Genomic DNA, 60,948 nt, shown 5'->3' on the forward strand with positions numbered 1-60,948 from the left:
ACTTTTTATTTGCATTTAAAACTTTTTGTTGTGTTCTGATTCCAAATGATTTCAACATTTTCACTACTGAAAGAATACTACCCCAGTTACGTATATTCATCTTAGGGAGAAAATGATTGGAAAATCATGTCTAGAACACAAGCTGTTGATGTTTCTGGGCAAAGGTAATTGGGGATGGTACTGTTGTCTCTACAAGAGTTTCTGTGGCATTTATAGATCTTCCTTCCTCAATGGAACAAGAGTGTGCTCAGGAGGCTAACCAGGATTTTGAATACCAAACACACGAAGGGAAGCTTACCTGAGGGATGACAGGTTATGGACTTGCTCTGGTTCCCAGCTAGGTGGGATACAATGCAGGTTGTATTAGTCAAGTTGGTGCTCTCTGCTGTGAACCTGCTGAGAACAGTCACTGTCTCATTGTCATGGCTTTTATTCTCGGGGCTGGAGTTGCTCTCTGGGACCCAGGAGATCTGAGCAGCCGGCTTGCCTGCCGCTGCCTCACACACAGGGTTCCCTTCAACATCGCAGGACAGGGTCAATCTCGGGGGGACTGCAAGGCATCAGGAAGGGGAGAAGCATGGAGTTAGTTTGACAGTTGGGATAGGATGGCTTTGTTCCCTACTCAAAATGAACACAGTGGGAAAAGGATAATAAAGTTGAAGGTGCCATCCCATTACAGTGATGGGGACCAGAGTCTCAAGAGACAAAGTCATGCCCCTTTGCTTCCTTCAGGTGAGTAACCACAGACATGTACCAGTAGAGGACATGTCCCTGGACACTATGGTAGGGAATTATTCCAAATACAGGGTTGAATTAGATTTTTTTCCTAGGCAGCCATTGTACATGTGGTTTAAAACATATTTGAATACCAGCCTAAGAGGAAAAGGTTCTGTTCTTTCTGTATGGATAAGAACATCCTGTGTTTGATAAAATATCTAAGTACTTGGAACTGCTACTTTCACATGCTTTAGTTCCTTAAATTAGTGTATTAATGATTGGTTCTACAGGATAACTGGAAGTGCATACAGAATCCTCTGTTAGTATAGTGGATAAATATATCCCCAATGCATGGGGTGAGGAGCTTTGTCCATCCAGGCCCAGATACAGCCCTTTGGAAAGCTGTAAAAGAAGGAAGGAGTCTCTTACCCAGCACGATCAGGTGGTACTTCTTGTCAAAATTCCCATCTGTTGTTACAACTTCACAGATGTATTTTCCCTCATGAGTTATTTCCACTTGCTGTATCTCAAGGGCAGGATTGCAATCTGGTGTGAATTTCCAGTTCATGCTGTCACTGCAGTTTGTTCTGTCTGTCTTGTTCTGATCAGCCCTGTATCCCAAGGCACAGGCACCTCCGACCTTGGGCATTATTTTCCACGTTACCATAGTTACATTTGAATTGGGAGGACAGGTGAGCACAGAGTCGTTACCTACTGTCACTGACACTGTTTTGATCCCTGGAGGAAACAAAGGAGAAGAATGTGGGAAAAGGTCCCCAGGGAAGTCACTCAAAGCCTTGGAATTCTGTTCTGTGCTTCACAGGGAAATTTCTGCACTGTTACACAGTAGGGCGAGGACCTGTCTGTGCTCATCTGCAGATTGTCTGTCATTTTGTATTACAGCTGTGGATTATGGAGCCAGTGGCCTATTTGAGCTCTTCACTAATTTTCCACTGGGACTCATTGCAGTAGGTAAGACAAATGTTAGGGGAAGACCCTACTCCTGCCCATTGTCTTAAGCAGCTCAGCATCAGAGTGTTTTGCTTCTAGTGGCAGATCCTCCAGTGGGTTGCTCACAGGGCTGTTTCCACTTACAGTCTGAAATGATAGAAATCCGATTGTTGGATCTGGACACATGATGTCTTTTCTCTGGAATTGTTGCTATCAATGAGTAAACAACTTTTGCATTTTCATTAAAAAATCCAACTCTGTGGACAAAGGTCTTGTCTACACTTCTCAGATGTGAGGTTCCCAAAACTGAACACAGTACTCGAGGTGTGGCCTCACCAGAGCTGAGTACAAGAGGACAATCACCTCCCTACTCCTGCTGGACACAGCATTTGCAATACAAGTCAGGATGCCATTGGCTTTCTTGGCCACCTGGGCACACTGCTTGCTCATATTCAGCTGCTTGTCAATTAGAACCCCCAGGTCCCTTTCTGTTAGCCAGCTTTCCAGACACACTTCTCCAAGCCTGTAGTGTTGGTTGGGGTTGTTGTGACCCCAGTGCAGGACCCTGTGGTACTTGGCCCTGTGGAAGTTCATAATTTCAGCACATAGACCCAACAGTTCAGAAAGACATAATGAAGTGGAGTCAAATGTAAGTTTACCAGAATAGGTGGGGGTTTTTTGGTTGGTTGGAGGGTTTTTTTTGCTATGATCTATGTATCTGGAGCAAGAGTGGGGTTTTTTTGGTTGGTTGGAGGTTTTTTTTGCTATGATCTATATATCTGGAGCAAGACTCCATGATAAACTAGAATAGGAGGCAGCAGAGACAGAAGCACCAAAACACTAGGACAGAGAAAGTAAGAAGGTAATAAACCACTAGTGAATTTTCAAATTATATTAAGGAAAGAAAGCAAGTGAAAGCAGTAGCATTCAATAAAGTTATGTATGCACTCTGCTGAACTCTGGACAGCTTGATCTGTAAATCTACTTCACCTCATACACTAATTCCAGCACTGATGCAATGCCACTGACTTCAGCTACCTATTATTGACAGAACTGAGCAAGCATGGAGACTCTCAGCTCTTTACTGACAATGGATTTCTTGGTCATATATGTGGTCATGGGATACAACTGCAGGTGTAGGATGTACACAGTCTGAAACCGCAAATGTTAATCCAATAAAAAAAGATTTGATGGATAAACTTCTCATGGGAGATCTTGGCCTCCTTTCTCCTCTTTCCCTGTGAGGATTAGAGTATATACAGAACTACCTGAGGTGTCCTATCTGCTTAGTTAAATTAGAAAATATCTTAATTTTGAGTCTTTTCCACTGCTTCTACTGTGAGAGATGTTGTAAAAGGATTGTTATTACAGATCGTGCACCAGCAGCTGCAGTAGCATACTATCCAACACTTCCTGGGGGGCAGACCTAGATATGACAATCATGAAATGACCTCAGCCTTGCTTCTGAGCTGCTCCTTCTGCAAACTGTAAAAACAAACCAAACCACACAAACCAGCATGCTAAGGAAATGTCAAGGAAAATGCTAATGCAGATAAAGCCTGGCTACCCATGACAGTTTTTGCATGACCTTATTTCATTCAGAGTAGCTTGCTCTAGTCTTCAGAAAAGGGGACACAGCTCCTTCTGAGCTTCACACAACAGTAAAATCCTCTGGATTTCAGGAATAGAATAGAATAGAATAGAACAGAATAGAATAGACCAGGTTGGAAGAGACCTTCAAGATCATTGTGTCCAACCCATCAACCAATCCAACCTGCCTAAACTAAACCATGGCACCAAGCACCCCATCAAGTCTCCTCCTGAACATCTCCAATGATGGTGAGTCCACCACCCCCCTGGGCAGCCCATTCCAATGGGCTCTCTCTGTGTAGAACTTCTTCCTAACATCCAGCCTAAACCTCCCCTGGCACAGCCTGAGACTGTGTCCTCTTGTTCTGGTGCTGGTTGCCTGGGAGAAGAGACCAGCTCCCACCTGGCTACAACCTCCCTTCAGGTAGTTGTAGAGAGCAATAAGGTCACCCCTGAGTCTCCTCTTCTCCAGGCTAAGCAACCCCAGCTCCCTCAGCCTCTCCTCATAGGGCTTGTGTTCCAAACCCCTCACCAACTTCATTGCCCTTCTCTTAACACACTTAGCCTGTAATCTCTGAAGAAAAAAACCCTTGTCACTACAGGCTGCTCAGAACCACCACCCTAATATTGAAGGGAACAAAAGCAGTGTTAGTTAAAAACTTCTCATCAGATGGGGGCTACTTCTTATTTAAGGTGGAGCAAGAGAGGTTTCAAGCATGAATTAGATTTTAACTGAGCCTCTTTTTTTGTGTGTGTGTGTTCTTTGAAGGGGAATATTATTGATTCAGAAAGACATGTAGCAGTTAAAATCCCACTACCTTTTGGGCAACAAAATAACTTTCTGGGATTAGATTGGTTTTTTAGTATTTCCAGTAGTCAGTTTTAAAAGGAATTTTTGCCAACAGCACCCCTCTTTGTGTCTCCCATTTGCTTCAGTGCTTTCTGACGTGTGTCTATATTCATTTACTTTTTGAGCAGCTCTATTCAAAACTGTAGACTGTCCCTGATGCTATCATAATGTCTGTATGACCCTGAGCAGGTTCCTCAGTATTCTTCTGAGATAGTTCTTTACATTTTTTTTTATATCCAGTGTGCCTGTTGTGAGGTTACCAATGCAAAGTTTTATAGTCTTTGGGAAGTATTTACTTTTTTTCCGCTGAGGTATCCATTTTGGATCCCTCTCTTCATCAGCCAAAGACAATATAGATAGGTGGTCCCTGACTGCATCCATTTTGCTTTAAAATATCACCAAGGAGGAATCTGGACAAGTGGAATGGAAAAACTCATCACTGTGCTGTTGAGTTCTAGCTGTCCATATTAGGAATGGACAAATGCACATTACATACCATTCAGAGATGTCCCTAGCTTGGGTCTCCCAGACCTGTATGCTTTTTCCCTCTGTACACAGACAGTTTAGTTTTCTGGAACTGCTGCTCAAATCTTAGTTTTATTACCAGGTCCCTGGAGTGCTGCATGGTGTCTGGCAGAGCACAAGCTCTAGGAATGCAAAGGAACAGTATGGGGGAGACATTAACTGCTGTAGCTAAGTATATTAAAAATTAAGTCAACCACTAAGACACAGAGTGAGGCAAGCTTAGGAGTGCCTCTAGTTTTGGCACACAAGGCTTTCCCACTCTTGTTACTGACCATCCCCGTTATCTCAGAAAGAAGTTCCAGAAACCGCTCCTGACTGTCAGCACATGGTGATTTTCCACCATTCCTTAGAAAGGCATAAGAGGTTTCAGAAACCTCTTATGCCTTTCAGAAAATCCGCAGCCTCTCCTCAGTAGAAACTACGTGGTCAAAGGCCTCAGGTTCACAAACACTTTCCTTTTCATGTGTCAAATGGAATGGTTTCTCAGATGAGATGGATATAGAGGTCTGAGTAAAAGGGTTGTCTGTGACAAATGATACATTCCCAGCTAAGGCTCACCAAATAATTGTGTGTGTGTAAGACACAGGGATAATGCATGGCAGCCTTGTGACCACTAAGAAAAGAGCAGGAGTGGATATTGAGGAAGCATTGTTTTAATTGTGCTCCATGATTTTTAGCAATTAAAGAACGTCACAGCATGATGAATGGGTTTTATGGAAAGAAAATATCTCTGCATATTTCACATTCTTCCATCCCAAAACCTGACTGGTCCCATAGAATTGTTTTGGTTGGAAAAGACCTCTGAAATCATCGAGTCCACCCACATCACCATGGCCATTAAGCCATGTCCCAAAGTGCCATGCCCACACTTTTCTAGCACATCTCCAGGGAAACCACCTCCCTGGGCAGCCTGTTCCAATGCCTGCCCACTCTGCCAGTAAAGAGCATTTCCAGATTATCCAATATCAACCTCCACTGGCACAGTTTAAGGCCATTTCCTCTCATTCTATCACCTGATACTAGGGAGAAGAGACCAACACTCCCCTCATTCCAGCCTCCTTTCCAGTAGCTGTAGAGAGCAATGACATCTCCCCTCAGCTCCTTCTTTTCCCAACTAAACAACCCCAGTTCCCTCAGCAGCTCCTCACAAGATTTGTTCTCTAGACTCTTTACCAGCTTTGTTGTCCCAAGTTCGACTTTGCTGCCCCATTAAACTCACCTGCTGTTCTTGCAGCCTTGGTGATGGTGAGCAGCACAAAAACACACAGAGTCTTCCCAGCAATCTTCATGTTGGCTCCTGCTCTCGTGGCTCCGGCAGCTCTGTCACTCCATTCATCCCACTGATAACCTTAGCTGTGGTCATGGGGAGTATTTCTTGCCTGCCAGTGCATCCTCAAGCAGTCCCAGTTTCTCTCCTCCTTTCCCACTCCTCTCCTTTAGCTGTGCATGCTCTTGACTGACTGGCTCCTCAAAGCTGGAGGAGTTCCTCCTTCTGACTTTTCAGAGCAGCAGGCTTCCTGTGCTGAGAGCCTAGGCGAACACTAAGGAAACAGACTGAACAGCCCTGCCTTCTGTTCATTGGCTCCTCTCTGCAGCCTGATGAATGAAGATAAACCCTGCAGCAGAGCTCAGACAGGGTAAAAAGTAGAGATTATTCAAGGTTGAGTTTAATAGCAAAAAGAAAATCTTAGCCTTGGGAATCTAGAAAGAAACTTATTCTTCATCATATATTCACCACTACTACTGTAACTAGTGATGATGATGATACTTCTTTGTCACTTGTCACTGCCTCCAAGAAATTTCCTCCTCATGTCTCCCTCAGAAAAGTCTTCTCTGTAAGTGACATTTTTAATTATTTCTCCCTTCAGTACCCACTGAGCTACTGGAGCACAGTTCTCATTTTGAACACCAAGGCTTTCTAGACCCTAGCAGAGAAACTGAGTTTCAAGGGACAAGAAAATTCTGGTTTACATATTTTGCAATAGAAATCATATAAAAATTGAAGGACCTCAGGGTTTTTGCAGGATATTGTTCTGTGGATTTAAAACAAAACAAAACAACAAAAACAACAACAACAAAACCACCACTGTGCCTGTTTCCCCACTTCCTCACTGTTCCAGTAATTTCAGATTCAGAGTTTCCTTTCCTTTCTTAAGCCACAGGACTTCCCCAGCACTTTTCCATGGGCCAGCAGTAGAGAAATGGCTTCAGCTACCATTCAGAACAACCACCACTAAGGACAGAGACATTAGATGTAAAGACAGAGAACAGATCAAGGTTAGCAGGTAACTGAACTGCTCAGCAGATGGGACTGCACACCATGTCTGAACACCAGCAATGTACTGATGACTGTAGTCTGATGTTCTGGTAATTTTGTTTGAGCAGACAAAAGCCATTCCAAAAGGTGTTTTAAAATGGTCTTCATTGATGGTCACTGGAAGAGACGAGTGTGAATTGAGGGCCTATGTAAACAAGTCAAAAAAAGAATGATAGTGACCTTGTAAAGAAAATCAGGTAAGACAGAAATTCAGCTTGGTCCTCTTATTCCCAGGATCATCTTACTAACTACAGAAAACTTATTTTTCCCCACTTGATATTTTTAATCCAGTTTGGCAGAGAGCAAATCTTCTACATAACAAAAGGCCAACTTTAAGTTGTCATAATGAAAGGCCTCATTCATTTGGAAACAGCTGGATTCTTTGGGAAGGCAAATAGATGAGAAGTCTGTGGAAGGACATGACTGAAACCATGAATTTACCACAAGAAGTGGGGAGTACTTCCTATTCACTGGAGCCTGTCCTCGCAGTTACACATTGAGAGCCAGGACTCCATGACAGAGGAATTAACAACAAGAAAGGACAGAGCAGAACAGGATGACTTAAATGTTTGCACAGGAGGGAAAGTTGTCTGGGTTTGCTGGCTGCATCAGTCAGAAATGGAAAGGAGGAGAAGGAGTGAGGTAAACTGTGAGAGCTAAAGCCTGAGAGGTAGTTGAGAATGAAAATTCTGCCAACCAGGTGGAAGAAGAGAAAACTCAAACATTGTTTGTTTAAGCTGTTGCACAGAGACATCACAGCCTTCCTGGAGACTGAACTTTCCCTGTCTTTCGTGTTCTGAGAGCACAGATCTGGGCTCTGACTGTGGTTTTCAGTGTGGGTTACTGCAGACCCATTTTATGTTAATTATCATAATGCCATCAGATTTGTATTCGACAAAGGCAGAGTCTGTGATCTGCTCTGTTTGAAGTGGCTTTACTCATCCTTAAAGACCTTGCTGACAGCAGATTCCATGCTAATAACTCAAGAAGTGCAGAAGCTGTAAAGCTGGATTTGAATCATCAAGGTGCAGACAGAAATTAAATTATTTCCAAGAAATTCATTTCCAAATATGACATGAATATCAGAGTGCTGGAAGGTCAGCTGGTGTCAACTTTGAAGATAGCTCAGTTCTGTTGACTACTCATGCAGCTACCATGATGTTCTCCAAGTGAGAATTCTCCCCAGCCCCCTCTTTCTATGTCACCTGAGGATCCTAACTCTTAGGACCATACAGAGAGCTCAATATGCTGTATGGAAATGTGTGAACCCAGTTATTTCTGCAGCTGGAAATGGTTCTGGAAAAGCATCAGGATTCTCTGTGTACTGACAGATTGTCAACCCTCTGAGTAAGTGCCCACCCCAGCAGTGAAGTGCAAGGGTTTTGTCTGGTGGTTTGGCAAGCAAGTGAAATGAAGGCTGGATTAGGTTATGCAGTGGCTTTATCCGATGTACAGGCCATTAAAACCTCTTGAATTCTGTCAGAGAGAGCAGCGTGAATCCCGCTTATCATCACATTTCCTGCCTTTTGGTGACCTGTCCTACAAGCCTACAGCTTGTTACACTCATAATGAAGAAAAAGTAATTTCATGAGTTTTATTTGCATACTCTGTAACAAAATACCTGAATTTTGCATATGGAGGTATGTGAAAGAGAAATCAAAAGTACTGAATAGCATCACTTCTTGCATGGGCGGATACAAAACCTTTCCTCTACCGACCGTACCAACACACTAATCTGACTGGCTGTTCCTCCAACTATTCCAGTTCTTAACTCTAACAGAGTTCATCCAGTCTGCCTGAAGTATGAGGAACAGGTCTGCCCAAAATGTGACTGTCTGAATGGTTGCAATTGCAGATACTGTAATCCCAGCTCTTGCTTTCAGCACACCATGAAATGCAGCATCCATTGGTCATCTCCTAGCCCACTGGTCTGACCACGTGCCTAGTAGAATGGCATAACGAGGTGGACTGGCTATGGAAATTAAATTTGTGACCTCTGTGGTAGTGAAGTAACATAGTATGCTCATAAAGCTGCTTCCTGATTGTTCTGTGGTTGGGTTCTTCTTATTCCTGGAAACACCCACACACCTGAAAGTCCTGATGAAAAAATTGGTTTCTTTTACCAAACTTACTGGGAGGACAGGTAAGACTGAGGTGAAACCCACATTCCCAGATTCCCTCTCCCTTCAGGGAAGCTTGCATCTAAAGGAAAGACTGAAAGTGGAGGACCTAACTTCAAATTCATATCTATTGGGGACCTTTTATATACACATGTAGGCAAATAAAATATTATTCATGTTTCAAAGTACTTCTGGGGGTGCTGAATGTAGGGGCTAAACATACTAAACACTTCCCTGCAGCCTAGTCTGAAATTCTGCTTCCCATGACTCAATTCCTGTCTCAATAACTTCTGCAAGCCATGTCCATCCTGAACAGTTGCTGATGGTGCAGAGCTTTCTGAGTTGGCTTTGAGCTAGCTTTAGAAATACAAGTGGTACTTTCAAGTCAGGACAGCACTGCACCCAGACAGAGCACAGCAAGATCTTCATGCAACTGCTGCCTGATGGGGATGAATGATTTCACCTAGTGCAACACAATATCCTATCAGCTTGCTTCAAGCTAGTCCAGGGGTCACTGACATGCACAGAAGGTGCATAGTTTGTGCTGGTAGAAAATGTTGTGGCTCTCTTGAAACCAGCATTAAGATCACCAAAAAAGCACGAGGTACACCTGACCAAAACTCCTGCACAGGCCACAGTGCCTAGGGTCTTCACCTTGTCATTATGTTGTAATTTTGTTCTAGCCTGCCTACCAGAGAGGCTTCCCTTGAACCCTGCTCCAAATTGGGCAGAGAAGACTGGGTTTACTTGCAGAAGTGCAGATTACTGTGCAGATTGAGAGCAGATTACTGAAGAGTGGGAAGGAAGTGACTCAGAGGACTGGATGAACAGAGACAGATGTTTGAGGAGTAGAAAGGAGCAGGAGCCTCCTGATGAATCCTAGCCTCCCTCCATGCTGGAGGTCCAAAGCACTGGAGTCAAATCCCCTTTTCTTTGGTCAAAATGTTGCACAGAAACAAGTAATTGTTGAGGCTCTGCTTGGTCAACAGGAAGATGCTTCACTTCTCTGATTCCTTAAAACGATGAAATCCTTGGCTTGCAAAATGAACAGGATATCTTTGCTTGACAGCAAGGCCTGAGGCTGCTTTTATTCCCAAGGGAGACACTTTCTAGCAATCTCCCAGTCAAGTAGGCAAACAAAGGATATGAAGGAGGAAGTTCTACATTTAAACCCCAAACCTCTGCACTACTAATATACTAATAAGAATTAGCACAACCTCAAGTTGGCCACTTAAAATTATTACTTTCAGCACCGTTACTTTTGAACACTAGAAACCCCTCTCCATTCCTCTGGTTTGGTTTGGGTTTACTTCTTAGACTAAGCATGTAAATGTCATCCTGAATGATGCTGGCAAGAAATTATTGCACATATTCCTGTAGTGGGAATTCTGCCCTTTTACTTGTGTTGTAAATAGGAACTAGTGCTGTTAGGTTTGCAATCTCATCACTGAGAGAAATCTGGATGAAGGTACAGCTGTAAATCCTGACAGGTATCTCATACATATCTCATAATCTTGTTAGGTCTGTCTTGCAAAGCTGGGGAACTATGCAAATCTTTTTTTAATGGTGCTAAAATCTTCACTGACAGTGGGCTAAGAGTCAGTGATTTCAACTCCAATTTATCATGATTTCTTTAGCATATCTCTTTAATTCTAAAGGAAGACAGTCTCTAAGTCACTGAATACAGGAGGAAAGTTTCAGCTCTGAAATGCATGCCTGAGGGAGATGTTAAAGCTCCTATACAGTGGTGCTGTGAGCACAAATCATCAATAAGAGGTGACACATTTGCCTTTAAATAGCATGTTTAGAAAACCTTGTGATTTTTAGTGCTGAGTGGAAGAGTCATTACAAAGAGATGCAGTCCCTGCTTTTTACACACTTACAGAAAAACTGTCTTTATACTCTGGGTCCTCAATTATATGTATTTGGTATTTGGTTTTCATAAGGTTTAGTTCATAAGATAGGTTGTACATTTGGTAAGTTTGATACTTAGTTTTCCTCCCTAAAGTCTGTACAGCACAATGGTTAAGTTTCAGAGGACCTGGGTCTCTGCTCAGCACTATTGCATTATCCAGTTATCCTGGAGTGTGTTTCTTTGACAGAGTGGTTCTGCATTTTGACTGCTACTGATACACTGGGTTAGTGCAGCACTTTTCCCCCGGTCACTTGGGACAGACATTTGGCCTATATGCCATTTCAGGAAGCAATGTGACCCTTCTTCATATGGTGTGCACAACTTCTGTTTCCCATACCACCAGAGCTTCTGACTTCATCTCTGATGTGATCTCAGTGTCTGGCTAAGATAATGACAGAAAGTTAGAAAGAAACAGACTGGCCAAAGAGCCCTGAAGCTGGTATGTAACAGTGTTCCAAAGAACAACCTGACCCATCTGTTGTACTTGCAGTCTCCCCACACAAGGCACAAGCAGGTTTTGCACTCAATATTCAAGCCTCCTTTTTTGTATCTGTCTCAGATGGGTCTTCCATGAAGTCTGGCTTGTACCTCAGATTCCTGTTGTGCTAATACATCTTCATCAACCTGATGAAGACTCTTGTCACTGCTCTGCTGTGACTCCACATTATTCTGGCAGACTGGGTCCTTGAAGTTGGAGAGCTTCCACCCCCCTACCTTTTTGCAGAATTGAGCTTCCTGTGCCTTCTTTGCTTTGCTGCTAGTCACAGGGCTGATTTGTGGCTGATAAAGCCCACAGCAGAGCTCAATAGGGGTAGGAGTCTCTTGTCTCTGTTTCATATCAGAGAGGATTTTCTTATTCTTGAGCTAGTGGAAGAAACACTTTTTTCCCTTTGCACTGAAAGTGCTAAAATTGTACAGTCACTCCCAAACCCCTCCACAAAATGAAAACAATATATGTCCTTTTACAGTCTTAGTTTGATGCCTTTTCTAGTGAAGAGCTGCTCAGACATTGGCAGGAGTGAAGTTCTGAGGCTGTGTCTGAAGAGGCTTCATAGGTACTTGAAGAGAACATGAAGAAAGAGGCAGAGATGATGGACACCGGGCACATTCTTCTCAGGCTTGGGAACTGGTACCAACCCTGTCTTATACACCTGTTCTAGTGCATGCTGTCTATCTCTGGAAAACATAGCATAATCAAAACCAAAACCACATAGCCTGGGGGAATTTTGAGCACGTACCTGGCTTAGTTGTCCATTGGATCCTAGCCTAAAGTGAGGCATCACGCTGGAAAGAATCCTGGATTTTTTAAGTTGCTGCTGCCCCTTCTATGACCTAGTGATTATTTCCAGGCCTCACAGGTTATCTTGTACTTCTGACCTTTGTCCCCACCTCTAAAATATTAGTGAAATCACCTGCTTACCTCAGTGGTAGAGGGTGACTTGCTTAGATACCAGATTAAATAACTTCTCACTTATAAAGGCCTTGATCAGTTGTAAGCTTGACCCTGAGAGTGAACACTCTGCACCTTAAGATCATGTGGGTGGGCATCTTTGTAAGCCTCTGGGACAAACTGGCAAGCAATAATGAATTTCAGTAGTAATGAGGCACTGCAGTTTGTAGTGAAATCTTTGCTGTTTCCTAGTAAATCTGTTTGTTTTCACTTCAGTCTTGAAGCTGGTTGACTAGACATTTTTGGTTGGGGAAAATTGAAGGCAATTTTTTGAACCTCTGAGGAAAAGCCTGGTATTAATTTCTTTCAGTTTCTCTAGACAGCATCTAACCAGGTGGAGAAAACTAAATAGTGAACTGTGGTGGTCTGGCCCTGGCCTAGAGGCCAAATGCCCACCAAAGCCACTCTGGCATTCCCTTTCTTAAATGGACAGGGGAGAGGGGAAAAATATAACATAAGCCAGCAGTAAGATAGAAGCAATTTAATAACAATTATAAGCTAAAGCAATAGACCACACAGAAGTGAAAGCAGAGAGAGAGAGATGTTAGTCCCTACTTCCCATCAGCAGGACGATGGTCAGCCTGGGCAAGCAGGGCTCTCCAAGCTTGGTGGTTATGTAGGAGGATAGATGCCATGGACAAATCCCCCACTTCCTTCTTTCACTTCATTCATGTATCTGAGCTGACATCACATGGCATGGAATACCCCTTTGGCCAGTCTGGGTCAGCTGGCTCAGCTGTGTCCTCTCCCAAGATCTTGCCCACCCCTCAATGTACTCTTGGGGCAGGGGAACATTGAAAAGACACAGCCTGGATACTTATCCAACAGTACCCAGAACACTGCTGTGTCATCAACTACTGCTGCAAAACACAGCACTAGAAGGATGCTTTGAGGAGAATTAATTCCAGCTCAGCCAAACCCAATACATGAACATAATGAATACAAAAGATAAAACAAGACTACTGGAGGAAGTGAGATACAATAAGCACTGAAAGGATGTTGCTGACTTGAAGTATTTTTTCTGACAGTAGCAGAAATCATGACAAGGCCCACAGACTCATGAGTCAGGACACTGAAGAGTAATGTCCACAAAAGCTGCACTATACCTTTGGCTAGAATAGTCTGGCCCAGCAACATCTTGGAGGGGCCTAACTCTAAGTATATCTTAAAGTATAAACTTCTCTTGTGACCAATGGCCCCTCTCATGCCTGGGCAATGCCAAGTATGCCTCCTCCATGTGATTGCACATGAACTCAGTGGTTGTGCTGCTGCTGCTGTAAAAAAAAAGAAAAAAGAAAAAAGATTTACCAGGCAACCAGCACCAGAACAAGAGGACACAGTCTCAAGCTGCACCAGGGGAGGTTTAGGCTGGATGTTAGGAAGAATTTCTTCATAGAAGGAGTGATTTGCCACTGGAATGGGCTGCCCAGGGAGGTGGTGGAGTCACCATCACTGGAGGTGTTTAGGAAGAGACTTGATGAGGTGCTTGGTGCCATGGTTTAGTTGATTAGATGGTGGTGGATGACAGGTTGGACTCGATGATCTCAAAGGTCTCTTCCAACCTGGTTAGTTCTGTTCTATTCTATTCTACCAAGCACCTTTCAGCTGCAGCAGGACCACTTTCACTGTGTGGAGTTCATTGCTACATTACTTTAAAATGTATATTCAGGCCAGTGTATCTTTCTGCTACTGAATTCTTTGTGGCTTTCAGTCATGCAGTTACATTACCACAAAGAGCTAATAGCAATCCTGGTTCAGTCCTGTGAAGTGCTTATTGAGCTGTTTCTCAGTGCAAAACGAAAATGTTCTGTTTGTTCTCATTGCTGATTTAGACACTGCACTTGGTATGGTTTAAGACTGCCTATGTGGGCACGTGTAGAAATGTGTAAGCCTAAACGGGAGCTCTTAGTAGGTTTAATGTTTACTCAAAATACTTCATAAAACATGGATCTGGCTGGCTTAACTCTTAACTAACAAAGTCCTGACTGTATCAGGTGGAAATCTGTCTCATGCTTGTGTTCTCCAGCTATACAGTTGATGAGAGCAGCTGTGAGGGAAAGAGCATGAGAAATGCTTGAGGCACAGGAAATATTAAGAGCACCAAAATCAGACTATAGTGCACAGGTTTCTCTCAGCTTCTTGCTGTACCTGGCCTTTTGGGTGGGCATTATCCTGCTCCTAAGAGAAAAGCTTGATATGTCATGGCCTGTGACCATGCCTGGCAAAAAGAACAAAACAGGATTTTAGCCAGCCAGCCATATTATGGCTTCTGTGGAAATTCCCAGTACTGGTTGCAATTTCATGTCTGTGATACAGGACAGAATGGAAATGGAAAGAAACCAAACTATAGATAGCATCTGCTAGTTCCCAAATAATAATTTATGTCCCAGGAGAAAGAACAACTGTAGAATTTCTCTGTAGTAAAGACTCCTTTCAGTGTAATGTGACACACAAGGAAATGGACTGTTCAGGCAAGTTTCTAAAGCAAACTTTCTACTACATGGCATAGTGCATAGAAACTGAAGTGGGAATATTTATTCATCATTCTTCTCAATTTCTTTGCTGCTCCTGAGGATTTGGAATATGGGTTGATGGTCATAGATAGTTTTCTCCTTCAGATCGCTCTCTTCTGGACTTTTACTAGAGGTTCATTGTGTTTTTCTGTCATGGCAAATTGAGCAATACTAATTCTCCCTGATTTAGGAAATGTCCCAAGTGGTGTACTCTGTCCAGCTGGACAAAGGGCTGTGTTGCTCTCACTCCATTTCTCTGTGTTGAAATGGCAAGTCTAGTCCTGAGTTTTATTTTATTCCTACTTGAAGGCTTAGAATTGATTTGAACTTGAGTTTATACAGATATCTTCCTGTCTTTAGACAGCCTTCTGTTTCAAAATTATACAAGATAATCCAGCCAGAAGGACCTGAGGGTACTGGTTGACAGCCAGATGAACATGAGCCAGCAGTGTGCCCAGGTGGCCAAGAAGGCCAATGGCATCCTGGCCTGCATCAGAAATAGTGTGGCCAACAGGAGCAGGGAAGTCATTCTACCCCTGTACTCAGCACTGGTTAGGTCACACCTTGAGTCCTGTGCCCAGTTCTGGGCTCCTCAGTTTAAGAAGGACATTGAGACTCTTGAATGTGTCCAGAGAAGGGAAACAAGGCTGGGAAGAGATCTCAAGCACAAACCCTACGAGGAGAGGCTGAGGGAGCTGGGGTTGCTTAGCCTGGAGAAGAGGAGGCTCAGGGGAGACCTTATTCTTCTCTACAACTACCTGAAAGGAGGTTGCAGACAGGTGGGGGGTGGTCTCTTCTCCCAGTCAACCATAGAATACATAGAATACATAGCACCAGAACAAGAGGACACAGTCTCAAGCTGTGCCAGGGAAGGTTTAGTCCTGAGGTAAGGAGGAAGTCCTTCACAGAAAGAGTAGTTGGCCATTGGAATGTGCTGCCCAGGGAGGTGGTGGAGTCACCGTCCCTGGAGGTGTTCAAGGGGGGATTGGACGTGGCACTTGGTGCCATGGTTTAGTAGTCATGAGGTGTTGGGTGACAGGTTGGTCTTGATGATCTCTGAGGTCTTTTCCAACCTGGTTGATTCTATGATTCTATGATAATTGCTCAGGGCCTCACTCAGCTTCTGCACATAAAATCTTACAGCAACACTGGGCTATACCTGTGCTTTCATTCTCTGGAGCTCATGCATGTTCCTTCTGGGAAGAAAGATTCAGAGAATAATGCAGCATATATATGAATTGTGTATTTACAAAGGCTTGTACTTTTGACTAATGTTGGCCATAGCACATCACTAACAGACAGACAAATGGCCAAATATTAACCACCAGATCTGAAATAGCTCACTGCTACAGGTTTCCAAATGAAAGATCATCCACACTTTCCATTATGAGTAAAATGTTGTTGAGTTATTGATCTAAACTAAAATGCAAAGAAAACAAAAATCAAATATCAAGCTGAGCCACACATCTGCAACAGACAATTCCAGCCCAAACTAATAATATATGGCAATATTATGAACTGTAGAGAACAGGCTCTTGTAATGGGAGGTGTCTCACACTCTTAAGAGCTGACTGCATCTGTGCCACCTACAAGCAACCCACTCAGGCTTCCGTGCAGTACTCACATGAAGGCTACTTGTGAAAAATCCCACAGTACAGTTTGGTCAGAGTAAAAAGCTTTTCCTCCTACTCACATTTTAGGGGGTTCCTTTCAAGATTAAGGTTGTTTTTTCTCTCTCTCTCTTTTTTATCTAATTGCTTTCCAAAGTGACAAGTTCCACTTAACAGAAGATGCTGAAGTCACTCCTATGACTCCCATTAGTCATACTACATGAAAGAAAAAGGTCTGCAGGCTGCGGTGCTTGTCACACTGTCGGTAACAAAACAAAAGATCAATCCAGATTTCAGACTTCCTGTTTGCTGTTGAGCAGCTTAATTGTATGTAGTCTTCTAATCATAATCACATGCATATTGAAAGTGCTGTGAGTGTGTGAGTCAACATAGTAGAGCTTAAGAAGTGCGTGCCTAGCAAGGCACTACTAGCTTAAGATAGGTAGAACAAAGGCCATGCTAAGAAGATGTGGGTGGGTTGGGTTTTTTTCATAATTCTCTGATGGACAGATACACTGAGTGAAAAAAAAAACAAAGAACCTGTGGTCACAGATTTGCTGTCTTGCAAGTAAAACCTGTGGCATTAGAAGACTTGAAACTTACTGATCTCATTTTGTTTTAGTAATGGAAAGTTAGGAGTAATGGCTGGGTTTGTCACAAGATGCTCCACCTACTTCTTGTTCACTTTGTGTCATTATTAAAAGTAAATCAAAACATGAAGAAGATGATGGAAAAGAAAAACAGGCAAAGAAAATCATATGTTAAATGCATATCATGGAAGTGTTGAAAATGAAGCAGTAGGATAGAGGTTAAGGAAAGGACTGAATATGGTACAGCATATGTGCATTATTTTACAGTCTGTAATACCATGGGGAAAGACTGTTCAGAAAGAGTTAAAAGAGCACTTCCTTATTTTGCCCAAATGTGGCTGGGTGTTTGCTGGAATGGCCTGCAGCTGAAGCAAGCTGGGTCTGCAGGAGAGCAACTACAGGGGAAACAGCTTTGTTAGGAGTACTGGTAATAGCTCAGTAGGGTTGGTTTTCACGTGCTTGACACAGACACCCTGCTGGAAGTTAGAGTACTGTCTTTTGCTGGTCTGGGTTCTGCTGTCTTCCCTCCTCCAGAGGAGTTCAAGAATAGATTATCTGCAAATTGTGAAGAAGCTCCAGTTTGTCTGCAGTGTCCAGAGTGTGATGCTGAGCCTTGTTGCCCCTGAGAGAAGTGAAACCTGTGGAGGTGTAGAAAGGAGCTTTTAAAATAGATATCCACTCTCTTTTCTGTCATGCTCTTGCTAGATACTCCCAAGTATGCATAAGGCTACAGCTTCAATCTAAGGCTGGCAGATACCAGTGGGGAATGAGCAGTGCAACTTTTCTGTGGCACTTGTGAAATTCTCATCTGGAGTAGCAGTAGCACTTGCCCGCAGCATGCTGCTTGGACTCAAAGCTAAATAAAACCCACACCGTCCTGTTTTTCTGGAAGATTTCCAGCTCTTGGGGAACACAAGTCAATGCAATTGTCTTGTAGCTCCTGCAAGTGAAACTTTAGAATAGCATAGCATAGCATAGCATAGCATAGCATAGCATAGCATAGCATAGCATAGCATAGCATAGCATAGCATAGCATAGCATAGACCAGGTTGGAAGAGACCTTCAAGATCATCATGTCCAACCTATCATCTAACACCACCCAACCAACTAAACCATGCAACCTAGCACCCTATCAAGTCTCCTCCTGAACACCTCCAGTGATGGTGACTCCACCACCTCCTCAGGCAGCCCATTCCAATGGGCAATCACTCTCTCTGTGTAAAACTTCCTCCTAACCTCCAGCCTAAACCTCCCCTGGTGCAGCCTGAGACTGTGTCCTCTTGTTCTGGTACTGGTTACCTGGAAGAAGAGACCAACCTCTGCCTGTCTACAACCCCCCTTCAGGTAGTTGTAGACAGCAATAAGGTCACCCCTGATTCTCCTCCAGGCTAAGCAACCCCAGCTCCCTCAGCCTCTCCTTCCTTCCATCAGCTGATTAAGCACCCTGCTCCTGATGCAAGCCATGGGTGTAATGAAGTTTCATGAAGCCCTGACCTCCAGCTTGGACAACTACTTGCTCCTAAACTATAATCTGCCTTTGCTGTTGCTCCAAGACTAAGCAGCATGAAGGCTCATGCACTCCTTCCAGCAAAATTCTTGCCATCAACAGTTGTTTTTGTTGCTCAAGTAGCCTGTCTGCTCCTGAATCATTAGCTTTTTGGAGCTGGAGATCCCTCTCCACTGCACCAAGCTTCCTGTGCTGTCAAGCCTGGGAAAGCATGTGGAAAGAGAGATAGTGACTGTGCCTTCCGTTTTTCACTTCTCACACAGCTAAGTTGTACATTAGATGTTAGGAACTGCATGAAACATGTTCTACCTCCTGTACTGACAGGGTGTTACCAGTGTCAGGCATGACCCCAGCTTCCCCCCCCCCCAAAAAAAGCTAATAAACTAGGTCCTCTCTGAGCACAGCGCAGGACAAAGCAGCAACAGGAGCTCTAAATCCTGCTGTAAAGGAAACTGAATAGCAGTTAGGTAGAGATGTCTGTTTGGTCATCTTTAGATACAGAAGGAGCCTTTAAAATTAATTATCACAGAATGTCAGGGCTTGGAAAGGACCTCTGAAGATCAAGTTGAGCTCCACCTCCAGAACAGGATCACCTAAAGCAGATCACATAGGAACATGTCCAGGTGGGCCTTGAAAGTCTCCAGAGAAGGAGACTCTACCACCACTCTGGGCAGCCCATTCCAGTGCTCTGCTACCTTCGAAGCAAAGAAGCTGTAGAGTACCATGAAGAACTCCCTGATAACCTGTTTAATTTGTGTCATTTCTTGCTTGCTACCTTACTTTTTGTAGCCATTCTGCAAGAGTCCTGGCAAAGGGCTCTATGTGTATGACATACCTCTTGCAGAACATCTTAGCCTCTCTTCTCACCCAGTTACTGATATACCAAATGATGTGTTTGTCTCCCTCCCAGCTGTTTCAGAGCATGATGCTGAGTAGTTCATAGAATTGCAGAATCATAGCTGCTCAATTGTTATTTATAGCTCAGCTCAACAGAGTTTTGGAATTGCTGGTTTCATGCTGCTGCTGCTGTGCTGTCCCTTTTTGAGGGCTTTTGTCAGGGCCCAGGCTCTATCTGCTCCTTCCTCTCCATCTCCTGGTCAAAGCAAGCAACAGCACTCACCTTGAAAATGTTCTTTTGGCTTTTTTGTCAGTGGTTTGGGGGTTTTTGGTTTGTTTTTTTTAATAATGGGCTATATCACGTTCAAAAGAAAATATTTTACTTTCAGGGATGCTCGTTGTTGCTTTCCAGTTCAGGAATGACAAATGCTCTGTTTAAAAGTTAACCCAAACTTACCAAATCAGTACTGGATGGCGTTTGCTGAAGCTATTGTGGCTGTAAAGGATTAAAGAAATACTCTGCCTGCATCAGAAATGCTTTTGGGGCCAGATCATTAGAGAATATTGTAATCTCAGCAAACATGTTGTAGATCTACAAGGGACAGACCATCCCCACTAGCTCTTCCAATCTAAAACTCAGAACTGTGGGCTACATGAGCTGTCAGAACCCCTGAACGGTCACAGCCTTTGGATGCTATGCCCACAAAAATTTCAGCATGCTAAGGAAGGCAATCTCAAACTGATGAGGCAATGAGACTACATTTTTAGATGATTATTATTATAAATAAAGCAAAGCTATGTTGTGAAATCTTAGCCATGCAACACTAGGTTCTTGCATAAGCTGGTACCTTGCTTGGAAAATTGCAGCAGGAATTATGTTCTTTTTGTTGGGGGTATTTTATTGTTTGGTTTGGTTTTTTTTCCCTCTGCCATTTGCAGTTGTGCCACAGATGTGAACTGTACGGAGGCAGGAGCTTCCTGAGTACAGAGGTGTCCTTCCTTACACAGCTTTTTCTGATGCTCTGAATGTCTCCATAACAAAATCACTTGATGTGAGGCACAGCAAGACTGAGGAGGGAACACATGACCTTGTCCTCTTTCTTTAGCAATTCCTTTATTTCAAGATTTATCTGCTGCTACTATGGTCCTGGTCATGGCCATAGAAACCAGCATTAAGGAAATAAAAATTGATCTCAAGTCATCTCTTAATTGAGATGATGGTTCTCCATCACACTTGAGCTGAGTCAGTGTTTTCACCAGTTAGTGTTATGGGCACTACTTCTGCTTTTTCAGCCCAGATTCGAGGGATTTCAAACTGATTAGGCACCCTTCAACACACAGAATTAACATGGGTAATGGTAATGCCTTGAGCTTAGATAGCATTGCAGCTGCAAAGAGACACAGGTAAGAAGTCTCTCACTTGGAATCTGTGAAATTTGCCACAAACCGATGAGAAGAAACAACTAGAAAAAGAGGATCAGCACTGCAAGGTGTTTGGAAAGAATCCAAGACCAGGAAGTGAAAGGACTCTCTCTTTATAGTTTATAGCCTTAAAATCCATCTGTCTTGTTAAGCCTTCTATAAGACTTGTGATTGCCTTGGTTGGGGCTCCCAGCCTTTTGCAAAGCTCCAATGCAAGCTGTGTGTGATGGAATTAAGGATACTGCTTAGTGGTCATATTGGTGTGGGGGTCATTAACTTAATGCACTGTGTCAGCTTGGTGAGCCAGCCAGGACACAGCTCTTGAGCCTCAACTGATCCTGGGGAGCGGACCATCAGTCAGCACCCAGATGCACTCTGATTCCCCTGGACCAGAGAGCCTGGGAGCAAGACCCACTGAGGTGAGGTCTCTTCTGGCTCTGCTGAGCTCTTGGAGCAGGTGGGACCAGATATCCTTTAAAAAATCGGGTTTGGTATCTGGCAGGCTGGTTATCTGGGACAGGGGAAGAATCCTAAGCCGTCGGAGGGCGCTGTGCGCTGGTGGAAGCAGGATGAGTTTCCAGGACTGTGCACCCACCTGGACTGGGGGGAGTTGCTCCCCTTAGTAGGGCAGGGAAAGGGGGAACCCCAGTGGGTATAATCTCGATGTCTCCCGTGAAAAGCAGCGTGAGCCTTGGGTTTTAGGCAGCTTAAGACCGTCTGTCAAGGGCATCGGCTTCTGGTACCGCGGTTTGTGTGACTGAGTTCAAAGGCTTTGGTGTGAGTGGGGTTTGAATTATTTTTTCCCTTCTCCTCTCCCAAGCAGAGAGGGAATGGTGTGAGCTCTGATCTCTCGCACTGCTCCTCCTGGCGCAGACAGACGGAGGGGGAAGGAAGTGGTGAGAGCAGGCAGCTTCCTCCTGCTGCAGGCAGGGAGCGGGTGGTGGCTTGCAAACTCCTGCCACGCCACAAAGGAAACAAAAGTATGAAAGTTGTAATCATCTCACTGTGTGAAACACGCTGGAGAGGGGGTATAATTTTGCAGTGAATGCAGGCACTTTTAAGCCTGACAAGTGTTTCGGTTTTGTTAGTGAAATGTGGCTCCGGCTTTCTCCTTCCCTTCGAGTGTGTGGGGGGTGGAAACCTGAAACATCTATGAGCCCTTGAGAGAATTAGCATATAAATGGGAGAACTCTAGGTTGTATTTTAGGGGAAAGCACAAATTCAGATACAGTAAGGCTCTTACTGTCACAAAAAAAAAAAAAAAAAAAAAAAGGTCAGGTACATGTGCTCTGTCCTCCCTGGCATGTTTCCTGGTGACAATATGTGGTCTCATTTCCTCTACTTAGAAACGAAGCTTAAAAGCCCAGCAGGCTTTGGCTCACCAGGCGCAAACCGAGTGCCCCAAATGCACAAGAATCCCTCACTCCTCTCCCAGCTCCTCTGGGAGGTATCTGAAATGAATGATGATTGACCTGTCACACGATGCCGCAATAGACAAGATAAGACCAGACAAGACAACTGGTGTCACTAGTTCCTTCCAGCTCCACGCTCTTGACCATTCTTTGGGATTTAGGTCAGTGTCAGTAATTATAGATCCCTCTTTCATACACTAAAGGAATGATTGTCAGAGTTTTTAATGTGGACTAAATTATCTCTGTCGTTGTTGCCTAACATCCAAACTACATAACCTGCAACTGAAAAGAGACATCTGCTGCCACAGACATGAGCCGTAGGCAATTGTAGTCCAAATGCCTAATGTTTGGCAGTAAAACAGGGAATAGGAAATTGTCTTTCAGGAGAGATACAAAGCAGCTTTAAGTGCTGGTATTTTAACAGCCCTGTCCACAGTAACCAGCCTCCTTCAGCTCCTGTATGGCCTGTCCACAGAGAATCATAGAATCATAGAATGGTAGGGCTTTGAAGGGACCTCTAGAGATCATTGAGTGCAACTCCCACACTGCAGTTTAATCCAAGGCAAAACCAAAGCAAAATGAAAAATCACCAAATGAACAAACTCCAAACAAACAACAAAACACAGTTCAGATCTTCAGGTTTTAGATGTGGGTCTACTGGGCGCTCTTGTTCACCCATCCCTTCGCTAAAAGTATTCAGAAGGTCCTGTACCATTAGAATTCGTTTCTGTTGCCTATGTAGATACTGTCACATTTACGAGGGAGACTTAATTAGTGGCTAGGGCATTAGCCTGTGAGCTGGGCACTTCTGTCCACATCATCATACCTACAGATGTACTGTATAATGGGCCAGTTGGTTTCTCTGTCACTTCCCCTCCTGTCTCTGACCAGTTATTCTGGGGTAATGTGCTGGAAAACTTGTAAGGGTAACTTCTGTTGGGTAACTCCAAGCAGGCTAAATATGCTGCTGGGGACACTGAGACAGGAATACTCAAGCCCGCTTTCTCTGTTTTGCACATCACACTTTGCCATAGAAACAAGGAAATCTGTCTGCTGGAGTGATTATGAGCATCACCTCTGGGCAGTGTCAGTGTTCTGTTACTGGATTCACCACAGATTTCAACTACATCAGGTTGCTACATTACCACCACAAAACCAAACCAAAACAAACTAATTTTGCACCACTGCAGGAGAGAAGCCTGATCCATAGGTTTCATCCTGGAAACAAATAAATGCCATTTGTAGATTTATTTGGAAGTCCTCTTCAAAGTCTGCACCTAGCAGCCAGCGGTTGTGGTCTGCCTTGAGCTATGTACATCTGAGCTCTGTCTTCCTATGAAACAAAGTAGATTTTAAGAGGCTTTAATTTACAGGCCTATAGTAGAATAGAGGTGGTTTTCCCCAGGTTGATATCTTTAGCCTAACTCTTCCCAGTACCAGCTTCCACTGGTCATAAATTGGAGAAGCAGCTTATGGTGCTGTGTAGTCTGCAGAAGACTGAGAGGGAATCTTATTAAAATCTTTATAAATAGCTGAAGGGTGGATGTCAAGAAAGAGACAGTCTCTTTTCAGTGGTGCCCTGCAATACGATGAGGGGCAGTGGGCACAAACTAGAATACAGGAAGCTTCACCTCAATAGGAGGGTGCCAGAGCACTGGACCAGGCTGCCTAGAGAGGTTGTGGAGTCTTCTTCTCTAGAGACTTTCAAGACATATCTGGACTTGTTCCTGTGTGGCCTGTCCTAGGTTATCCTGCATTGGCAGGGCAGTTGGACTTTATGTCCAGAAGTCCTTTTCAACTCCTACCATTCTATGATTCTATGTACTTCAGATGACGTCCTATTGCAAAGGATTTGAAAGTATTTCTGAGAAATATGTAGGTTTCTGGCTGCCCTTTTTGTAGGTGAAATTCCCTCCCTACAGCTTCATAATTAGGCTCAGTACAATCCGTTATCTTCTAATAGTCTTTCCAAGCTCTAAATCTATTCACTGTGTAGCAGCCTTCCAGTACCTAAAGGACTATTTATAAGGCCATGTGGTGACTGGGCAATGGGCAATGGTTTTTAACTGCATCAGGGCAGATTTAAATGAGCAATAGGAAGAAGTTCTTTACTGTGAGATTGGTGAGATACTGAAACAGGTTGCCCAGAGAAGCTGTGAACCTTCATCACTGGAATTAAGTCCAGGCTGGATGAGGCTTTGAGCATCCTGGTCTAGTGAGAGGTATCCCTGTCCATAGCAAGGGGGTGGAACACGATGATCTTTGACGTTTCTTCCACTTCAAACCATTCTGTAATCACCATCCAGTCTTACAAAGCTTTGAAGTCTGTAACTGCAGAGGAAAAATGGGTTTGTGTCTCAAAGCCTCGGCAGCATTCTCCAGGGCCCTCAGCCTTGTCTGGCTGTAAGGTCTAACCTCAGACTAGCTGTCGGAAAACTGATAGAGGGAGGAGAGATGGAGCGTGTTAAGAACAGCGGTGCTTTTGCGCCATTTCATGGCCAAACTGGGCTGCACCGTGCAGAGCCCCCAGCAGCTCAGCGATGCTGTTGAGCTGGCACACAAGATGAACAGGAACAAAAACCAAACACCTGACCCCACGGAGAAGCTACTTCCCTCAGAGGGTCAAAGGAAGGACCTAGCATACGCACACAGACCCCGGCCGCCCGAGAGCAGCCGGCGGCGCCGCGCCGAGCCCCGCCCCGCTCCCGTCGCCTTCCTTCCGGCTGCGCTGCGTGGCGCTGGGACGCTGCTGCCGCGGATGCTGGGGCCGCGGGGCTGGGGCCGCGGCGGCACCGCGGCACGATCGGTGCCGTCGCTGTCCGCCCTGTCCCAGGTGCTGCGGCTGGAGCAGAACCGGCGCACCGGCGTGCTGTTCCCGCTGCAGAAGCTGGCGCGCTTCGTGGCTCCCGGCGTGGACACGGCGCCGTTCCGCCTCTTCCAGCCCGGCCTGGCCGCCCTGCAGCGCGCCGAGGGGCTCTTCAGGTCCGACCGCGGTCACACCATTGACTACGTGAGCTCCGCCGTCCGCATGGACCATGCCCCGCCGCCAGACCTGCCTGAGGTCAGGGTCACGCCCGGTGCCCTGACACGTTGAGTAGGGGAAGGTGGACAAACATATCAATGCTCCCTCTGCCTCTCTTGTCACAGGTGTGCTTTATCGGCCGAAGCAATGTGGGGAAATCGTCATTAATCCGGGCTTTGTTTTCGCTGTCCCCAGAAGTGGAGGTCAGAGTGTCAAAAACTCCCGTAAGTGATGATGTTAACAACCCTTCTTGCTCAGAAGCTGGTGCCAACCCAGAGGAAAGGGCTGAGAAAGGCAGGAGAAAACAAGCTCATTGGTGACTTGAGGCAACAGCAGACCATGCCAGCCACAGTGGCCACCAGTACAAGGCTGGCACAGGCCTTGTTCTAGCAAAGGCAAAAGTAGAGTCCATCTTAGCTCTTCAGCTAAGCCTGGTGTACATGTCAGACAGGAGAGTTGTAGGAGCTGAGCAGACATGATGTAAAGCCCCTTGGGAAGAACTAAGCATGGAGAACCATGAAGGCAATTTTAGACTATTTTAAGCATAGAACTACATAGCATTGCCACAAGAGGAGGAGGCTAGACAACTTAAAGCAAGAGTAGCATTTTTGGAGTCATCTGGAGGCTGGAGTGAGGCACAGAGGTACAGAGATGGCATGTTCTAGTCCACTGCTTAAAGTGACTTTTTAACTGCCTCTCTTCTTTTGTGTTACTTCAGGGCCACACCAAGAAGATGAATTTCTTCAGAGTAGGGAAGTACTTTACTCTGGTGGATATGCCAGGATATGGTTACCGTGCCCCAAAGGACTTTGTGGAGATGGTGGAAGCCTATTTGCAGGAACGAAACACGTAAGGGGTTCAACTGTACCTCCTCAAACCAATAAAAGCCAAACATCTATATACATTGTGAGGTAAATAGGTGAAAAAATGTAGGAGAGGTAGCTACTTCCAGTGGTAGTATTGATAACTCCTGTAGTAATTTCCCTGGGAACCTCTGGTGTCACTCATTCACGTTTGGATATATCACAACAGCAGAAAAGCTGGAGGTGCTGCTCCATGCTGCTCCTTTTCCTGGCTGCATGGCTTTTCCTGGCTCTTCCAGATCCCACATTGCTTGTTCTTGTTTGCAAATTTGAAAGTAGCTGAGCAGGCGTGAAATAAAGATAGTGATTATTGTTGCTTGTATTTTTGGCAGCTTGAAGAGGACTTTTCTATTAGTTGATGGTGTAGTAGGACTCCAGAAAACAGATCATATTGGAATAGAGATGCTGGAAGAGTTTGGGATTCCTTATGTGGTATGTAATGCTTCATTCATGTTTTGGTTATAAGCTACTGATATCCTACCTAAGTTGTAATACACACACACCTTTTTGTTAATAAAACAGGCCTAAAATATGTTGGGGGGGGGGAGGGTGAGATGGGATTTAAGGGGTTTTTCTTGATTTATTAAATCAACACTGCTTTTTCAGTGCTCATCTTGAGTGGCCTGAAAAGGTCCACTCTTCATGCAGGAGTGTTTGTTTAGGAGTGTTTGGGGAAGTGCATTGTACTACTTTTTCCCCCTAGATATGATCCAGAGCTTCCAGCCTGCCCTGTAAGAAAGTCCAGGACTCTTAAAGTTGTCCCAGGCTAATATAATCTTTTCCTCCTTTAATCCTCCCTTTCTGGATCCATGCAGATGGTGTTAACAAAAATTGACCGAGCTTCCAGGGGAGTGTTGTTAAAGAATGTATTGGAGATCCAGGACTATGTCAAGGAGAAAGCTCATGGATGTTTTCCTCAGTTATTCCTGGTCAGGTAAAGCTCTTCTCCATTGCTGCTGTTTCCTTTCAGGTGACGATTTCATAGAATCATAGAATCAGTAAGGTTGGAAAAGACCTCAAAGATCATCAAGTCCAACCTGTCACCCAACACCTCATGACTGCTAAACCATGGCACCAAGTGCCACATCCAGTCCCCTCTTGAACACCTTCAGGGATGGTGACTCAACCACCTCCCTAGGCAGCACATTCCAATGGCTAACAACTCTCTCTGTGAAGGCAGGGCAAACTACCCAAAAGAGGCCTGGCTGTTCTAGAGGTGGCACTTCTCTGTGCTCCAGGGATGGAGGGTGGCTGCCAGTGGGGAAATGCCCTTTTTGCTCTTCCCCCTTTTCTGCAAGTGAGTGTTCAGTTTTGAAGGATGCTTTTCCTTTGGCTTTTCTCTAAAGGAGGCAGCAGGTCCCTCTATGCTGCATGCTGGTGGGCTCTGCCATTCTGGTTGGAGTTGTGTTACCAGTAGCAAGCTGGAATTGTTTGATTTGCCAAGGTGGTACCACACTGCAGGAGATGTACTTTACCCTGTGGCTGAGTTTGCTTGTATTGCCACAAGACATAGCAGCATCTGGTACTGAACAGCCACACCTTTCTTTACACAGTTCTCTGGAGTTTTCAGGGGTTCACTTGCTGAGGTGTTTTGTAGCCCATATTACTGGAAACCTACCTACTGTGGAAGCCAGCTGAAAAAACCTTGCTCCTTGTTCTGCTCAGCTCATCCAGAACAAAAGGTACCAAAAGCAGAGATCTGAGTATTTGTGGTAAATAACTCAAGGTATTATAATTTATTTTTGGATAAACTTGAATAAATTAATATTTGTAAGGCTAAGCTTTTTGTTTTATAAATTCATCATATCAGGAAGTTTGCATTATGAATGAATCCAGGTTGTTATAAAACTTCTATAAAACATAAATGATTGTGGTAAGGAGAATGAAGCAAAGAGAAACTTCTAAGAGAAGCTGTTTTAATAGAGCATTTTTCTCTCCCTCCTGCTAAATATTGAAAAAGCCACCACTGCATGCATAAGATCTGCTATATTTAGGACACTAGAGAAAGTCATCTGGTTAATAAAAAGCCATTTAGTTTATAAAACTTAACCCTAATGTTAAGCAGACTGGACTTGCCCAGTTGAATCAACACACACAGGTTTAGTATTCTCAGCTTACATGGTAAGGGCCAAAAGCTAGCACACACAACCTGCCTGCTCTAAGGTGATCTAGAGTGGAAATAGGCAAGATGTTGTCTGTGAAGGTGTGTTGAGGACTTTGTGTTTATTGTACTTTTGTAAATCCCCTGCCTTCAGTAGGTGCAGTGGGATAGAATGCCTTGCTTGCATACATCAAGCTGTCCTTCTTCCAGGTGGATGAAGGAAGGACAAATATTTAATGGGATCTGCTTGTTGATCTCTGTTGGCTTGAAACAGAGTGCAATGAATTACTGACACCTAGGGGAGCTCTCTCCTGCACTTTATCATCAGTACTGCTGCGTTTACCTTCTGTTTAAAATCCAGTGTGAAGTTTGCAGCTGCCTTTGGATGAACTCTGAGGCAACACATTGTCCATTATCTCCATCCGTTCTGCTGTGGCAGCTGAAGCACAATGCCAATGTCCTATACTCTTCAGGGGCACTGAAGCAGACAGAACTGTGTCCTACAGCAACAAAGAGCACATGAAAGTGGCTCATTACAAGGCACAGAATTGGGCAGGGGAGAAAAAAAAATTACTGCCATTAATAGGAGGAGTTGGTACAGGAGAATTTAGACCAAAGCCATTAAATGGCTGTGCCAAACTTGCACGCAGTCTTGTCATGTCTTAGTGTTGGCAGATGTGCATACACAGTTGTCAGTTACTCTCATTAAGAGTTGAAACCTCTATAAAGGGCAGGCCTTTCATGAAGCACTCTGAGTTATTTCTAGTGGTTTGTTTCATTATGGAATTTCTTGTAACTCTCAGACCGGAGGTGAGCTCTGTTTTCAGCATACATGTAAGAAGTGGGGGGGTGGGAAATGCTATAGAAAGATGTGGAACTCTAGTTTTTCCTCCTCTTTTCCTCTTCTGTTCTTCTTTTACCTCTAAGAATCCTCGAGCAAACCATCCCATAGAATGCATGATTTTTAGGGTGAAGTACAATAGTATCTGGACAGATGGAACAAGTGCAGGTGAGCACTTCAGAAATAAGCTTTTCTTTGTATCTTAAAACCTTCTGAATGTATCAAGTTTTCCCAAGCCTGTCTTTGTCAAGGCCTCATCCTTGACTGAAGAGCTTCTGAAAATAAGCCTGTATATGTGAAAAACTGCATTTCTGTTTTCAGTTTCTCTTCAGAGCAAAACCTTTTACACTGCTCTCTCGTCTTTTATTAACCATTAAATATCTTAAGTATGTCTGGTAAACCCATTTGTATAAAAGTGCTTTGAAATGGCAGCAGATTATGAATTGGATCCCACAAGCTGTGTGTGTGTAGTTGCCTTGAGGCATCCTTAGTTGAAGCCATGTGGAGCTAGGGCATACAGTTTCTTACAGCTGTACTAGAAACAGCAGACAGTCTGACCCTGAAGAAGGAGTTTTACCTCTAGATACATCTCACTTTCTGCTGTGTTGGTCAAAAGATCTTCATTTGTTTCAAATACTGGAATAACACTTGCATTTTGTTCAGCCATCTGCAGGAGGGAGCACCACAGTTAGTCACAGAGTCAGTGCCCCTGCCATAAGTAAGGTAGTAACCAAAATCGAGTCCTCTCCTTCACCCAAACATTAAAACTGGGAAGTGCCTTCATGGGAGCATGCTTTAGGTAAATGAGCATCTGACCCACTAGCAGACTTTCTTGCCAAGCTCTTAAGGAACATGCTGTGGTGCTGAGTGAGGAACTGTACTTTCTCAGGCCAGGGACACAAAACCTCTCCATTTCTTTTTCTCCACTCACTGCTCAGTGCTGGGCCTGGCCACATTCTGATGTAACAGAGATGATTTCTGTTTTAAATGCTTTTGCTGCATTGTTTGCAGCAAGTAAGCCACACTGCAGGCATGCAGCATTACCTGTGGTTTTGTTCCATGCTGCAGGACACAAGATGAAGAGAACTAAGAAAAGGCAAATTGATCTTGTATGAAATCCAAAGTAAGGATAACTTGAGAGAGGCTGTCACAGGTGAATTAGTAGAAGTCACTGTTGTGGGATAAACTAAAAGACTTTATTTATTATTAAATCATGATTAAACACTAGACAGTGGTCACTACTTCTTATTGCACTTTCATAAGAAAAAAAAAATGGATTTTTATATGAGAGAAGTATAGCAGACGTCACATACCTTAAATTTAGCAACTTTTTACACGCTCTCCTGCCTTGTTCTTGTATCCAAATGAGGACATGAGAGGTCTGAACAGGTGCACAACTCTATCAGTGAAAACTGGTTGGATAATTAGGCTCAGAGGGTAGTAGTGGGTCATACTCTACTGGCATGATGGATACAAGTGCAATACTGTAAGAGTCTATCCCAGGATGCATCCAGTTTGTGCATGGTCTGGAGAAGGAGGTGCATTGCTGTCAGTCGTGCATATGGCACCATGCTGGAGGGCACAGTTGACATGTTCAAGGGCAGAGCTACCATTTAGAGTGAGATGGGAGAGCTGAAGGAAAGCACTGACAACAGCGTTACAAAATTTAACCAGGGCAAGTGCAAGTCTTGCTCAAGGAAAGGAAGAGCCCCAGGCAACCGCAGGAGCCAGAGGCTGTCTGGAGGAGACTACCTTTCTGACCTAATGACTGACCCTGTTTTAAGCAGGGGAACAGACCAGACACCTCAAGATTCCTTTCAAACCACATTATCATCATCTGTCTAATCATACACAGATTTGGGAAGGGTTACCAAATTTATCTGGAGTGAGTCCTTTGTGCCACAGCTTCACTATGGAAGAATAGCTTTTGGGTTTATATAATTGCAAGAAAAGGATGCTCGTAGCATCCCTGCTTCCACAGGAGCAGTATTTTAGAGACTCAAGCATGCTCATCTTTGGATCACGGGCAAAGCTCTTGCTTTACAGTTACTCAGTGACTACTGATAGTGACTGATTCAGGGGTAAACAATCCATGCTCTGGATCATTTCATACTCCTCTTGAAATCCCTGAGCCACCCCGTTCTGGGCCCAGGCAAGTTCCTGTACAGCCCAACCCCAAGCTGTATGGACATGGTCAGGTTCCCCACCAGAGCCCTTATACCAGTGTGGGCTGGGAGAGCAGAGGAAGCAGCCGGAGCAGAGGGCAGGGAACTATCCAGCCTCATCCTCGTTTCTTTCAGCGCATCAAACCATTTCTAAAGCAAAGAGAGCACACCGGGAAGCGGTTACACAGCTGACAATGGTTACTACCGGCGGGGAACTGAAACAAAAGCCGAGGTCTAGAGCTACAAGGGAGAGTCAGACTCCACGATTTTCTCCTGACGGAAACGCGCTTTAATGAAATCCTCCCGACACCAGCAGCAACTGCAGTCAGCCCTGAACTTCAGCGGCCACAATCACACGCACCGCCGGCCGCTCCCCGCCTGGCCGAGCAGCCGGTTCCTCAGAGACACCCGCGCCCTCCTGGCTCCGCTCCGCAGAGCGACCGGAGCGCGGCACGGCAAGGCCCCAGCCGCCGCCGCTCCGAGCGGGACAGCGGAAGCGGGCACAGGGCAGCCCAAAGGCAGCGGCACCGCGGCGGGCTGCATCCCCCGGCCCCAAGCCCCGCCTCCCAGCCTACCACAGCCCGGCGGCCTCCGCGGTGCTGAGGAAGAGGAGGGTCTTCCGCGGCGCCCGGAAGCAGCCGGTGAGATTGGGTGGCCATGGCTGATGAAGAGGAGGACGTGCCGGTGAGTGGCAGGGGTAGAGGTATCAGGGTCCCACGGCCTGGAGCCCAGCTGCGGCCGGCAGCCCTTGCTTGCCATGGAGGAGCTGCCGGTGGCGCAGGCCTCGCCCCGAGCCGCGGCGGGGAAGGGGGTCGGGGGAAGGGTCCCCCTTCGCCACGGCCGCTGATGGCTGTCTCTCCGCTCTGTCTAGTTTGAAGAAGACGCGGAAGAAGCCGGCGGCGGCCTGGATGGCGGGCAAGGCAGGAGGAAGAGGCTGTTCTCCAAAGAATGTGAGTCGAGTGGGGCTGGAAACTCCTGGCCAGCGCCGATGGGACACTCGGTGCGGGGCTCCCCTTAGCTTCTCAGGGTGATGTCCTTCCCCGAAATACAGCCAAAACTCTGAGGAGGCAGCTGTGGAATTCCTAAAACTCAGTTTTTCTTAGTAAAACAGCAGCTTTCATCACTGGCTGAAAGAGCAGAAAGCTGCCTCGAAGACTCTCCAAAATTACTGCTAATGCATCCTCTTAACCTAACTGCTTAAAGTCAGTCACATAGTCAAGTACTCAGTGTCTCTCACTAGACAGGCTTTGCTGTGTATACAGCCCTAGGCTTTTGCAGGCGTCTGTCTGCTTCTTATTTCCTGCTCAAAAATTGTCCTTGACAACAGACAAGGAATCAGTTCTGCCCTAGTGAGACCACATCTGGAGTTTTGTGTCCAGTTCTAAGCTCCCTAGTTCAAGAGAGACAGGAAAATACTGGAAAGTTCAATAGAGGCCTGTAAGGATGGTTAAGGGACTGGAACATGTGTCTCATGAGGAAAGGCTGAGAGACCTGGGACTGAGGCCTGGAGAAGACTGAGAAGGCATCTTATTAATGTTCACACTGGTGCCCAGTGATAGGATGAGGGGCAACAGACACAAACTAGAACACAGGAAGTTCCACCTCAGTATGAAGAAAAACTTCTTTGCTGTGGGAATGTTAGAGTACTGGACCACACTGCCCAAAGAGGTTGTGGAGTATCTGTCAACTTTCAAAAGTGACCTGTGCAACCTGATTTTGATGATCCTGATTTAGCAGGGGAAGTTGGACTTGATCTGCAGAGGTCCCTTGCAATCCCTACCATTCTGTGATTTTAAAGAGAGCCATCCTGGTGGGTGAATGTGTAGGCTAGTGAGCTCTAATAGGTGTGTGATGCAGGTAGCACTGAATAGATGAAATAGGCCTCACACCAAGTGTTTCTTTCTGCAGTAAGATGCATGATGTATGGATTTGGCGATGACCAGAACCCTTACACAGAATCAGTGGACATTCTTGAGGACCTGGTAATAGAGTTTATCACAGAAATGGTAAGTCAGTTCTGGCCAGCACAGTCAAAACACCCTCACTAAAACTGTAAGTCATCTCATTAAGTCTCCTCTTATTGAAATACTACATTATCCCAGGCCCAAAGCTTTGCTGTTACTAGGAAAAGCTACTTTGTTCTTCTAATATTTAAGGCAAAATTTATGCTTCTTTCTCCATGTGGATTTAGGACACTGTATGAAGTTCTCAAGTGGCAGTTAGTTTGGTGTTGTAGGGAAGGGGATACACAGCTGGCTTTGGAGTCCACTGTAGCATCACTGTATGTGCAGCTGACAAAAGACAAAGCTCAGCTTGGAAAAGTCTATTGACTTTTCTCCCAGTGTGTTTATGGGAAATGCCTTTGGGTGGCAATGTAGCTCTGCACTACAAAAGAAATGTAAGCTTCTGAGGCCTGAAGCCATTGTTCTTAAAATGTTTGAATACTGTTTGAAAGTTTGGGGATTTGGGGTTTTTTAAGTTATTCTTACTGTTTGTGGATCCCCTTTCTTTTGGAAGGTTGGTCTTGCCTTCCCTCATCAAAATGCTTTATACTGTCCTGTGATACAATACAGTTGCCTCATGTTGGCTTCAACTTTTGCCTGATGCTGTTCATCTTCAAGCACTGTGCAGGCTGGGTGCCTCACATGCAATATGGTTTTAGTTTTGATGCCATACTGTTAAGTGTATATAGTGGTGTGTGCTGGGAGTGACCAGGCAGCTGGGGACAGCAGTGACAGTTAAGTCCATGGCTGACTGGGAAGTTCTGTTGTGTCTAGGACTGTGGTGCCCAGATCCTACAACTGTTTGCTTTTTAATTACAAAATGACAGGAAAAAAAGTGGAATGAAGAGTTACTGTTTTTCAAAAGGGGGTGGGGGCAAATGAACCCATCTGCCTTTCTCCCTCCAACAGACACACAAGGCCATGTCAATTGGTCGGCAGGGTCGCGTTCAGGTTGAGGACATCGTCTTCCTAATACGCAAGGACCCCCGGAAGTTTGCCAGAGTTAAAGACCTCCTAACTATGAATGAAGAACTGAAACGAGCCAGGAAGGCATTTGATGAAGCAAACTATGGTTCTTGATTCTCTGCACAAGCTGCCCTGGGGCATTATTCAGGTACCTGCTGCCCCTGTTGAACATCATATGTTTTGTTTGGAAGGGTTATTCAAGACAGAGGTCACTGCTGGGATGTTTGCCTTTACTCCCAGCCTTTTCTGAGAGGTATTCCAGGAGCTGAATATTAATTATCCAACTGTATGTGGTATACTGAAGTGGGTTTTATACTACTTTGTGAAATAAGAGCTCTAAAGATTTGTGTAATTGCAGGAATTCTGTTTCAGCAGGACTGTGTTGAATCAGCTAGCTAGAGAGCTAATAATTACCATCAAGTATTTGTGTGACAGGAAACCTAGAAAATGGATCTTGGTTAACTGGAGAAAAATCTTCAAGCCCAAACTACTCCAGAAGTTCTGTTCTTTGCTCTCTCTAGGCTCTCAGAAGAAAACATTTTAAGTTTGAGCCCATTCCTTGTAATTAAACATCCTGATCAGTTCACACAAGGTGCTTAATACAGGAGTTTTGGTACTTGATGGCTAGGAATGTTTTCTTGTGTCCCCAAGGGCACAGCTCTTTTGTTTTCTACCATTATGAAGCCTAAGAAAGTGAAGCTGATCTGTTTCAGCTTTACCTGAACTTACAGCAATTCTGCAACACAGCAGATTCCTGTTCCTTACCCTGAGACATTTTTTCCCTAGCATTTCCTGGAGAACCTGATCATGCGACTTAGTTACAAGCAAGAGCGTATCAGAAAGCATTAACTCAAATGTTTGTAACACTAGTTCATTAATGTAGGTTGGAGCTGTTTCTTACAGTGCCAATCAGGCAGAAGTTGCAATTGTAGTAAAAAGATTTCAGGACAGTAAGAAGTGTGTTCACCAGTCGTCAGTTTACTGCTGTAGTCCACAGCTGTGCTCTCCCCTATTTCTGGAGCTGCTCAGAGGCAATAGGTTCAGTTAACTCCTCATTTCAGGGCAAGGAGAGCAAATGCTGAACAGTGATAACACTGCAAGTCAAGGCTCTCCCTTCTACAAGCAGTAAAGAAGGAGGAGTCTAAGACTGCTTCTTTAGAAAAGTGGCAGCAAGTCTTCTCTCCAAAGCAGGAACAAGTGATCAGCTGCAGCCTTCTGCCAGAGATGGTAACTATTTGCACTGTGGATTTGACAGCAGGCCTTAACATGTGGTTAACACTTGAGAAGGGACAGAGTGAAGGTAACTCAAAGTCATTACTCTTCCTGCACAAGCCTGAAGACTTTATTTGGCTGTTTGGAACACCTTTCCATTGAAAAAAAGTGCCATTTTACAAAATTAAAAGAGTTGCTAGTTTCTTAGCAGAATTCAGGATGTAAGTTACCAAGACACCATTAGAGCTCTGAAGGTTTTATGTAAAAAAGCCCAAATAACCCCAAACACTTTGTAATAGCTTGACTCTTTTCTTCCTCACAAGTCCAGTCAGACACCCATAGCTGCAAAAATAGAATCAATATCCATGTTCTCAGTAGCTTCTTTCCACCCAGGGCCAGGGGTTCCTTCCAGCAGCAGCTGCTTTAGGGTCCCTGCTGTACTGAGCCTGACAGAGCCTGTATCAGCATTGGAACATCCTTCCTGACCTGAAGGCCCATTGTGGTAGGCTGGCAGGATGAGTGATGGACTGTTCTCACAGACCCCAAGAAGCTCAGAAGGCTTTTGCCAAGCAGTCTTCTGCCTTCTCCTGAAGCACGTGGATGATTTCCTCCTCCTTCGACAGAACTGTGCCCAGAGGTACTGCTTTGGCCAGCGTGTATTTCGTGACCCGTAGAGGAGGCATTTACAGACAGAAGTTTTGACACAGCACAGTTTCTTCTTCAAGCTTAAAAAGAGAAGGTGCATAAAATAAACTTGATAAAGTTACTTCATTTGGGATTTGGAGAGATTTGATTTTTAGCCTCCCACCATTTCCCTTGTATTACTAGGGAGCTACAACAGCACCTTGTACCAGGGCATTCTGAAGAACACCCTTTGCATCATATAACCATTAAAAATATGCTCCTGCTTTAAGTGATCTTCATCCTCCTGCTTAAGTATCTGTGCATGTGTTAGCCTTTTAAATCCTTTCAAGAGTGATTGCAGCTAAAGAGAAGGTTCACATCAGAGCATCTGGTAACCCAAACTAGTGATCCCATTAAAAACTGAATGGTACACCACTGTGTTCCTCTCCAGTGTAGCAAAATAGGTAATGCCAAAATACCAAGTGTCAGCTGCAGCAACCCCACACCCATGCACAAGTTACCTGCATCCTTGAGCCTCCACATGGTGCAGCCGGTTGCTTTTCAACAACTTGCTACGCAGAAAATAAGCTTCTGATTTGAATCTGTTGCCTTTGCACCACAGAATTGCTTTTCTGAGTGCCTCTGACAGCTCCCCAAAGGATGTAGCTGTTTGGACTATTTGTACAAGAGATCCAGCATGCTGAGATTTTGCTGTAAGGGAGGAAAGTGATGCTGACTTTGCTTTAAGAGACATTGATGCAATGCTGATGCCCTGAAACAAAGAGTAACAGAAACAGTCTTAAAAACATGACATGCCTGATCCTCCCTGAGGGAGAGGAGCAGAGCAGTGAGGTTTTTGTGAGAAGGGTTCCTTATTTCCTAAGGAGAAAGTGGAAGAGTGATTTTGTTTTGTGGACTACAAAAGGAAGAGGCAGGTAATTAGAATTTGCATTCCTGTCTACTAGTGACTTGCTCTCTTGTAATTACACTTGATTTGCCAACAAAAGTTCAAATTGCTAGGCAGAGGTTAGTGATTTTCAGTGCAAAGCTTCCACACCAACTGGGGTTGTTACACAAGCAAAAATAGGGCAAGGGAAGGGGATGTTCTCAATCAGGGCTACCATGACTTGATTAAAAAAATAACCAGATAAATTGATACCATACAAACCTCTTGTGCTGGCTGTCTAGATGGCTGTCTAAGTAAGCTCTTCACATCAAAGCCTTGGTGCTTCCCTACAAAGAGAGAGGAGAGTTCCCATTGCAAAGGAAAGACAGTTCTAAGTCTTACCACAGAGACAGCACAATGCTTTTTGCCATGCTGAACTCTCAGACCTCCTGCTGGCTCTCTCAGCAGGTTCACACCTGCACTGAACATTTCTAGGCAAACTCAGGGGGACTACACACATCTCACATGACACCTGGCAAGCAATAGAGAAGATACACAGATTTACAGATAGCTAGAAAGGAGAACTTAATGGTTAGAAGCCTCACACAAACACCTGGATGCCTGCAGTCACTCACCATAGCCCTGACTGTAGGGGAAGACTTAGCACAGCCCACAACCAACAAGCACAAGATACTTGCATCCTGTACTTAGAACCTTTTCTACTCTTGTATGGGCTGCACACAACGCTCCTGGCTTTCCTCACTATCCTTGGGTCCCATCTATGCAGAAACAGGAAAATACAAGTAACAGATTTACAAGACTCTGTTCATCACCTGCTTCTCTCCAGGCTGTATCATGCTTTAAAAAAACCCAACCCCAAACCCTTACAATACTGACATTATCCACAGCTTTATAAAGGTAAGGGTACATGCAGCATTCTCCTCCTCTTCCAAAGACAAGAGAGGGGAGCTTGTACTAGAAGTACACTCTGTGGGCAGTAGAACTGCTTGGCTCTGTTGCACAGAAGTTGCAGTCAGCTGCTGAGATGGCAAAACCCAGGAGCACTGTGGCATATGGCCTCACCTCTGTTAGCTCTGGTCACCAGCACTGGCTCTCCAATGTCCACGGGGCACAGGATGCCACGTTTTTTCACAGCACTCATGCAGGTTGCAAAATTTCTCTTTTTCTCAGTTTCTGGTGCTGCTGGCACTGCTGGGAAGAGCTTCTTCAGCCAGCTGGTAGATTTTCTTGTTGTAAGCATTCTAGCCTCGTGCTTCTTCATCTCAGTAGAAACGTTAATGCCAAGGAAGTTACTGATATCAGAAGGGAAGGTAAACCCTTTGATATAAGGCATCTGTTGGGTCTCAGAAACCAGCTGAAGCGATGTTGACAACAAGCCATACAAGGACATAAGGTTCTGCAATGCACACCTGTACTGAATCCTGAAGAGAGAAGACAGAAAGGTGTGGAGTCTCCTCTAGCAAAACCTGGTGCTCACTCAACAAGTACCTTCAGCTCAGGCAGAAGAGCTGATGGAAGAGATCCCAAGCTGCCTTTTCCCTGTTCCACATCAAAACAAGCTTATCTTTTTGCACTCCATCACCATGCTTCCCTTAATATTGGTCTGAGCTGTAAGGAACTGCTTAAGATCAGAATATAGGGCTGACTTGACTAGAAAATCCCCAATCAAGAACCCTCTGCTTCCCTAGAGCTTTTCTGAGTGCTGCAGCTGAGACTCAACAGGTTCTCAGGTCACATCCAAATCATTTGGCATTAAGGTCTTCCCCCCCAAAGCAACTGTACCAACTCCAGACAATGGTGCAAGCACTGATGCTGGACAATTTGCCTGCTCTGTTTGCTGGGGAGACCCCATTCCTTGTGCCAAAGAACACTTGACTGAGTTGTTCTACACAACATTGTTACTCCTTTGGCTACAGACAGCAGTTACTTTCTCACACTGAGACCAGAACACCACTTTTCCTTTTGCAATATTATAGAACAACTTTATCCCAATCTTTCCATTTTGGCATGAGGCAGGACTTAGTGCTTGTACTAAAGAGTACCAGGTGTTAGTGCTAGTAACAGGCTGGCATTAAAACTGTGATTTTATTAGTGCCACAGAAAGCCTGTAATGAACCAAGAACAAAGCCTTCCATAATGGCATGTAAGAACTCTCCACTTACACAACTCTTCAGGTGCTAGAATCAAATCCAAAAGGATGGAAGGACAGCCCTCACACCCCCTCCTCCCCTCAACTGAATAAAGCACACTCAGCAGCAAGGCCTAATTACAAGTCCTTCTCCCTGACAGGCACATCAAACAGACAACAAACAAGACAGACTGTTGAATACACAAACCATAGCCGGCTCAACAGCCCTGAAGCCACAGTGTTCAGAAGTATGTATTCTTCTGAGCAAAGATGATTAACAGACAAGCTGAAGATTACACCAGTTAAGGATAAAAAATAAACAGGATGTAATGAGACTTGCTGATCACACCGACTAGGGGCAATTCACAAGGCAATATCCTGGATAATTTGGAAGATGAGTATCCAATCTCTGGTTTTCCTAAGGCTGGAATAATAGCCAGCCAACAGCCTGAGGTTCCTACATAATAACTTGAAAATAAGATGTTTGGCTCTCAAAGAAACTTCAAATTGTACATATGAATTGCACAGCTGCATTCATCAGCAATACAGGGCCTACAGCAGACCTAGTTTTGATCTCATGATGTAAGAATGCTTTCATGGTGAAAAAAGGATACAGAAAAGCTTTACAGCAACAGTCCAGTAGACGCAGTATGAGCTTACAACCTCCCAGTACCTTCAGAGCCACTGTTTCCAGCATGGGCTGGCTCGGAATCAAGCACTCTGCATGGGTATTTTTCCTGTGTTGACACAAGGGTGAAGAAATGGTTATGATCCCAGCTCTGCAGACTGAGTTAATGGATAGTATACCTTACAGGATCATGACACTTACTTGGGAACCAATTCTGACAGAGTTTCAAGGCAACCCACCAAGTTCATTTTCCATAGGCGCTTCAAGCATTGTTCTACCTAGAAGAAAATAAAACTTTTGACTGATATTTGGAGAGACAGGAGTGCCTCGGTCTAAGAACTGCCGTGCTGTTAAGTGACACCTTCCCCTCATCAGATTAAGAGCATAAGTTGCAGATTTGCTTGATAGAATGTTCTGATATGTTCCTGTATCTGCACAATGATGAAAAAGACTCCTTTATCACACTTCCCTGAATATGGAATTTCAGTGAAGGGTTGGAGTAGGCCACTGTGAATTGCTGCTGCATGGTCTCCCCTGCTGTATGTGATGGCCTGTGAAAATGTATAAACAAATCCAAGAAGATAGAATGAGTCCTGTCCTATTTCAAAACTGTTATGTGAAGATACTGACAATCCCTTTAATGCAAAACAGATATAGAGTTCACTTTTCATCCTAAAGCAGAAGGTGCCTAAACAGAGTAGCCTAGAGGGATTTTTCCCTTCTGCCATTATTAACTGAAAATGAATTATTGACAATTAAGTCCTTGTATTGCCCACATATTTAAAGGTATGTAATTGTACCCACTTGTGAGAATAAGAGACCTAGTACTGATTGCACACGGATGGAAAGCAGACATTCCACTGGCTACACAGAGCCGCTGCTCTAGACTGTGAGGAGGATTAAGGACGACAAATATGCACCTGCTCCAAAATACTTATTGTGTGATGCTCCCTCCCGCGCAGCTGGGGCTGCTCCTCACCTGCTGCATGGCCAGGTAGGACCGGTGTCGGCACAGTTTGCTGTGGTAGACGTAGAGCACGGCCCGCAGAACTCGTCCCTCGGCGGCCAGCTGTGTCCCCGACAGTCGCTTGCGGGCGAGGTAGCACCGCCGCCTCAACGCCAGCAAGGACCTCACTGCGGGCGGGAGCCAGGCATCGCCTCAGCGCCCGCCGCCATCACCTCGACGGCCCCCTGAGAGCCCCTGCCGGGACACGCGTTCCCCAACCGTCCCGCCTCCCGCGGGCGTCCTGCAAAGCGCCCGCCCCCCAGCCCTCCTCGGGCCCATTCCCAGCCCGGATCGGCGGCGGGGACCTGCAGGGTGTAGGGTCGGCAAAGCCACCGTCGCACTGCTCGCTGGCCACGGCACGTCCAACCGGTTCCACGCCGCCTCGGGCGCCGCCATCTTGCCCGGTCTGGGGCGGCACTGCGCAGGGCAGGAGGGAGGCCGAATGCGGGCGGGACCATGTTGGCGGATCGGGGGCTGGACCGGACCAAGTCACCCTGGCGGGGGGACAGGGTAGGGACTGCGGCCGGCAGGAAGGGGGCGGTGCGGGTTTTGCTCGCCCTGCCATGCTCTGAGCCTGTTACGCCTTTACCTCATCCCCGCGCAGCGTCGCGAAGGGAAGCTCCCGGGCTTAGAGCTCTGGGCTTCCCGCCTGGCTGGGCCCAGCCTGGGAGCACAGCTCCGCGGCCTGGTAGCTGCCTGCGCTGCAGGCGGGAGGGGGAAAGACCCTGTTGGGGGCCCAGCTAGCTACCGTGGCCAGGCCCATCCCTGGGGTAGGGTAAAGGCCCAGTGACACTGTTGGAAAGTGCTCACAAATTTCAATTAGCTTGGGCAGCTTGCCCCATCTCAGCAATTTAACCACATCCTTATTGCCTGTAACTAACTAGCATGCATCCAGCATGTATCTTGCCTTAACTAATGAAGTGTTCTTTGAAACCAATGAAAACCAATTAACATGGGCCAGGAGCTGGCAAAACAGGCATTCACAGTGAATTTAAGAGATGCTGGTCCTTTAATGTGAAGCAAGTAAGAAACTGACCAGGCAACTCCCAGGCAACCAGCACCAGAACAAGGGGACACAGTCTCAAGCTGCACCAGGGGAGGTTTAGGCTCGAAGTGAGGAGAAAGTTCTCCACAGAAAGAGTTGTTGGCTATTGGAATGTGCTGCCCAGGGAGGTGGTGGAGTCACCGTCCCTGGAGGTGTTCAAAAAAGGATTGGACGTGGCACTTGGCACCATGGTTTAGTCGTGAGGTGTTGGATGATAGGTTGGACTTGATCTCTGATGTCTTTTCCAACCTTGTTGATTCTGTGATTCTAATAGATGGTTAGTAGGTGCTCACACAAGGTGTAACTTCCACATTTCACGCTATAAATGTCAGCTGTGAATTTCAGCTGGTGTACTAGACCAAGTGCTAGGGGCATTCCCACAAAGTTTGTTCAACATTGTGATAAAGAAATGCCTGCTTGGTAATGCAAATCCCAGTGCTAAAGAGTTTGGTCCCTGATTTTAGTGACCACACCAAGGCACGCTGGCCTTGACACCTCTCCAAGGCCTGACTGACACACCACATTCCTGAAATGTCATAAGTGAGAAGGCAAAGTAACATGAGTGCTATTCACACATTCTAAACCTTGCAATTCTTCAGTATCTGCCTCAGGAGTTTGGGCTGTTTGGAGCCAGCACAGCAGCAGCTGAAGTCTCCTGTGATACGCTACAGGCAGTCTGGCAGCAATTCTTTTTTTTAGGGGATGACACCCATCACAAGTCATGCAACTGCACCTGCCCATCACACACACAGATATAAGTGTGAAAACACTGAGTAACTTACTTCACACCAGTAGCAATTTATATCAGCATTTTGAACAAGGAATCATAGAATCACAGGCCGGAAGGGATCTCAGGGATCATCTGGTCCAGCTCTTCCAGCTCAAAGTAGAGTTTAAATGAGATGGCCCAGCACCCTGTCAAGCTGAGTCTTAAAACTGTCCAGCATGAGGAAATCCACTGCTTGGGAGATTATTCCCTTGTCTGACTGTTCTTATGGTGAAAAATTTTCTGCTGGAGTCCAACCAGAATCTCTCCAGGAGTAGCTTGTACCCATTACCCCTTGTCTGCTCCATCTCGCCCCTTGTCTGTTCCACCTCACTCCTTGTAAAAAGGGAGTTTTCATCTTCCTGGTAGCCACCCTTTATAATAGGCTGCTCTTACTCTGGGTGCCCACCTGGCCTTGCCTCTTCCCTACACTCATTGATCTCAGCCACAGCTGTTGAAATTTGCTGTGGCAGGGTCAAGGCCAGGCAGGAGTGGGGCCTGTGGTGGATGCAGGTGCCCTGTGGAGCTGATTACTGTAAAATATTTGTGATTGCATAAGAATTTCCCATCAAAATGGGACCATTTTTGTGGTCTCCTGTGAATTCTTCCATGAGTATAAGATATAATTTCCTGTCCCCACCCTTTTTTGCTTGGACTTTTTTCCTTGCCTGCCAACATTAGCATTACAATTAATAGGTTTGTTAGGAAAAAATGAAGTTAAACTGGGCATGATTTTTGTATGGGCTTCTCTTTAGATTCCATTTTGTTGTATGCTTCCTGTTTTCATTCAAGGAGTCTCATACAAATACAGATTAAAGTGATGTCTCTTTAAAAAGATGGGGAAAATTTGGCATCTGCAGGGAAGAGAGGTGAAGGCAACCCAGGAGTCAAAGCAGATAAAAGGCTTCTGTGAGCTCTTTCCTCACCTGGAGGGGATAGCTTCCTAGGCTAAGAGTGGAGCTGAGAAAGTAAAAATGGAAACTCCACAGTGTGAGCAGAGGATCACAAAGGTCTCTCTAGCTGAGATTCTGAAGTGTTTTGGGCAGCCTATAAGCGAGGAGCAAGCCTGGGCTATCTGCTTTCAGTGTTGCTGTAAAATGGAGCAGATGGCTCAGGGGCTGAGCCCATCACTTCATGCTGTATTCATAAAAGGTTCTGGAAGCATCTTTCTCCATGCTGATGGTACTGCTTCATTCAGGGTGTACCGCAAGTCTGGTAAGAGCATAGATAGCTGTGGGTGCCAAAGGCTGTTCCTATAGCAAGCTGAAATGTGAGGACAAAGTGGGGTGCTTGGGGTTTTTGTGTGTGTGTTTGGTTTGGGTTTGGTTTTGTTGATGGATTGTATGTTTTTGATTGATAGGTTGTATGTTTTTTTCCCTATGCCTTGTTTTTTCTCTGTGTATTGTCATGAAGCTATTCTACTGCCTGTTCTTCATTTCAAAGGTCTATAGATGTGTGATGCTACAGATATACAGCCCTATTAATTTTTCTAATTGTGTTCTCATAAGTAATTTGGTTGTAAGGAATAGCTGTGATGAAAGTTTGTTGCCACTTAATGTTCTTTGAAGTAAAGAGTCTGAGGCTTTATTGTATGTTCTGCTCTGTTCATCTTCCAATGTATGGTTCCTTTGTTATAGCAACTCTCATGACAGATCTATGAATGATAGTTTCCCTTTTTTATCACTTTGTGTAGCCAGCAAGTGGCAGCAAGCTTGTCATGGGTATCCCTTGGTTGAACTGCTGAAGGGGCTAATGCTGGGCTAACTCTTCAGGGACAAAAGTGGGTACTAAAGAATGAAGACAAAGATCTAGTGCTTTCCTTGGGGTTAGATATCTGTTAGCAAGCAATGTTGTTTTCAAGGACTCCCCAAATACAGGCCTGTTGTTTTCAAGGACTCCCCAAATACAGGCCTACTTCACCCCAAGGGAGAGAACTTAGTAAGAGAGGTTTTCTTCCTTATTACCAAGAATTTTTCCTGTTACTCTCCCTTGACAAGGATTCTAAAAAACAATGATCAATGTATATGCATTTGTCTTTCTTCCCCTCCTTTCTTTTACTTTCAGATGTAGGCAACAGAATTCAGCAGTCAGAGGACAAGGTAAGCCTCCATATCCACCTTTGTTATGTGTGCAGGTATAATCCTGCTGTAGTATAACATCAGCTCAAGAGATGCAGGTGTCTTTGGAAACTGTGAAGGTGCTTAAATTTGCTTTGCTCTGTGAGGGTGACTCTGTCCCCTGAAATTTGGAAAATGAAACAAAATGCTAGGACTGAGAAACAATGTGCCCAGATGCTGCCTACTGTGGAGTAGCTCAGTCTTTTTTTTATTACTAACAGATAACTTAGATAAATTAGTTCACTTTAAAATCTTAAACCAGCTTATTTAGGGATGCTACCTGATGAGCATCCTGTTGTCTTTAGGCTTTTCTCATTCTGAGAGAAGTGCTCAATGCTGAGGGGTGGTAGAGGGTATGTGTTGTGGCTGGGAAGTGGGAGCACCACAATGCTTTGCAGTGCATTGCTTCCTTGGTCTCTGTCTGCAGCTGTTGGAGCACCTGGGAGTGGTGATCTATGAAGCCCTGGACTGGGGAATTGACAACAACTCAGAGCGAGAACTTAGTGATCCTTTGGAGAAACTACTATGCCTCATGTTGAATCTGGATGAAAAAGCAATGAAACCAGCAGCCACCCTGCAGGATGTTATCAAGGTTTCCTTCTTCCCACTTAGTAAATATAACAGCTTTAGGGGAATTGATGGGACATTGCTTTTAACTGAGGGGTAAGGCCATTTCTGAGAAAACGATGGGTAGCTCATTGAGGGACATGGAGGGAGAATGTGGCTTTCCCATCAGAGGGAAAAGGCAAAACCATCTTTGTGTGCAAGTGCCTCTGGAAAAGAGTTAAGAAGGAAGACTGAGCATGGCTCTCGCACTGCTGTGTCTATGGAGTACATATTCTCCAAATTTGATAACCTAGAAAACTGTGGATACTGAAAAAGTCAGTTGTCCATAGTATTGGGGTTCTGCAAGAGCTAGGATTGGAATTTCTGCACCCAAATATTTTCCACTTGTTATGGGACTAGCTCAAACCACTACACCTCTCAACTATCATTTCCAAATATGACAAACCTCATATCCCTCAGTCTGACCAGGGCAGAAGAGAACAAGGCAAGTGACTCCATCTGCTGTGGGGTTTGTGCTTTGCACTGGAGGCTACCCCTTGCTGGTCCTTACTTCAAAGCACACCTTACAGAGTGCAAGATACATAAATTACCTAGATACTTACATCATTGCACATACGTGTTTGAACATCTTGCTGCTTTTTTCCTTTACATCTGCAATAGGGGGGTGGAAAATGCTACAAAGGGGCTGTGAGGAAGACATTTTTCTTTATTAATTTTTTTAAACCCTGGATTGAGAACTGAATCTTGCTTTATTCCAGCCTACCTTTGTGGGTTTTTTTGCATTTCAAGATCTCACTTTTTTTTCCCCCAGGCCTGTGAGGAGCACTTGTCCAGGCCTTCTGAGGCTAGCAGCCATTATGAAATGACCTGTAGGAGCCTGTTTACTGAATACATGGAACTTCAGAAGCTTGTGACCGTTATCCAGACATCCAAAGAGGTACATCTGGGATCACCCCTTAGCTGCTATTCCATCTGCCTTCACACACTCACCTAGTTCTAAAGTAACTTTCCCATTGCCCTAGAAATAGAGTACCCAGCTGGAGGTCTGTTTTCACAGTGCAAAAGGCTCGTGTCTCTGCACCATTTTAGTAATTCACTGTAGCTTTTGAAAGTTTAGGCTTTGGGGGCTTCTAGGCTTTCCAGATTATTACTAAGTTATGCTGGATAGATAGCAAACCACTGTACAGTGTAAGGTAATGACCTCATGTGCTTGCTTCTCAGCTTCTGAGAAGAATGGATATGGAAGACTGGGTGAAAAATCCCCTTCAGAAGAAAACAAATTACAGTGTAAGGGGTTTAATTCTTTCATTATGGGGGGTGGTTTTGGTTCGGTTTGTGGGGGGTTGTGTGGTTTTGTTGTGTGTGGGTTGGTTGGTTGGGTTTGGGGGTGGGGTGGTGTTTGGTTGGTTGTTTTTCAGTTGGTTCATTGGGTTTGGGGCTTTTTTAATCTACCTTAGCTCTCTGAGGCTTTCCATTGGCCTTACTATTAAAAGTAGAGCTCAAAAACAAATGAAAAGTTCTAGATTAAGAGCTTAAATAGTTAAAGACTTGCCATCAAATAAAGCAGGGGAGTAAGCTTGAAGCTATTTTGTGCTAACCTCATGTGGATATTTATTATATACAAAGATTGTCTTTGTGGTTCAGCTTAAACCACTTAAAACTGACGTTGGAGGCAGTCTTTGGATTAAGAGTCCAAGTAGTTACTGTGGCAGTTTGAGGCTACAGTTAGTCTGGCTGTTTCTTCCTGCAGATCAGCCCCAAACTCCAGCTCTTGGCAGGAACTGGCATGAGTCGCCTTGTTCCAGTACAAATTGTACAAGTTCCTTGCTTGTAGCTGGACTGAAAACTCCCAGAAATCTGTTGTGTTGGTGGTAGTACAGGAGTGGACTAGTTTACTGTTACAATGTGGGTCTGCACTGGTTCAGGGATGGAAGGGACTGAAGGTCAGTAGCTCTGTCTTTGTGGTTGTGCAGCGACAAGTTCAAACAGAGGGATGAAAGAGGCTGGGCTTGAAGAAGTATTTCCTACCTTCTGCTCCCTGCCTTTCTTGTCTTTCCATTCTGTCCTTCCATAGATCTTGGCCTGTGTGTTTGGGGCAGAGAAAGCAACTTAGTTCTTTTCAAGGCCTTATACAGCCAGGGCTCTGTCAGAAACTAATAGCTCTTTGGGCTGGAGCTCTGCCCAGCATAAACAAATGCACTGTAGTCTGGAGTCTGTGGAGACAAACGGCAAGCCCCGAGAGACTTGTGGCCTCACTGCCTTTGTCTAAATAGCTCTTAACTTTGAAGCGTGCTCAAACTATTCGTATGAAAATGTTTGTGAAATGTGTGTTTGGGCATATTCTCAGTTTTGTGATCTATTAAAATAAACTGGCAAGCTGTCTCAAACCACAAACTCATCAACTGCTGTAGCTCTTTTCTGCAGGGAATACATGAATAAATACATGAGCTTTGCTGTGTGGCCCGAAGGCCAGTGTATTTGGCCTCTGCTCCTTCAGGAGACATGAATTCCAAAGGCAGGATGTCTGTTGCAAATCCTCTGCCTTTCCAAGTCCCTAAGCACCAGTTGACTGCATTGCTCTGACAAACTTGAATTGAACCAGTATACCAGCTTTAGTGGGATCCCACAGATTAGAGCTGATACCTTGAATGGTGCCAAGCAGCTAAGGCTCTCTGTGGACCACACTTTTTCATGTTGACTGCCACAAAACAGGCCTTCCAAAACGTAAACCGCAGCCTGATAGCAAGCAGGGTTGTGAAGTTTCAACAGACCTGATATGTACATGTCACAAGATAATCTCCACCTTGAAATCTAAGCAGTGAGGCCTTTTTAGAAACACAGATGTCTTCTTGCCATTCATTTGTTGAACTGGTTTGGAGTGGTGTAGCAATTTGTGTTGTCTTGCACAGGTGTGAGAAACTTGCATCTGACAAACGGATGTACAAGTAGCTCTGAAATGGCCATCTGAAGGCAATTCTTTTCCCCAAAGGAATGTGGCAATATTACAGTACAGAAATCTCTCTCCATCTCTTCCAATCAAGTTCTGTTGTCCTGTGAAATACAACTCTAGAAAGTGCAAATGGTTCAAGATAAACTGTTTCTAAGGTCTCTGATACTGATGAGTTTGCTCAGGGACTTTTGTGTGTTCTCCCACACAATAATCAATGTAGCCTAGGAGATATAGCTAGTATATGGTCAATCTTTGACAGTTCTAGTTCTCTGGAGATGAAGTATGACTGCACCAAAGCCAGGAACAATCCAACAAAAAAGCCTTCTTCTTGAAGGCAACCATCAATCAAAGACTTCATAATACTCTCCTGATATTACACCAAGATATCTGAAGGAGTTGAGAGAAGATGCTTCATACTGTAAGTGGAAAAGGGAAAGAACTCTCAGTCAGAAACTTTGTTCTGAGGCAGTTTTCTAAACTGTTTTGCTTCCCTTTCAGTGTTTATAATGCAGTCATCACTTGTTCTTACTCAATTTGCCGTTGGGATCTAGATAAGCTGTTGACTTAACACTTCCATCACAGTGTTTTCTAAACATGCTATTGGGCTGATTATTTTTATTCCTATCTTTAACTGTTGCTGGGTTATACTGCATGCCTGAGCATCTTAGGATATTAATGCAGGAACAGGATGAGCAGATGTCAGAATTATCAGCTTGTGTCTCGAGGCTGAAGCTGCTAATATATACTGATATGAAGGTTAAAGTAGGAGATCCCTTTCCCCTTGTCTTCCTCTTGTCTGTGGGCCCTTCAACCCTTGGTTTCTGAAAGTTCAGAAGATTTTAATGGTAACAGTTGGGATTTCATTCCCTGTGTTTCTTAGGATGCCATAATGTGAGAAAACTCTGGCACCTGGAGCACTTGCAGCAAGTAGGCATTCCAGAAAATGGGTCTAGCTGCCTGGTAGCAGAAGCCGTGTTTTGCTGAAGTACCTTCATCAAGTTAATGACACAGTTTGGGAATGAGCCTGACAGGCCTGCTCTGAGATCCCTCATTGTAAATTAACTTCTGGAAAGAGAAGCAATTTTCTGCTTTGGTACCACACCCTGATCTAGAAATGAGTTGAAAAGGTTAAGGACACAGTTCTGTGTTCCTGAATTACTTCAGTTGCTCCGTGTGCCCTATAACATGGAGGGAGGGGTGCTGCTCTGTCCATTGCAGCCAGCTGTTAACTTGTCCCTCGCCATTTTCCCCTAGGCAACCCCCCAGGCCAGCATCATCCGTGAGCTGCAGAACGGTGTGAAGCTGCGCAAGAGCACCGAGCGACCACTGCGTTCTGCACCTCTGAGAGAATGCATCCGCTCTCCCTATGAGCTGCTGCTGGATGACATTCAGCACAAGAGGTACACCCTTCAGAAGGTCAGTGACTAGAGTCAGTGGACAACTTTGAAACCACTTGCTCTAACTCATTGTGAAGCACTTGAGACCTCTTCTCCAAAAACCTTTTCCAAAAGTACTTCCAAGTCCAGGAGTGTTTGTGTCTCAGCTGTGGCTGAGCGTTAGATCACCCTTATTTGTCCACACAAACACTTCATTTCCAATAGCTTTTTAAGTTGGGATAGTTATGCTTTCATGAAACTGGATGGTAAACTTTTTGTCCTACCAGGGCTTGGATTCTCATACTTACTTGGAGCAACTATGCTGTCTTGCACACAGTGGTTTATGCTTTCCACCTTGGGCACTTGTGTCCTCCTAGGCTCTGTGAGCTGAGCTCTGCCCACCATCTCTTACTCGGTTACTTACTTTCCCAGATATTTTGGGATGTGTGCAAGTGCAGGAGCAATTTTGACTGAGTCCCTTGTGCAGGCTCAGGCAGAAGCCTCTAAGCAGTGTATGGGAGCTACTGCAGGAGTTTAGTCAGGGTGAAAATAGCTGAGCCTCTTCCAGGGCTCAGGTGTTAGGGGTTTCCAGCAGTGTGGATGGTGGGTGAAAATGACCAGATACAAAAATATCTGAGGTTGTCTCTAAAGGTATCTGATGTTGTTCGCTTGCTGCAGCTTGAGCTGGGAATGATGAGCAAATCTAAAACATTGGCATAAGGCTTTGAGGCATTGGCATGCTTTGCCAACAGACGTCTTGGCAGAAGATGAGACACAGCTCTACTTGTAATGAAGAGTGGTATTTTAAAAAGTAAAAACTTTGCATACCACACTAGACATCAGGTTCTTTTCTCCTTGTTGGTGCTGCTAGAGTGCAGGGGATTTAAAAGCCTCAACTAAATCATATGCCAGCTCCTGCTTGCCTTCAGTGTGGCTCCAGCCTTCAGATAAGGCTATGCCATCTCTCTGGAGATGAGATCTTGATTGATATGTAAATAAATACTAGTGAAAAGGAGCTAATACATTATAACTACTGGTGCTCCTTGCAGTGTACCATATCAATGCACTGTGCAGTACAGAATTGTAACTCAAGGTGGCAGGATGAACTGGGTCTTGATTGTAATTTTTTTCTTAGTATTTTTTGCCAGTGGTCAATGAGAAGCACAAATATCTTTGAAGAGTAGTAGTTTAAGCAGTTGCAAGAAAGCATAGAGTGCTACACTTAGGTCTTTGAGGGGACTCCTAAAGGAGCATTTCCCCATCTGCAAAAGCTACTTTATAGCTTCTCTAGCAAACAGTGGTCTAATTTGCAAATGAATGAAAGCACAGCTAGTGTGGGAAACTGAAGTGCTGTTCTACCTACATTCCCACCTGTTCTGAAGTTGTACACACAGAAAAAGTAAATGCCATAGCCTTAAAGTAAGAATGAGTGAAAAAGGCAGCTGAAGACATGCATTGTCAGCTCTCCCCTATGCAGCAAGCCTAGGGCTTGATGAGGGAGACAGTCTGCCTGACATGATGAGCTGCCCTGTAATTCTAGCTTGCTGTTGTAGGGCGCTAAGGCAGTTTCTGGGACTCTAGCTTGTGCATACAGTTGCCTGCTGCTACAGTTCTTGTTACAGTCTTGATATCCCTTCAATTACTGTCCTCACTGATGAATGTGATATGACCATGCCACTTGTCAGAATCACTCCTGACATTAAAGCTTGAGCACAGCATTTTCCAGTGGTATCTTGGTGCAGTGCATGAGCTGCTGAGGCTAGAAGGATGTATGCTTGTGCAAGCCTCAAAGGGCTGTGCAGCACTTCAGACTGCCTCTAGGTTGCCACACATCTACCCATGTAAGTACACCTCATCATTCTACACTTCTCAGCTCAGTTTTGTTATGCCTTCTCCACCTCTCCATTCCCAGATCCTGTCTTGAATCATTCATAGAATGGGAGGGTGTACCAGAATAGAGAAAGAACTGTTGCTTAAGTGTCATTTCTCCTTTCAGGTGATTCTCAAGCCAAACCACAGGATCCCCAATGCTGATCTAACCCTTCCCAAGCCTCATCTAAAGCCTGTAAGTGACCTGGTGCTGCGTGTAATAATTGCAGAACATGATTATTCTGGCATTAACAGGACAGTTTCTAAGAAGAGAGCTGATGTCTTACCTACTGGTTTGAATTTGGGAGGGGGATATTTTAACAATGCTTAACTTTTGGGCAGGCCCTCCTGTCAAAACATGGAGGTGACCTTTTCATAGGAAAAGGATGATCAATCTTCCTGCTTCTGCTGCTGCTTCTTCCATTTGGAAAATTTTCTGGTCCTGAAAATATTCCTGGAGTTCTTGGTTTCAAATTTGAGAGTTGCTAAAGTAATTCTCCTGTGGATTAGCTAAAGGTTCTCTCATATGCAGGGCCCAGTGGCCTCTTGAGTGAGAGGCACTTGTAAAACAGTGGCATTGCTGAAGGAGTAGTGTAGTCTCTCACTGCTGGTCATCTTTCTCTACCCCCTGGCTCTTTCTGGTGCTATTCTTTGCCTGCAGGTGCTGGAGGAGACACCAGGGGAGTCCAGTTGGCATGAACAGCTCATGGCAGAAATAAAACAACCACAAAAACTTTGGTCATCAGCAGGAAGAGAATATGGGAGCAGGCCCAGTGGCCTACCAGGTATGCAAGTGAAGTCAATGTTGACTAACATGGCCTTTGAAACAAGTGCCCACTTATCTTTCCCATAGCATGCATAATGCAAGGGAGGTGGGAATGCAGATTTTGTGGGATAGAGGTAGTATGTCTGTTTGTTGCCTATTAAGGCTCAAAAGATGTTCAACTTGCCCTTTTTTATTATTATGGATGTCTGCCTTTGGCTGCCCACTGAGTGAACAGGATTTTAATCATCACCTGAAACTGACTGATGTCCAGATTTTGTCCTGGTAGTTACAAGTAGCAAATACTGGTATGTGGTTATCAAATTTGTCCTTTACATAGCATCATATCTTATCTTGTTTGTATGGGGGGGGGAGGGTGTTTGTTCCCTGCAGAAACACTTGTGATGCCAAATACTGCCTCAACATCTCCAAGCAATAGTTTAACTCTCCAAGATGCCAACACTGTGTCTAAAACTGTTGATGCTACGACACTGCAGCTGGGACCAGGTGTTCAGGTGAAGCCTTTAAAATGAAAGGACTCTGGAGAGGCACAAGTACTTCAGGCATTTGATCTGCACATGCACATCCTGGAATGTCAGGTTCAAATCCTAATGTGGGCAATCTTGTGTCCCAGAAGTGAACAAATGTGGTGCTGTTAGGTTCAATAAAGTTCCTTTCCTCTACAGAAGCTCAGAGCATATTCATAGAATTGTTGAATTACAGAATACCAGGTTGGAAAGGACCTCAAGGATTATCTGGTCCAAGATTTAAACACCCTTTGTGGCATGACTGCAGCCTCTGGTTTCTTCAGAGTAGATCCTGCAGAATCATAAAGTTGTTTTGGTTGGAGGAGACCTTTAAGATCATTGAATGGTGTTAGGTTGATAGTTGGACTCGGTCTTAGAGGTGTTTTGCAACCAAAACGGTTCTATAATTCTAAGACCACCATGGTCATTAAACTATGTCCCAGAGTGCCATGTCCACACATTTTGGGGGTTTTTAACACCTCCAGGGATGGTGACTCCATCTCCCTGGGCAGCCTGTTCCAATGCCTGACCACCCTTTTCTGTAAAGAAATTTTTCCTAATAACCAACCTAAACCTCCCAAGGCACAATTTCAGGCTAATTCTTCTTGTTCCATCACCTGATACTAGGGAGACAGTTTTAAAATGCATAGGAGTTTGGTCAATATGGGCCTGAACTGTTCCCACTCTTAACCCACAGTGAGGCATTTGATGCTCGATGTATTGGTGTACTTGCATTTCATGTGGCATATGAGCTTGTGGAAGAAAATGATTTATTTTCAGGAAGCAACTTGACTGGTGAATTCCCACTTTTATGCCTGTGGAGCAATTTTGGGGAGCACCATTCTCCAGTAAACCATGACACACAGGGGTTGGGTTCTATAACTCCTGGTTTGATGATTAAAAGCTTGATAGCTTAGTTCTGGGATTCAGTCTGAGCATACTCAGAAATTCTGAGCAGCAGAACTTAAGCCTTAGCACAACGTGTCAAGCACAGATGCACTGGCATACAAACAGGAATCTGTTTTCTGTAAACACTTCTGTCTGAAATGCAGTTGCCTAATTGAGGAAAAAGGATATGAATTAATAAAAGCCAAAAATCTTTGCAATATTTGCACAAGTCTGCTGTTCAGCATCTGAGAACCCTGTGGTTGAGGTATTGCCACTAAACTAGAAGGTACCTTCACATGGAGACTAATGCAACTGAATTGGGTTTCTGCTTTTCTAGACAAGCTAGAAACAATGGTGTTGAAATACTGCATTGGGACTGAGTTGAGTTAGTGTGGCACAGTCTCTTGAACTGTTACTGCAGTGTTGCTACATGGGAGCTGGAGCTCACAGAAATGATTGCCCAGAGATGTGGTGAAGGCCCCAACCTGCAGCCATTCAAGGTCAAACTTGATGGGGTTCTGATCAACCTGATCTAGTCAAAGATGTCACTGCAGGGGGCTTAGACAAGATGATCTTCAGGGTCCCTTCCAACTCAATGCATTCTGATTCCAGTGTACTCAAGAGCTGTGTTAGAAGGAATTTGTGACTTTGGCTCCTGAACAGATGAAACTTGGGAACTAGTATCTACATTGAACCTGAGTGACAGCTTGAAATTTCTGTAGCTTCGCTGGAACTTTCTGATTGCAAGGGGAATTGACTTGCTATTATCAATTGAAAGTAAAGTTGCTAAGTGTACCACATTGATTTCTCTCTCTGCTCCACTTCTGCCTGAGCCTTGAATATTTATGGTCAGTCCTGTGTATCCTGGGTTTTGTTTAGCAGTAGCACTTGTGAGGAAGTGGGATTGGTTTATCAGGTATATGGCTTAAGAATGTTCTGTCCTCTGGTCTACAGGAAACTGCTCCCAAACTGCATTCCAGCACCTGGCTTGCCTCAGATGGGTCATCAGTAGTATCCTGCAAATGCACCAGGGAGTGTACTTCTAGCTGCACATCTGAACCAGGTGACAAAGTACAGTCAGTAGCTTGCTGAGTTCCTTAAAGCCTTGGGTGTAGGGATCACTGTACACTTTCCCACCTGAAGAAACTTTACAGAAGAAGATGCAACACTTAATTTATGAGTTTGGGAAGGTTCCCTTAGAAAACCATTCCTCTGCAGTTGACTGAAGCTTTTAGAGATCCTGCAGCTTCAAAACAATGATAGCATGTCCCCAAAGGCCTCACTGGAATTCACAGTAAAAGCTAAATGAGTGTCTGGAAAGTGCACCACTTGTTTTTATTAAACTAAGTGGTGCTAATGAAGCCTCATCACTGCTTACTAACAAGCATAATTACTGTAACCTCTGCTTTTTGTGATCTGAGCTGATGGGGATTGAGTGAGATAGATGTAAGTCTTGCTACCTTCAGAAATCAGTGTAGTACTCAAGGCATGCAGCTTTTGGAGTGAATACTCAGAATCTGACAGTTGGTTTTCTGCACCCTAACACTCTATTTTTCTATCCAGGCCTTGCTGCAAATTGCACATCTCCTCCCATTAAACCTAACGCTGGGCAACAGCAGCTGCCTCCTCACAGAGGAAGGTCCAAATCTTTAGAGAGAGAACTTCAAAGCAAGGAACTTGTAAGTCCAGCATATCAACTAGTGAGCCTGATCTGACACAGCTGGTAATGACCAGTGCTTACACCTTGATCCTTGTGCAAGCTGTAAGCATGATCTGTGGTTTTTATCTTAGGCCATACACTGTTCTTAAGGTGGGACATTATTCTCTCCTTGGGAACAGCTGAAGTGAAGACTGTATGCTCTAGTGTCCTCGTGGAGGCTTCCCAGTTTGAATGATATGAAATAAGGTGGCTCCCCTTACAAGAAGAGAAAAATACCACTCATTACTTGAAAGTGTCTGTCAAAGTTTTCTTGAGCAGACTGTAGTTGGGAGTGGGGCTGTCCTTCTTTCTTCATCTCCCCTTGTTCTTTCTAGACCTGATGGGTTTACAAACAACCTTTATGGTGCAGTAAAGGGAACAAGTGGTTGACAAAATGTAGACAGCACAGCATCACTGACAGAATTCTGAGTGTATGTGGTACTGAAATCCTCAGGCTCTGATGGACTGTTGTGGGAGTAATGCTGGGTTTTGTGTGCTTCTGTGCAACCTTCTGAATCATGGCCATCCCCTCCTCTGTCTTGACAATGTGTTGTGACCTTGCCTCTTCCTTTCCTTCTGCATCCCTCCCTGCCCACTCCTGGCAAGTCTCTAAGCAGACAATAACTCTGTGACCTCTTTGTTCAGCAGTGTGGGTGGGGGGGATGCAGGTGGATTGGACTTGCTACCTGGGGATAAAAGCACTGTTGTCTCTGGCCACCAGACCATAGTTTCCATTTGCACGAGGCCAGTAGGTGCTGGGAAAGAGGGTAAGAGAGTGCTTTGATGTGGAAAGGGGTTTTTTGATGTACCTGTGAAGGGCCAGGATGCCATCTGTGCCGTAGTCTGTACTGAAAGGTGGAGTTCCCTAGAGGCTGGCTCTGGAGATGACATTAACTACCGTGGTGACTGAGAAAGCTGCTTGCCTGATGAGGTGTCCAGAAGCTGCTTGAAAACTATAGCAACCACTACTTTCTCTGCTGGTATTGTCAAAGTGATACTCTGAGTATCAGAGGCAAAGCTGAGTCTTGGAGACAAATGCTTATGAGCCTTCTGGGGCCCAATTTTGAGGATAACTTCCCCCAATATCTTCTTCCTTCAGCTTTATCTGATGCTTAACTTCTGCCTTTTGATAGGACTGTCCCTTCCCTACCAAGTGGCCATCTCCAACCATTGCTGAGCTGATTGGAACCAGATATGCAATGATAGTGCTGGAAGGGCAAGGCTTTCCCCAAGGAGGTAGTGATGGTGTCTTTCCAAGAGCAAAGGTATGTTTCCTTTCCTCTCTTTGTGCTGTTGCAAAAGCTGGCTGGCTTCACGGTCCTCAGTGCTGAACTGCCTCAGCTCACCTTGTCCTTACAGCTGATCTGAGTTTGACCCTAAGCTGTAAACATCTTCTAATACTTGTCTGGAGATGGTTTTAAATGAAGCTTAACCTGTGTAAGTTGCCTGGAAAGTGACCCAGCATTTCCACATTAGATCTGACTGCTGTGACTGTTCGCTGGATCTGAAATCATGAAACAATTCATTGGAATTTGGTACTGCTAAATAGTGAACCAGAGGCTCTTAATTCAAGCACTGACACCTGAGCTGTGTTGACTCAAACCACTTTGCTGAGTGGATGCAAACTTGAAGATGTGTGGGACAGGGAACAGCAACCCGCAGCAGAGTTGGCTGTCCACTCTGCATCACAGCTGGCTTATTCACTGAGTCTCCTTTTAGATGGGTTGTTGCAACCAGCCCCTGTAGAGCAGATGTGGTGAGTACAAGCCCTCTGCAACACATGTGAGGAAGCCTGTGCTACTTGGCTTAGGGGTCAGCTTCTTGCCCTCACTTATTTAGCAGTGTAGACAGAGCCAAAGGGTCCTGCTAGCAGAGCTATGCTACTTCCACAGTCTGTCTGATGCTTCTGGGATTGAATCCTTGTTTTCTTCTCACTTTGGTTACCAAACTTGCTTCAACTTGCCTGCTCCCTGCGTGTTCTAAAACGGCTCTCTTACCCTCTCTGTGTTCTTGTTGCTGAAGTTTTTTTAGCTTTCTCAAGATAATATCACTTCTGACTGCCAGCTCTGTATGAATGCCTTCTCTTTTTTATAAAGTTCAAGCGACTCATCAGCTTCCTTATGACTCATTTTTTGCTTCAGGATTGGATTCAAATTTTCCCTGACTTAATCTCTTTGGGATTGCTGCAGTCTACCTCAAAGAATGTCTGTCGTCTTCCTTCCCTCAACTAACTACTGTTACACTCTTGCACAATACAGCTATTGTCTGCTCAAGAGCCTTTTTAAAAACTCCTGTTGTCTGGCAGCTGCCCCAAACCTCTGCACCATAAAAACACTGGCCTGCAAGCACAACTGTTTTTTGGTTGGGTTTTTTTTTGCCTTTTTAGCTTTCAGTTCCTGTGTCTGCTATCCTTTATTGGACCTCTGTTATTGTATGTGGATCTAAAGCCTTTAGAAGGTTGGTTTATGTGTTTATTCTTTGGCAGGAAGTGGATACTGTTGGTACAAAGATATTTCCCACTTGCATTCACAAGTAACTTTCCTTTCCACAGATCTGTTTCAGCTGCCATAAGCAGATGTTTCTTAAGTGGCCTTACAGCTGTTACCTCTGCAGCAGGTGAGCTGGTACAAAAGGACTGAATAAGGAGGGAGAAAAGGGCTGAGAGAACAGCCCTGAAAATACTCAGTGTTCAAATAGTTGTAGTACTGGATAGGAACAGGTTGCTGGGCCCTTCAGTTTTGTCTTACTGCAGAAGCCAGGCTGTGTTTACAGCTGCAGAGGATGTGGAAAAACCTGCCTCTGAAGTGGTATCTCAATTTTAACTTTTAGCATTAAGCTAGCAATAACTACATGTACTGTGCAAGTGTGAGATTTGACTTCTGCATTTTGCTCTAAACATTGTATTTAGCTTCAGTCAAGAGCTTGAGCAGGGTCTAAGAGTCTCCTCTTTAGAGTCTTCTGTGGATGAAGTGAACTAAGTGAACTCTAGACCCTGTGACTGGGAAAGGAGTTGCACATACTGGTATCCACTTTATTTGTCAGGTTTTCTGCTTGTGGGGGAGAAGAGGAACTTTAGGCTCATTAAGTCTCAGTTAAATCTTTTTGAACTGTTAGTGAAGCACCGAACTGATTATAAGCAACAAGTAAACTATCACTGAGAACTGAGTAGCTGTCTGGTGCTAGTGCTGGGTGAAAGATAATGGGCATTTGCAGCTAAAGCCTTCAAGCTATGGACACTAACACATTTCAGATGATTCAAACTAGGCTAAATAGGAGGCCTGGCAAACTGAGTAGAAGAGTCTTAAACTTGCTTATTTTACTGTTAAGTGATTGAGTCACAATCACAGATTAAGATTTACTTGCAAAAGTCACTTAACTGCAATATTGGTACCTGCTGAGCTTTACTCAAATAACGCTAGGAACTTTTTTTTCCTCTTAGTGTTGTCTGCTGTGATTGCTGCATAAAGGCAAGTGTAGCTTTTACAACAGCACACAGGGTTTTTTCACTTTTTCTGGTTTTCCTGCACCTCACCTAGTCATAGGAAGCTTTCCTTCATCTCACTGATATCTCACATCTACCCTCTAGCTTGTTTGTAGGAAAACAGAAGGAGGAATATTACAAGATGCAAAACCAGCCAGGGTGCCACAGACGTTAACTCTGGTTACACTTTCATCCTGTGTAAAGTGGTTGGGAGTACTCTGTATACTATTTATGCAAGGGTCAAAAAGTTCACTGCATTAATGCCTATCTCCTAAGTGCACCAGTAAATCACCTGCATGCCATGCAGTTTTTCCTGCTAAGGAGGAGGATGATTTTCTCTGAGAACTCAGGTGATTTGTGTTGTGATTCTAGATGTCCATGCCCTTCAGAATGTGTGTACATCTCCCACTTCACTTTCTAAAACTTCTGAGACTCTCCAAAGAGGAGGATGCAGCTATTCAAGAGCAGAAGAGCTCAGAGCTGCTACACAAAATAGAGCATTGGGAGTGCTTAGGGTAAGTTGGGGCATGGGTGTTCTGCTTTTACCTTGAAAGGTTACTTGTACATGCAGAACTACAAACATGCCAACAGCAGTTTGCCTTATGCTGGTCAGCTGAGTGTTATGCTGAATAACCAGTTAAGCCACTGGTCTAACAAGTGTACATTTTCTGCAAGTGTTCTGGATTTTAGATGACCAAAAAGGGAGAAGTGTAGGTGCTCTGAAATCCATTTTGCTTTTTAGCTATCAGGTTTCCAAAATGGATTCAGGAGGGTCTGTATTAGCCCAGACATAGAAGGGTCCCTGCAACAGCTTCATTTCTATGCAGATTTTCAGTCTCCATTATATTCTGTCCCCAACAGCTGGGCATCAGTTGCTACAAGCCAGAAGTAGCCACTTTATACTTAGAACAAAAATATGCTAATAATCTGAGGTATAACTGACTGAAGAGTAATGGCCACAAACAGTTTCACAGTCCTTCCATACACATACAGGCACCTGGGTTTTTGTGCCCAGAATGGGAAATATTTCAAAACCAGCTTGGGTGAAATAAACAGGCCCTGTGGGTATAAATCTGCAGTGTCAAGGACTGGAATCATGTGCCATCTGTCCTCTCCTCTCCAAACCAGTTAATATATTCTACTGGGAAGACAGGTATCTTTTTGCTCTGAAACTGCTAATCTAGGCAAAATGAAGTCACAGCAGTTTTTGATTCAAAGGCCTGTTCTTCAGTTGCCAGAAATCAGGGGTGGTGTTGGCTGCTCAAGTCAATGGTGTGTGGCAGTGGTTTGGTCTGTCTTATAGTGCAGGTGCTCCAGAAGAGGTTTGAGTGACTGCATTGCTGCCATGCTTCAGAATGGCAAAAAAAAAATCCCCTACAACATAGGATGTGGCCACAATCTTGAGTCAGTCACAGACATCATTTAGCCCTTTGAGACACCATCAACAGACATGTCAGTCAATGATGCTGATGCTTAGTAGCCTTCCTAAGAGGAGCTGACTGCTTTGGAATTCATGCTTTTAGCTAGATCAGCTATCAGTGTTGGAGTAGTGGGAGGGAGAGTGGAGCACCATGCTTTCTAACATAAACCTATGTCAGCTTTCCTGCTTTTCTTCTCCCCTCTTCCCCTCCAGTGTACCAGTCATTTTGGAACCCTGTTGCCTAGCACAGCCTCTGTGCTTTTACACAAGGACCATGGCAGACTGGCCGACCGTGGACATCTGTACACAGTGTGAGCAGTATCTGCTGAACACAACTTCCAGTCAACAGCAGAGCATTCCTCTCAGGAGAATTTCCTGGCCTTGAACCAAACTGCAATGCCTGCCATATGTTTCTCACGTCACTTGTTCTGTACCTGGAGTAAGTAAAACAGCTTTATGTGCCTAGTGTCATAAAGTCCTGAAGAGAAGACCTCCCTGCTGATTAGTCTAAGCAGGAAGCACTGTTAGTATTTATGTATTGTGAAGTGTTATAAAGCTTTGTGGTTTTTAGAATGGGTTTAATTCTTCTTAAGTGTCTTTGGGAAAAATAAATGTTGAAGCACTATCATGCCCTAGCATTTCCTCCTTTGCACCTGCAGTTGTCATTGTTATGTGGCACTGCTTGCAT

The 60,948-nt window shown here is 44.7% G+C and overlaps 5 protein-coding genes across 5 annotated transcripts in view; 3 read left to right on the forward strand and 2 right to left on the reverse strand.

Annotated features, from left to right (window-relative positions):
* Positions 1–5,953, reverse strand: part of CD200R1 (CD200 receptor 1) — a 9,533-nt gene extending 3,580 nt beyond the window's left edge. The window contains exons 1-3 of the mRNA XM_009908291.2: positions 5,853–5,953; positions 1,147–1,455; positions 299–550 (exon numbers count right to left, since the gene is read on the reverse strand). Of these exons, the coding sequence (XP_009906593.1) occupies positions 299–550; positions 1,147–1,455; positions 5,853–5,922 (631 nt within the window). The 5' untranslated portion in view covers positions 5,923–5,953. The remainder of the gene's footprint in view (positions 1–298; positions 551–1,146; positions 1,456–5,852) is intronic.
* Positions 5,954–24,820: 18,867 nt separating this feature from the next.
* GTPBP8 (GTP binding protein 8 (putative)) lies at positions 24,821–28,323 on the forward strand. Its single transcript, XM_054163900.1, has 6 exons — positions 24,821–25,387; positions 25,474–25,572; positions 26,067–26,197; positions 26,544–26,643; positions 27,027–27,145; positions 27,765–28,323. The coding sequence occupies exons 1-6, from the start codon at positions 24,821–24,823 to the stop codon at positions 27,847–27,849; spliced, it is 1,101 nt and encodes a 366-aa protein (XP_054019875.1). The 3' UTR covers positions 27,850–28,323.
* A 3,611-nt stretch (positions 28,324–31,934) lies between these two features.
* On the forward strand, positions 31,935–34,444 carry TAF13 (TATA-box binding protein associated factor 13). Its single transcript, XM_054163536.1, has 4 exons — positions 31,935–32,002; positions 32,190–32,268; positions 33,227–33,324; positions 34,231–34,444. The coding sequence occupies exons 1-4, from the start codon at positions 31,976–31,978 to the stop codon at positions 34,399–34,401; spliced, it is 375 nt and encodes a 124-aa protein (XP_054019511.1). The 5' UTR covers positions 31,935–31,975; the 3' UTR covers positions 34,402–34,444.
* A 15-nt stretch (positions 34,445–34,459) lies between these two features.
* NEPRO (nucleolus and neural progenitor protein) lies at positions 34,460–41,189 on the reverse strand. Its single transcript, XM_054163538.1, has 9 exons — positions 41,098–41,189; positions 40,766–40,920; positions 39,988–40,064; positions 39,773–39,895; positions 39,367–39,444; positions 38,093–38,451; positions 37,292–37,356; positions 36,645–36,895; positions 34,460–36,224 (listed from the first exon to the last, which is right to left on the reverse strand). The coding sequence occupies exons 1-9, from the start codon at positions 41,186–41,188 to the stop codon at positions 35,828–35,830; spliced, it is 1,596 nt and encodes a 531-aa protein (XP_054019513.1). The 5' UTR covers position 41,189; the 3' UTR covers positions 34,460–35,827.
* A 2,388-nt stretch (positions 41,190–43,577) lies between these two features.
* On the forward strand, positions 43,578–60,681 carry LOC104307287 (protein spire homolog 1). Its single transcript, XM_054163901.1, has 16 exons — positions 43,578–43,818; positions 44,662–44,702; positions 45,148–45,312; positions 46,099–46,224; positions 46,509–46,574; positions 49,492–49,653; positions 51,610–51,699; positions 52,153–52,258; positions 52,639–52,760; positions 54,615–54,723; positions 55,224–55,339; positions 56,493–56,624; positions 57,911–57,975; positions 58,799–58,826; positions 59,213–59,355; positions 60,474–60,681. Exons 1-16 carry the CDS (start codon positions 43,578–43,580, stop codon positions 60,643–60,645), a joined length of 1,884 nt encoding a protein of 627 aa, XP_054019876.1. The 3' UTR covers positions 60,646–60,681.
* Positions 60,682–60,948: the final 267 nt, after the last annotated feature.

This window comes from Dryobates pubescens, chromosome 8 (genome assembly GCF_014839835.1).
Source record: "Dryobates pubescens isolate bDryPub1 chromosome 8, bDryPub1.pri, whole genome shotgun sequence".
NCBI lineage: Eukaryota > Metazoa > Chordata > Aves > Piciformes > Picidae > Dryobates > Dryobates pubescens.

What these genes read in the sequence shown, in the direction of transcription:
- TAF13 (XM_054163536.1), top strand. Translation starts at nt 31,976, where the DNA reads ATGGCTGATGAAGAGGAGGACGTGCCG. An exon ending in ATGAAGAGGAGGACGTGCCG is followed by an intron (nt 32,003 to 32,189) that starts GTGAGTGGCAGG and finishes CGCTCTGTCTAG; the next exon opens with TTTGAAGAAGACGCGGAAGA. An exon ending in TAGAGTTTATCACAGAAATG is followed by an intron (nt 33,325 to 34,230) that starts GTAAGTCAGTTC and finishes TCCCTCCAACAG; the next exon opens with ACACACAAGGCCATGTCAAT.
- GTPBP8 (XM_054163900.1), top strand. Translation starts at nt 24,821, where the DNA reads ATGGCCAAACTGGGCTGCACCGTGCAGAGCCCCCAGCAGCTCAGCGAT. An exon ending in CGCCGCCAGACCTGCCTGAG is followed by an intron (nt 25,388 to 25,473) that starts GTCAGGGTCACG and finishes CTCTTGTCACAG; the next exon opens with GTGTGCTTTATCGGCCGAAG. An exon ending in TCAGAGTGTCAAAAACTCCC is followed by an intron (nt 25,573 to 26,066) that starts GTAAGTGATGAT and finishes GTGTTACTTCAG; the next exon opens with GGCCACACCAAGAAGATGAA.
- LOC104307287 (XM_054163901.1), top strand. Translation starts at nt 43,578, where the DNA reads ATGGAAACTCCACAGTGTGAGCAGAGGATCACAAAGGTCTCTCTAGCT. An exon ending in CAGGGTGTACCGCAAGTCTG is followed by an intron (nt 43,819 to 44,661) that starts GTAAGAGCATAG and finishes CCTTTCTTTTAC; the next exon opens with TTTCAGATGTAGGCAACAGA. An exon ending in GCTGTGATTGCTGCATAAAG is followed by an intron (nt 58,827 to 59,212) that starts GCAAGTGTAGCT and finishes TTGTGATTCTAG; the next exon opens with ATGTCCATGCCCTTCAGAAT.
- NEPRO (XM_054163538.1), bottom strand. Translation starts at nt 41,188, where the DNA reads ATGGCGGCGCCCGAGGCGGCGTGGAACCGGTTGGACGTGCCGTGGCCA. An exon ending in GCCGACCCTACACCCTGCAG is followed by an intron (nt 40,921 to 41,097) that starts GTCCCCGCCGCC and finishes TCCCGCCCGCAG; the next exon opens with TGAGGTCCTTGCTGGCGTTG. An exon ending in TGTTGCTGTAAAGCTTTTCT is followed by an intron (nt 39,445 to 39,772) that starts GTATCCTTTTTT and finishes TGTAATCTTCAG; the next exon opens with CTTGTCTGTTAATCATCTTT.